The sequence below is a fragment of the Ambystoma mexicanum genome, chromosome 5q, assembly GCF_040938575.1.
Source record: "Ambystoma mexicanum isolate Mex_15411 chromosome 5q, UKY_AmexF1_1, whole genome shotgun sequence".
Classification (NCBI taxonomy): domain Eukaryota; kingdom Metazoa; phylum Chordata; class Amphibia; order Caudata; family Ambystomatidae; genus Ambystoma; species Ambystoma mexicanum.
In genome coordinates this window covers 317925887-317997975 of record NC_090933.1, presented here as the reverse complement: position 1 = coordinate 317997975, position 72089 = coordinate 317925887, and positions in this window count along the sequence as shown.

Genomic DNA, 72089 nt, shown 5'->3' with positions numbered 1-72089 from the left:
AAAACATTTTCCACCTCTTTTACAACACATCTTTTTAGCATTTTTCTTTTTTCCCTTTGGCAAATGCCCATCTGAGAAATTCACACATTGTTTTCAATTGCAATTTTTTCCACCTCTTAACGCCTGTTTCCACCAACACCTCTTTATACCACTTTTCTTTTTTCCTTTTGGAAAATGCCCATTTGAGAAATTCACACTTTTTTCCCATTTGTAATTTTTTCCACCTCTTTTCCACCTGTTTCCACCAACCCATCTTTTACATGCTCTTCGTACTGCTTACCCGTTTTGTACGTTAGGGCGTTCATGGTCAGCTTGTCGATGACCCTTTCTTTTCTCCGTTCTTCTCCAACTTCTTTTGAGTTGACCTTGTGGCCAACCGTGCTTTCCTTTCTAGTGCCTCAAACGGGACCCATGCCTTCCGCGGCATGGGCGTTCTTTCCTTGCCGGCGTCCGGTCCTAGTTCCCTGAATTTTTCCCACTGCAAGCGTGAGATTGCATCAGCCACCACATTTGCTTCCCCAGCGATATGCCTCGCCTTCATGCATCTATTCATTCTTATGCTTTCCAGCATGATTGCCCTCATTAATTCCAACTGTATTGTGCATGACGCACTTCCTTTATTTAACACGTGCAACATTGCATGTTATCTGACCATACTGCCAACTCCCTGTTCCGTAGCTCTTCCCCCCATGCGCATAACACGACCCATATTGGGAAGGGCTCCAGCAGCGTTATGTTTTTTGTCCATTTGTCCATTCCACCACCTGCCATGTTTTTTGGCCACTCGCCTGCACACCATTATTTCCCCAGTATTGCGCCAAACCCAAGGCCACCTGCTGCATCGGTGAACAATACCCTTTTAACTTCCTCGTTCACCGGTGATCGCCATATCACCGACCCATTGAAGTATTTCAGAAGTTCTGCCCATACTTCCAGATCTTTCATGATTCCTCCCCCTAACCTGACTCTGTGGTGCCCCCTTTTTAGCACCTCTCGTTTTCAGCTCAATCCTTCTCTGGAACACCCTCCCCTGTGGTATGACTCTTCCTGCGACGTTCCGCTTTCCTGCCAGCGCTTGCAATTCTCTCACTGTCGCTAGCCAATCCGTCATCTTGTCACCGGGATCCAACGCCTTCCTTTGTTTGAGTCAATTTCTCTTCCTAGGAATTGGATAATCTGCGTTGGGCCCACCGTTTTCTCCTCCACCAGAGGAAAACCCTACTAGTTTGTTATTTCCACGATAAAATAGGCACCTGAGATGGCGCACCCCACCGGGAGGCAGTTGTCTATGAAGTATTCCCCCTCCCCATGCCTACATAACTATCTTCGTGATCTGCTGTTGACTGGCAACAGGCGGAATGCCATCCATGCCCCTTTTCCCGCTTTCCTGACCAGTTCTACTGCCTCCTCGAAGTCTGAATATGATACTGTTGCATTGCTCTGGGCCGTTTCTTGGTCTGTGTATTTCTGGAGCCACCTTTCCATCTCTCGATATTTCCCGGCGTGACCCCCTTCCCACCCCAGTTCTTATTTCCGCGTCTCATCGCTTCTGCAGCTTGGAGCTGCGGCCCTTGTGCACTTGGAGCTGCTGTGGTCACCCTTACATCTCTGGCACTTGTGGCTGAACTTGCACTTCCATCCCCAGCTACATGGTACCCCCTTTTCAAAACTCCTACATTGTCCTGGTTCTGCTCGCGTTGTTCCTGTGCCCCCACTGCCCCCCTCTGTGTTGTCGGGGACGGGCTGCTCTGCCACCCTCTCTGTGACCCATAATTTCTGCTACGCAAACTCTGGTCTCTATTTCTGTCATAGCTGGATTCATACTTACTGCTATTGTATCTATAATCCACTTTGTAATCCTTCTGCCAATACTGCCTTCCCTGCTCCCCCCCTGTGCTCCGCTCCTTGGAATCCCATTTCTCCTTTAGCACATTAAATATGTAGAGATTAAAGTTTTCTTCATCCCAACCCATATCCGGAAAGCAGTCCAACTCCTTTCTGAACTTGTGATCGTACTCCAGCCATGCGTTACCGCCAAACGCTGCGTGTACCTTCAGCACCCTCTGTTGATACGCAACTAATGCTACCCCGTCTTCTGGGAATTTTTTAAATATAATTGTATACATTATGGTGAAGGCCGACATCCAGTTGTCAAAATTCCTTACTACTGGCCCCTTTTTAAGTAATTTTTTCTCGTCCTCCTTCATGTCCTCTAGGGCCACATTCATCCCCCTCTTTTGACAATCTAACAATGTAAAGATATCGATCAATTTCTTCCTCCATATTTTTTCCTTTACTTTGGCCCTCATTACGACCCTGGCGGAGAGGGGTTTACGCCAGCGTAATGCATGGCGTACCTCTCCGCCAGATTAGGACTTTCCGCAGCGCCATGGTGATTTTTACGCCCGGATTTTCCGGGCGGAAAAATCCATGGCGCTACGGGTCCCCTCGTTAATTACGCCACCGTATTCTACGGTGGCGTAATTAACGCCTTCCCCACTCCCATTATACCCTATGGGGCAAAAATGGGAATGGGGAAGGGTAAATGGGGATTGGGGACTTACCGCCCCGCCAAGGTCGGAATGGGGCGGTAAGTCCACCAACCCCCATGGCGGAGTTGGCAGCTCTGCGCCATGGTCCATGGTGCAAATTGCACCATGGAGCTCCGCCAGGGTCGTAATGAGGGCCTTTGTCATTTATGTACCAAGCCATCGCTTTCATTGACCTGCCCTCTGCATCTTTACCCATGGTTGGCCTGCCACATTTTGTCATGAGTGGCCCCCCATTTTCTGCACCTGCCACCGTCGGTGCAGCCCCCGGTGGTGTGTCCCCTGCCACTACGTTTGGCCCTGCCGGTGCACCTTGTGGTGCCGGGATAATTGGTGCCCCTTGCGGCACCGGGACTACTGGTGCCCCTTGTAGTGCCGGGACCGGGGTTTCCCTGGGTTCTACTGGTGCCCGTGGTGGTGCCGGGACCGGGGTTTCCCTGGGTTCTGCCCCTGCCCCCCCGCCCCTCTCTGTTTTTCCCTGCTCACCACTCCCCTCCATTTTACCCAAGCCCTTAGATGATCCCTTTCTTCGTCATCACTGCTTGCTTCAGTTGAGGAACTCCCCTGCTGCTCCTCCCTGGATTCCTTCCCCCATCTGCTGTTCTTGTCATTGGTTCTGGGCGACTTACCCGAAACCGTGACGCAATTTTTTAACATTTTTACGATTTTATTCCCCACATTATTATTCACAGTACCTTTCTTTTTATCTTTTTTCTTTTTCTTGGTCAGTGCCTCTGTCTGTTCCTCTGATCTCTTCGACTCCGCTCTTCCACTTTTCTGTCCTTGCGGTACCTCGTCTTCGCCTTCGCTTCTGCTCGGCTCTATGAACAGCAGAGGTGACGTTGTCTTCGCCCTTTCTTCTTTCTGCATTGTCTCCAGCACCCATTGTGCCCCGTATTCCTTCTCTGCCTTTCTCGCCCATGCTAGGAATTCTTGGGCCCTTTTTGCTCTACCTTCCGCCATCCTTCTCGTCTGAATTCTGTCAGCCACGCTTCCTGTTTGACCACGGCGATAGTCCTTTGTTTGTTCACAGCTGGTACTTCTGGGTTGCTCCTGCTCCGGCACCATTGGGCGACTCGTAGCCACTGCGTCTTGGATTAATTTGAAGAGGTAGGAAAATGCATGAGCCTGCAAGAGCAAACGTTTTTCCTTCCCCTTATCCAGGCACTAAGAGCCTACCCGAGAGAGGTGAGCTCTTACCTGGTTTGTGCCACCTCTCCTTTTCCAGGCTTACCTATACCACCCCGGCCTTTTGTTCCTTCTTGGGGGCGGCCGGGTTACCCCCTTGACCCCTTGCTGTTACATTTCACACCTTCCCAGGTGCTGTTTCCTGCCCTTCCTGGGCTTTTGTTTCTTGTGGCGCCGTTCGGACACCCCTCCCTACGCTTTCACGCCATTTTCCCCCACCCCACACCTAAACTCCCAGACCCTCTATCGTCCCACATTTCATGCGGCCCGGGGCCTGGGTCAATTGGCTGGAAAAGCCCGACCACGGTGACAAGGGCGGCGCAACTTGGCTGCCGTTTTTTACTGTTTAATGGTGAAGGCGGAGTCGGAGCTCACTTGGTGGCACTGTGAGGTGCGGAATACGGTGAGACTGTTGGCTATGAAACCTTGTCTGCGACTGTGTAGCCAGAGAGAATGATAAATTGTTCCTAGACATGGAGGCTGATTCAAATAACATTAGCCCTTGCCCCGTGTCCTGCCCTACCGCTGCACATGTTCAAGATCCTGGTAATGCTGTTTGGGTGCTGGTAGTGGGAAGGGCCCGCTGCATTTGTTGCTGAAGCTCGCTAGAAGGTGTGATTTGCTTGCCGACTTGCACATAAGTAATCAATGTTTATTTATTTATTTTTTTAATAAAAAAAACAGTATTAATCCTGTCGGTAGTGCATGTGAGGTGCCATTGTTCCCAGACAAGTGGATGTGTGGTGCTCGCAGGGAACTCTGGGTCAGTCACAGGGCAGAGTTTCCTACTGATTCAAACATTGTGACGATCTGTGCGAGGCCGGGAGACTGTGGGCAGTTTTGCTTTTCATCTTGGCCATCGCAGAAAACTCGTCAAGTCACTATATTTCTTAAATAACGCTATCGAACTACCTGTCAAATTAAGTTATTTACAGGTCTCTGGGCTGGGATACATTGTGTAACATCTAAGGACTGGTGCCTCTTGTTCCCAGAATGCCATCTGCCAAGAAGGGGTCTCACTCGAAGTATAATCTGATTAGGCAAAAGGGCCAACCCAAAACTCAGCAAGCTATTTGAGAGGAGAGTGTGGTTGCAAATTCGAAATTGAACAAAAAAAGCCACCACCATTGAATCAAGGAGTAATTACTGTTTTTTTTTTCTTCCAGTAAACCCTCAGCTGAAAACTAACTCCACTGCATTGGAGGAAGTTGTAGTGCCCGGAAAAAATGGTGCTAATTCCCAGGATTTAACCAACTTTGAGGCTATTTATAATAACACCTTGCTTAATATACAGAGGGGAATGACTCTGGCCTTATCTATACCACCTGGAAATAACGAGGATTGTAATACAGAGCCCCAGGTCAACGATCTCCCTAAACCGCCTTTCTTTGCACACTTCCAGACTATCTGCAATTCCTAACTTAGCCATTAATATGACAGAAAGCATACCTGAAAGTGAAGCTGAGGTTACAGTTGGTTTATCTCCAGGTTCATCTGATATGGCAGAGTTGCAGTCATCCATGGCGGCCCTGCAATTTGCCCTAAAATTCCTTCTTAAAATGTGTGGGTACATACTGACTTATACGAATATTATTGCCTCTGCTAATATTCCAAATGACAAGGTTAGAGATGAAACCGACTGTAACTGATCGGAAGCTATTCATATCGCGGAAGACCTAGGAGAAAATGTGGAGCTAGAGTCTGTTATCAACACAGTAGATAATGCAGACGCATTATATTCACGGAAGCAGTGCCGCATGGCTAGAAGGGCATCTATGAGTAAAAGGCCTTGGGCCTCATTACGACCCTGGCGGAGTGGGTTTACGCCAGCGTTATTCGCGGCGGACCCGTCCGCCCTACTACGAGTTCCCGTAACGCCATGGAACGTTTTCCGCCTGGTTTTTCCGGGCGGAGAAATCCATGGCGCTACGGGACCTTGATGTTAATTACGCCACCGTATTTTACGGTGGCGCAATTAACGCCTTCCCCACTCCCATTATACCCTATGGGGCAAAAATGGGAATGGGGAAGGGTAAAATGAGGAATGGGGATTTACCGCCCCGCCAAGGTCGGCATGGGGCGGAAAATCTGCCAACCCCCATGGCGCTATCGGCAGCTTTCCGCCGTGCTCCGTGGTGCATTTAGCACCGCGATTTCCGCCAGGGTCGTAATGAGGCCCCTTGTGTTGTTGCCTCCCCACTGGCTGAGACTGGCCTTCAAGGGAAATGCTCTAGGAAATCTAAGAAAATTGCTGCCAGGACCAGAAAATGAAATGCCAATGGAGAGTGATGCTTAACTAGCTGGCTCATATCTGAAAAAGGAAATGAGTCACATCTAGTGGAGACTCCTGAAACTCTGACAGCAGATCGCTAGAATAAGGAGGACAACAATTCATCTACCCCCAACTTGACGCATAGACCAGCACCAATTTTGAAAGAGCTAGCTGGCATACCTGCAATAGCTGGGGATAACATGGCTGAAACCTTTGGCAACCGTATCTGCCTAATAAAGAACTTGTATCAAGACAAAGACCTTAAGTGGCTGTCACGTTCATAATTTTTGGTCAGACTCAGTACCTCAACTGATACTTAAAATCGGACGAGTTCCAGTTTGCAGGGCCATTGAAGGGGCCAAATCCAAACGTTTCAGCCATATATTGTAAATTCTTAGCTACAGCCCAAATTCGTAGGTTTTATAAAGAGGACATAGAGGCAGTGGATGAGGAAATTGATGCAGATTTTAATGAAGAAGAACTAAACTGGCCTAGAACTGAGATAGATGCACCCTTGAAAGAGTATTTAGTGCCTATACTCCCGAAAGGCAAAAATGTAGAGATGGTTGACATTCAGAATGTTTTGAAATGGTTGGCAGACTCACTTCTTGAAGTCATGTTAAAGCAATGAGTGCTCACAATCTTTTCATGGAATTGCATTCTTCTCCCACCTATTATCTCCTACAGGCTCATCCCATTCATAAGCAAACACACGTGTATTTGCTTACAAGAAATCTGGTCGACTACACCTATGATGTTAGATGGTTATAAAATGTTTCAGTCATATGCTAAGAAGGGAGGGCGAGGGAGACCTTATGGTGGTCTGTGCAAAGGGGTGGTCCACACGGTACATTCCAGACATGTATCTACTAGTTATGACGATAATCTAATTACTGTGGAAGTGGAATACTACCCCAAGGGGAACCCCGAAAGATTCTTACTCGTTGTTAGGCAGAATTATATGCAGTACCCTTTGGGAACACCACACACAATTAAGACTACAAGTGACAGTACAAATTCACCTTTGGTACAAGCCTGTACTACACAGTAAAGTGGTAGCGATGGCTGAGCAGCCAGACTTATCTCAAGAGCAAGTGAGCAGTATCAGATAGTTACACAAAGGACAGCAATTAATATGATTCAAACAAACAAACACTGACTGAAGGTTTCTGAGTAAAAGAATATACATTTATTTACACATCAGTGGTAAAAAATATCACCAAAGTAAAGCAGTTCAAAAATCACACTCTTAATACACTACAGCACTCCCAATAGGTTCCAGTTAAGCTCACAAATGAAATGGGAGCAAAATGGCACTCCAGAAATTTAAAAGGGAGGGAAAGACAAAGTTAGGCAGAAATTGAACAGCACCAACAGGTAAGTAAGCAGGGAAATCTAGAAAGAGGAACTACACTGATGGAATGAAATCAAAAGGGTTTAGGGCCAAAGTCAATAGGACAAGAGTCTTTTGCTCAAGATCACATAGCTCAGGGTAGTTTGCGGTTAAGTCTTTGCCAAGAGTTCCAGATGAAGTTAGTCGGCAGAAAATTTAGTTTAAAGAGAAGAGAAGGACAAGCCCTTAGATTGGAGAAAGATTTCACACACTTTCACTGCAGCTGAACGAAATTAACAACCGGATTTGCACAGTACCTTTAAATAGAGAAGCTGTAGCTCAGGTGGATGTTCCTGGTAGTTCCTGCAAGCTCACCATTCCTGAAGCGACTGTCGGACTGACACGAAGTAGGAAGACTGGAGGGTCCTGCACTACCCAGGGAAGAAACCAGCAGCAGAGCAAAACAATGAATAAATTGTGTGCTCCTTAAACCCAAACAGGGTCCGACCTTTCTGGCTATCCGGCCCACTGTAGCACTGTAGAGCGAATTCGACTAGAGGAGGGTGTCCTGGCTTGCAGTTTGGGCAAACTGGTTGGTCCCACCAGCTCAGGGGAAGAAGATTCCTGGAGGATTTTCTGTGTCATTGGAGTTAGAAGATTCGGACCTGCAGCAGGCCTTCACAGGCGGTTCAGTCGTGGTAGGGGTCATCTTCTGTCAGCTCCTCTTCCGTCCTTTCGTTCCAGTGGCGACTCTGCCTTTCCAGCCCCAGAGACCTGCTTTTTATGCAGTTTCCCCCATTCACACAGACTGGCTGTCAATCACATAACAGTGTGGCTGTCCCACCAGGACAGTCACCTAGCCAATCAAACAGGAGTGCGACTTGGGTTACCAAGGGAACCCATGGCAGGGGTCCTCAAACCCCTCCCTCACATCCTGCGTACCCAGACTTTCAGCCGCCTAAGGAGTGCTTCTGTGCAGAATCCCCGTGAAGGACGATGAACAAAGGAATCAAAACCTGGTTTGGCGCACAGAGAAAACACGAGAAAGACATTTTCAAAAAGAAATGGTGAATAAACCCAGCCGGAAATAAATTAAAACAAATATGGCCCAGCGGATTTAAGTTTGAGGCTACCAAGATAGCCTGGAACAATACCAGGGTTATTTAAGATAACCACGGTAGAAAAAATAGGGTAGTTACAACCGCCACCAGCCAAGTCTTGATGAAAATGGAGCAAAACAATGCTCCAAGAAAAACAGACAAAAAGGGATAAGTATTAACCCTTTCCAGTATTCTATGTAAAATAGTTTGTACTGGTTCTGTGGTTTTAAAGCGACTATGAACGTTAATGGTAACTTTACATGTCCTGAGAGACAGTAGTCAGTCCCAGAAAATGGAGTCTGAGTTGGGAAGTCTAAAAGACAACCCTGTGTCACTGCACTGAGGGTGCTGTGTAACACACAGTAAAACGATGATGCCTGTGGAGTAGGTGAGGCTCCACAGTCCCTGAACATAAGAAAAAGTTAAACACACACAGCAAAACACTTGTAAGAGTGGGAAAAAAAGGCTCACAATCTTACCAGGTGAAAAAAAAAAATCCTAGAAATCCAGCGAAGCTGCTGAGGGACTAAGTAGGTAAGGGAAATTAGCCATTTTGGAGAATTCTCCCTAACACTCGTTAGCCTGTATAATCCTCCGAAGGTTGAATTGAGGGAACAAATTAAAGAAGCCTTACATGAACTCTTGCCATTTTTGTAATCAGTCCCTAATAATAGAGCTGTGATGGTAGTGGGAGATTTCAATTGTCAGATGATAGGTGTGGAGGGAAATCCATCAACCCCAAATTGAAAGCTAAATGTCATCTCTTTGACTAAACCTACACTCCTAGACTCATCTGACATTCAGTCCCCCTCACAGAACTGTCCTGTCTTTCTTCTTGTTTGTCTCTTGTGTCCTTGTATCTGCGCCCCGAGACTTGCGAGTTACCGGCGCAATAGAAATTCATAAATAAATAAATAAATGTAATATGCCCCACATGAAAAATTATAATGAGCAATTAGGTTGGTTACAGTTGTTTGATTATTGACAACTAGTAATGATTAATGGTAGAACTATAAATGACTGCCCAGGTGATTACAAATGGAAGAGTGGTATGCGGCACAGTACTTTGGACTATATATTTGTCAGTCCGAGAATGGCACTGCAGGTTAACGACATGAGAGTTATGGCCAATGTGTGGAGTGACCACAATGCTTTACTCTGTACTCTTAATGTTCCCAATTTTTTTTAATCTGTAATCCTATGGGGAATCTGCATGCTAACCAGGCTGCAACGAGAGTTTGTTGGTCAGATAGGAATATAAGACTAGTGGCTGGAGCACTATCAGAAGATAGATTTTCTAACGTTTTACGCTATGTCTGCAAATTCATTTGAGAATTGGATCTACTTATTCACTGGTCCACACGCAACTATTGTTGTGGGTAAGATGATCAGAGAAGCAAAGAAGAATCTGCCCTATATTCAACAAATCAGGGATGCCAAAAGAAAGCTAAGAGCAGAGCTCCGACTTGCTAACAAAACAAATGTATCTATGGAGTCTTATTATGCCAACGTGATGACTATTAAAAACAGATACAGAACAGCCATCAAATTTAGGAGAAGCTCTGAGAGAAACGTACACTGTCAAAAATTGGTTCAAACTATATGTTTGAAAAATGCTAGGAGAATATGGTCCCTTTTAGGCCAAGCCAGGGCCCCAGGGAATGGCCAATCGGCACTGTGGGGTGGGTGGACTTCCTTGAGAGTCATATGCATCTGGGAATGAGGAGTATCCATTCCCATTGAACATTGTTCCACCTTTACCTTCCATGGATGTGTCATATGAATCTGTGCTTGGAAAGATCAAGCAGCTAAACAGGGTAATTCATTGGATAAATGTGTGCCAGAAAGGGGAGCGCAAGCGTGAAATTTGCCGTGCACGCGTGCTAAAGCCACGCACGCAGCCGTTCGTTGATTCATGGAATGCACTGCGTGTGTAAACATTGGGATGTGCGCCAAATCCGTGGATGGCACACGCGGGCGCACACATCACTAAATGCCATGTGTGACGTGCACAGGGAAAGCGCACAACGTGAAGCGCACACACGGGGCGTAACATGCGGAATGGGGAGCAACGTGTGAAAATGTGGGTGCTACGGGGGAAGTACGGGAGGTAAATGCTTGCAACGCCCACACGTGCGCTAACATAACGTATTCATGGAATCGAACATGGGAAACCTGTGTGCTAAAAAAGACGTGCACAGGCCTAAACACGTCCGCCACACGAAAGCGGGCAGAAGCGTCCCTGCACATTACAAAAGTGTGCGCAAACAACAAACGCGTATATACAGCTAAGATGAATGTCCCATTCTGTGTCTCTCTAGGAGAAATGACGTGTCACGCAACACACAGGCATCCCATAAAAGCAAGAAAAAGAGATAAGCGACCCCTGTAGCCCACGTGCGTGTAAAAAAACACACGCAGTATGCTGTGGTAGCCAGGAACCAAAAAAATACGTACGTGATCAACACGCAGGCTAGTATGGGCGGAAAAAAAGGGGTACGCGAGAAACAGGGACACCCGCAGTAGGAAAAATAGCATGTGCGACTCACCGTCTGCCTTGCGTGTAGTAGAAGAATGCATACCCAACACCCACCCGCTGTGAAGTAAACGCATGTGAACCCCAACGCATGGAAAACACATTCACCGCTTTCCACGATGGAAACCCACATGGGACCTTCAACCCGTGCCAGGGGAACGTCTGCGCGTGTCACGTCTCAGACGCACTTACGCGCTAAGGGCCTTTCCTCGAATTACACACTGACGTGCATTTTCTTCACGTGCCAAATCACTCCGTATCAAGCTGGCTACGTGACAACACACGGAAGACCACGCTCCTGCCCAGAAAGCTGAATTACTACCCCCCAGAGCCCTGAGCAGCCTCCACGAGCCAACTACTGCTGCCTGCCTGCTGCCAGCATGCCCTGCCATTTGGTGCCTGCACATCTGCCATCTGCAGGGGTCCAGTTGCTGTGACCACCCCTGCTGGAACAGAGGACTCCCGACTGAAGTTCCATCGCTCCACAGCTGAGCCCCAGGACACAGTTGCCCATCCACACCTGCCCAGGGGGTCGCCATGTTGGGGCAAACACCATCAGAGACCACTGGCACCCCGCAACTTCAAACACGTCCGGAAGCGCTGGGAGGACTACAAATCCAGGACCCTCAAGAAGGCCTGGTGTCTGTTGGAGGCAGCGGATGCAGTGGGGCACCGGGCCCATCTTGCCACCCAGCAGATGAGGGTCTTGGAGCGCATTCGCCCAGTGCTTCACCACCAGATCCTCCGGATGCAGGCCCGTCTGGAGTCGAGCGGCAAGTGCCCATGCATTCACGTTTTAAACAGTGCATGTTGAAGCGTGGTGGTAGTTAGCTACTTGGCTGCATGTCTGACATGGGTCATGTATGGATGTGTGTGTGCAGGGAAATGATGATGCTGCATGTGAATCTAGTCAGGCGTGACCCACATGGATGGTGTATGTATTACAATGCATCATGCTGAGTAGCATGCGGAATGCACACATGTATGCATGTCTGTGCCTGTACTTTGACATGTTTGGGGTGTGAGAGATGTGTGCTGCTGTCGTGGACATGCATGATGTACATGTCCGTGTGTCAGAGTAGTGTGTGCACCATGGATGCATGACACATGTCTGTGACGATGTGTTGAATCACTGATACAGCCTACTCACCCTTGTATCCACTGTGTCTGTGGGCGTACAGGGCCAGATGCATGACACTCCGGTGATGCGTGTGCATGTGATCAGCATGTCCCATGATGTATGTGAGTTTGAGCCCATCACTGGATGTTTCTACGGTGCGGTGGATATGGATGAAAATGTTTGTTGCATGTGTCATGCCGGTTCCTGCATGTGTGTTGCCTGCACTGACCCATGTGTTGCAGGTAGACATGATGGAAGTGACGTTTGACAGTGCCACTCATGTGCTATTGCTTTCTGTCTAGGGGACTATTGTACAGTACCCTGATGCTTGTGTTCAATGTCTCCCTTTACACAGCGGTGAGTGAAGAAGAGGGTGGAGACGGCGCTGTGGAGGAAAGCGGCAAGGATGCCTCCACTGACCAGTGACGCAAGGCCCAGTCACCCTCTCAGGAAATTCCATCATCTGGGAGCGAGGAGACTGGTGCTGTGTCTGCCACTACGGCTGCAGCGGAAGGGACGGATGGGACCCCACAGGGGCTTGCAATGGCGGAAGACGGTGTGGAGCCAACCCGGTTGGTGGTGTGTATAGAGGAGGAGGAGGCCGCTACAGAGCCACAAAGGGGGCTTGGTGGGGGTGGTACCACTAGTGCAAGTGATGCAGTCCAGCGGCAGGGGCAGGAGGCAGCACAGGTCGCCATGGAGGTGCCTGTGCATGTCTCTGTCCCTGACACTGTGACTGCATCACCATGCACCAGCAGGGATGCCCCGTCCCAGTCCCGTCCGGAGGTAGGGGCGAGGTCCACATCATCTGGCACTCCTCTACCTGCGGACTAGGAGACCCGTTACCCGATGGAGTCCATCCTGATTGGATTCGCATTATGCACATGTGTCATTTGTGATGACGTGCGTGCTACCTGGGGGACCACGCACATCATCACGAAGAGCTGTGTGCCAACATGACCCAGTTGGGAGGGGCCATGGTCAGGGGTTTCCTCCATGTGTCAGACAGTCTTGGGGCCCTCTCCTCCTCTGTGCACATTATACGCCAGTCGTTCTCCCTGCCATCATCGGCCCAGATGCCACCAGGGCCCCCTGTGGATCTGCCCCAAACAACGCAGCCAGCCAGGTGGAGATCCCATCCCTGCCGCAGTCGGTAGTCGGAGGACCAGCAGGGGTGGCCACCCCACCAACTGGACACCAGCGGATGGAGGATGTGCCGGCATCATCGGGCAGGGCATGTGCACAATGGCACCGGGGGATTCCATCAGCCCGTATGCTGTCGTGGTGGCAGAGGCAGTTGCGTCGGTGGCAGCAGCAGGCTCAGTGTGGGAGGCATCATGGCTCGGGGCCATCAACACCCCAGGGGCAGGCATCGGCCAAGGGGCAGGAGGACCTCTGATTGAGAGTGTCTTCCATGTGGCAGCGGTTGGACCGGCAAATAGATGCGGAGAGGTGCGGGCGGAGAGGGCACGGCTCAGGATGGTCAGGGCGGAGAACTCTATGCACCGGGCTTTGAGGCGGGTGGAGGGCCTCGAGGAAACTCGCAGGGAGTTGAGGGATGGTTGGGTGGGGGACATGAGTCAGGGTCTGCTGGCAGGTGCCCGTCAATGGTGGGTGGGTGTCTGGGGGGGGGACATGAGTTTTGGCTTGCTGGCAGGCGCATGTCAGTGGTTGGTTTGTTGGACAAGTTGCTTGTATTGCAAGAAAGAATATGGAGCGACTTTCAAATTAATTATTATAATGTTGTATACATTATATTTTGATTTTATTTGTGTTCAGAAATAATCATTTGTATATATTGTGTTTTTGTTTTATGTTATAACTGAATTTTATGTACATATGTGTGAAGTTTATTGCTTAAACTAAATCACATTAACAGTAAATTTAATTAAACTAAAACTGTCTTTGTTTTGCCTGCCCCAGCTCAATTGCTTATTGTTAACATCTTTCCTGACTACAGATCCATTCATATTCTGCCCACCAACCCATCTGGCTTACTCCTTCTCTCATTAATCACCTGATTTCATTCTGGGATCTCTGCCTCTACTCAACCACTTTCTTCTGAATCCTCACTGGCAATCTTTCACTTGTGTGTCTTCCTTTTACTCTCCCACACCACTGAACTTCCTTCATCCAGCATCAATTCCATACCAATATATCCGGCTTTGTTAAACTGTATTCATATAATACCGCCTTCTTATGAATATTGGCCCAAGCCCATTTGCATTGCATGGAATACCGCATCTGAAATGTTTCGACTTTCGATCAACTTCACCGCCATTTTAAGAATCATCTGCCATTTTGATTTTAACTCCTGCTTTGTGTTCTAAATGGTGGACTGTGTTTTCAACTTGCAGCTGAGCCGAACAAACTTTGAGTTTTGTTAATGTTTAGGCTGACCGAGAGCAGACTATTTGTTCAATGCAAAGAAACCTTGTGACTCGAATGAACTGCAATCCAAGTGTTGTCTGCGTTCACAAGCCTCATATTCATATAAACAACAAGACAATGTCGAACAAACTCAGATTGTGTGCTTTTGCTGTACTGCATTGTAGCGATTCTTGAAACAAGGCTTACTATGGATCAGAGAACTGATGTCACCATTGTAACTTCATGGACATGCAAACTTGTTAAATCTGTTGTACAATATTGTAATGTTTGATATGTGAACTGGGCACAAACCCTAGAATGTAACTTACTAGTTAGGAGAGGGGCTGGACAATGTTTGTAAAACTGTATAAAAGTGTCTGTGTTAAGATGTTCAGCACTCTCACCCCTAACTGTGTCTGCTGGTACACACTGCAAGGTGTTGGGAGCCAGATAGCTATGTGTTTGTTTTGAATCTGTACAGAATAAACAAGACTTGTATCTTTTTGACCCGTGATTGGCGTATTTCATTTTGTGGTACTAAGCCTCAATATTTCTTTGGTCTTTCAGCTTCAACTTAACCATCCTTCCCTAACTCCTGCACATAAATGTGTATATTGTTTATACATTTCCTGTTATAATATTAAAATATTCCACACTGGTAGTACTGCTCTCTGTACACTTTAATCACATCTTTCCAGTGTTGTTCCCTCTTGATGTCCTAATACACCCTAACGTGCACTAATGTGAGTCACTTAATGATACAGGGGACAGTCCATATGTCCTCAACTACAGATGTGTTTTGGAAGCTTGCCATGCCAAACTAATAACTACAAAAATGAAAAATGTGTTAAATCTAAAAGGACCACTTCATAGTATATTCCAAATTGTAAAAGCATTTCCCAATGTCAGCACATGAATTGTGCAGTTCCTCACACTCCTGCTCCACCTCCCAAGGGGTTAGGTACAACCTATGTATATTCAGCTTTCATTGTGTGTGACCCTTTCTGGCTTCAATGTTCCCAAGAAGGCAGCGTTAATATTAATATTAGTACATATATCTTTTTGTTTCTCATGGGCAATACAACACTGCTTGCCAAGTGTCTATGCCAATAGGTCAGTAACTCAAAACAGTAGTTCAACTGCATAATAGTAGCCTCCAGGATCAAGTCTAAAATAGCAGAGTGCATGTTTAACCTTTATTTAGGTGGGCACAGAACATTCAGAAGATAACACCATTGAGGAGGGTCTAAGCTGCTCTCTCCCTCTAATGAAATTGAAATACACCAGCATCAGTACCTTGTCTATTGATCAGGATGCAGGGAACACAGATCGACTGGTTTGGCATGGGAGAGGTAGCTTTGGCTGGTCTGGTGGACAACATGATCCAGTTCAGGGTCTGCTGTTCTGGCAGATCTGTTGCAGATTGGTTGTTCCTGGTCCACAGCACGGGTCAGTCCAGATATTCCCATGGAGTGGTTAGGGGACAGATGGCTCATTCTTAACCGCCGGAGGAGAGCTTTGGACAGTGCAAATGTCCCAAAGGAAGTCCACATGAGAATATTCACAACATCTCTTCGGCCTTAAAGGATCCTTGAGGAACTGAGGGAATTCTGCTAAAGGTGTGTAAGACTCCTTCTTTTAAGGGCATGAGTCCTCAGTTGATTGGTCTAAAGTCAGCCTGATTTAGGGGACCAATCCCTGCTCCTAATTGGAGTAGACCTTGACCTGTTGATCTGGCAAACCAGAGTGTTTTGCTCCAGATGAAATGGAGGAGACAAGGAAAGGGAAAAAGAGACAGTGAGAAACTAGATGGTGGCAGGCATCTTCCTGTGTCCAGGGCACTCCTGCCTATCCTACCTCTGGCTCCTTCCCTCCTATTGAAAACAAAGATCTTTAGACATGCAGCCACCTGGTGTGAGCCTACTCCTCTGGAATGGGTGCTACCCCTTTGATACCTGGGCCCAGGATAGCTACCGGCCCTCTAAAAGGGAATCAAGGAAAGGCTGGGTACTCTGGGTTTCTGTCCTACCATGTGTCAGTATCGGCTAGTCAGACCCAAATACACATTCTCTTCCACAGCAGAGCTGAGTCCACATGTGAATATCAATTTAGATGTGGCGGCCATGAACATAAGTGTCACCATGCACTATGCCTAAACTGAGACATGGATTACTCTGCCACCACATGGGCCACTCATGATCATCACAGTTTGGGTTCGGAGGGCATATCTTAAATATTGCATTGTGCTGCAGTGAATATGCTGTCACTTAGGCAGTCGATTGGGCATCTTGTGACCTTCGAACTTGCTCTGCACCACAAGCAGAGCAGATACTGTGGATCAGGCTACTGATGCAGTAGGGCACAAGTGCATTATACCTTTGGCATAGAGGTGTGACAAATGAGGATCTGGTTAGCAGGTTATCCCTTAGTAGAGGGAATCACCCACATAAGTGTATGCACTAATACAAATAAAATGGATTTTCTCCCCTGCCAGATCACAATTCCTCAGAAGTATTGACATGTTTAGGCAGATAACTTTATAGCTAACATAGTTTCTCCACAGATCTCTCAAATATATTTTTGAAATGTTTTGGAAATGTATAATGCAAACACTGAAAAAGAACAATACCCTGAAGCACACATATTGGGCCTCATTACGACCCAGGCGGAAAGTTACCGCCTGGGTCGTACCTTTACCACCATGGCGTAAAGTATGTTTACGCCATGGTGGTTGGCAGACTTACCGCCCCATTCCGAGGTGAGTGGGGCGGTAAGTCCCCATTAACCCATTTACCCTTCCCCATTCCCATTTTTGCCCCATAGGGCATAATGGGAGTGGGGAAGGCGTTAATTACGCCACCGTAAATTACGGTGGCCTAATTAACAACAAGGTCCCTTAGCGCCAGGGATTTTAACACCTGCTAAAAGCAGGTGTTAAAACCTCCATGGCACTAAGGGACCTCGGAATCAGGTGGTAAGGGTCGGCGCTGTTTACGCCGCCGTAAACCCCTTACCGCCTGGGTCCTAATGAGGCCCATTGTTTTAAAAATGTATAAATAAGTAGATATAAAGTTAGGGAATAGTAATCAAATGCAGTAGTTTAAAACTGTGAATCAAGTAATGACCAGTATACACAATCATATATTTATCCTGAATCCAGCCGTCCAACAAAGACAGTGTATTTTTTAATCAGAGAGGAAGTAGAAGGGTGGACTAAACATATTGTGGTGTATTAGGAACAAAACCATCAACTCTGTCAACAGTAGCCACTCTTTGATTGATATCTAGACACTAACATCTTTCAAAAATAACATAAGCTTTCCGTCCTGCTCTGACATACTTAAAGAGATTTAATGGGGATTTCTTCAGAGCATTGAATGGAGTCAAAATTATGGTAAGTGGTAAACGCTAACTGATAATGTAATGTGTAAACATAACATTGCAAGATAGCTACTTTTCATTTCATGCATAAAAGATTCTCCTTCAACAGCCTGAAATACCTTCAATCAGAGAAAAAAAAAAAACATTGCAACAATAGGCATTCAGTTGTGAGCTGGGTTCTATGTCGTTTTCTTAACGAGGATCTCTGCCAAAGTATTTTACTTGCCAGAATTCTGCTGAAAAAACAAACCTGTTTTTGTTTTAATTTCAGGGGGTTCCCCTGAACCATCTTGTCCCTATACTAGTTCCTCTACCCCAAGCCCTTCCCCACTCTTTTGAACCCCTTACTCCACCCCCTGTATTTTTTGATGAGTTTTGTCAGTGGAATTCCAGAAAAGTAAAATACTTTGGCAGAATTCCTGTCAGAAAAACGACAGGATACCGTGAGCGGGTCACATGGCCGAGGGAACACACAATTAACATCAGAACAATATTTGAGGGTTTAATTAGCCAAAAGTAAAACATAAGATTTATGCAGGTAAACTTGCTCAGGATGGCTATAACATAAAGATTTGACGGCAAACATAAACCTTTCACTGAGGACTGTGCGCAGAGGACAGCAAACAAAAAGACATTCAAAACGTTCCAGACAGGAAGGTTGCCTGATTAATTTAATCTACCATTCATTCTCTATTCCTTCTGTTGGGGATCAGAAGGCTTCTTCACATCTCTCTGCATTTGGGGCTTCCTCCGTTTGTCAAGTGTCCAAAAAGTCCCCCCCATTCACTGGGGCTCTGCTTCACTCTGTCTTTTACTCAGGGATATATTGCCCTGCTCACTATTCCACACCTAGTGATAAAATACCTACTCACTTTCTAAGGAATATAGTGCTCTGCTCACTAATTCACATATTGGGATATACTGCCTGTTCATTAGTCTGCCCCTGGCCATATAGTGCCCTTCTCACTCTGCTAGGGATGTAGTGTGCTGCTCACTAATCCATGCTCAGGGATATAGTGCCCTGCTAACTCTCCCAGTTATAAAGATCCCTGTTCACTCTCTCTCTTTTCACTGTAGCACACCCATATCTGGGGTTCACAGGGCTCGCCCCTTCTGCTACACATCCCCTCTTCACAAGTCAAAGTCACTCTCTACTTCTCATCCCATCCTTCTCTTGGGTCCAGGGTCTTGTTCCTCTGTTCTCAAATGGTTTTCCTCTTTTCACTGGAGCCTACCCCTCTTTTGTGGGTCACAGGTGCTCAACACTTCCTCACAGGCGCATTTCCCTCTTATGAGATTAAGGTGGTTCTTCTTTGCCTCACTGGATCACACTTCACATCTAGGTATCAGGGAGCTTCTCGACCCCCTCACTGGAACAGACATCTCTTCACCCATTTCCAGAGGCAAACTTTTTAATTGATTGGATAAATACCTCCGATTCCAAGGAAGAAATTAAAAGGCTTTCGAGCATCTTGGATGTTTTTCAGTTGGCTTCCAATTCCCGGAGCTGTTGTCTATTAGCTGCACTGCCCCTGACCACCGCCCCCCCCCACCCTCAGGCTGTGCCCCTTCACAGAAGTTAATTTTATTAGTTCATGTAAACAGGACATCAAAATGGACATGGATATCTCTAGTAAGTTCACAGCTGTTCAAAAATCTTTTTCCTTTGGAGGGAGGGAAGTATTTTGTTCTTTAAATGCTGCAGCTGCAAGCCAGGGAGAAAACTGTTCTTTAAATGTGCTGCTGCCGGAGGAGTAAAATAAGTTAGGGTTTTCTCATTGGGCATCCACACCTGTTGACTATGGGATCTCTCTGAGTGTACTATTTCCTTTTCCAGCGTGTATCCCTACCTGAATCCCTGAAAGACATCCCAGAAATCCACTGTCAGTTTTGGATCTTCAAAACTGATGCATCTTGGGTGAAGTAGCCCTGAATACCAGATTTCTCTTGGACCTAGTAGTTTCTTATTATTTGTTGTCTCACGATGTTTGGGGATAAGCTATATATGGTCCTGTCAGTTCTACTCGCAGGGGTTTTGGGGACTGAATGCAATGTTTGTACTTTTCAAATGTTCACATTCATGTTAGAAAGAAAATGAAAAAAACATTTAGCATTGATAGTGAAAGAGATTCACTGTGATGTATTTCCCGCCGGGATTCTTGGGGTGAAGTGCAGGATAGCCATCAGCGCCATGGATTGCCACCCACTATTCAATGCTGAGCATGGGACATTGTGGGGAGGATCCTCAGGCTCACCCACCACTGCAAATTTGAATGACAGGGGCTTGTTAGAAGATGCATGGTCTTTTTTCATTCATGGGACACAATTGATATGGAGATATCTTTTAAATACACACCATCTTTGTGTCTCATGAGTTTAAATCATGCTTTGAACCGATGCTTTAATACCTCCACAAGAACATCCCAACTTATTGAGAATGCCTTGAATAGAAATGCTTTGAATGTAAGGAAGAATAAATGTACCCAGTCTGCTAATTTAAGGGATGTCGTTTGCGGCGCATGGGCCCTATTAAAGCCAAAATGTTGTAAAGGGAAAAGGCAACTTTTGAGCATGAGTCAATCCATTCAGAAATATTTCAAATGTCTTATTCCATACTGTGTATGAGGCAAGCTTCACTGTTCCCACTTTTCCCTGCACATGCGCAAACTGAAAATTCAATGACAGAGAGCAAATGTATAACAGATCATTCCACAGGCTTATGTAGTGAGAAGATGGGGCTCAGAGATCAGCAGGACCACCACAGAATGAAAACAATAACAATCCCAAATATGGAACATGTGATACCTGAGCATTGTAAAGTAACAGAATACCCCTTATGCAGATACAGGCACCTACTTAAGGATCATAGCGCTGTCAGAAGTGTATGAACATTCCAATACAATGAAGAGGTGGTGAAGGAGTGTGTTGGAGGAACATGAAGGAAGGAGTTGTAGAGGAGAGGTCAAGGGAAGAGAAGGGGACAAAATGGAGGAGGGGAAGCTAGCTGGAGAGGAGAGAAGGAGGACACAACAGGGTCATCAGAGAGGAGAGAGAGAAGGAGGTTGACAAGCAGATGACATAGATGTGCAGGGAGTGGAGGAGAGAGTAGAAGTCAAGTGGAGGAGAGAAATTATAACTAAGGAGGAGGTAGCTGGAAGGAAGGAAGTACTATCCTGATAAAGAAGGAGGTGGTGAAAAGCAAGAGCATACAACAACGAATGTGGTGGGTCTGGATGAGGAGGAGAAAAATCAGGAGGCAGAGGAGAACCTAATGTAGGAAAGGAGAAATAAAGAGTGGAGGTGGTAGGGAGAGACCTAAAAGAAGAAAGGTTTTGTAGACATCATCCTGGGGAGACTAGAAAAGACAGAAGGTAGAAGCAGGCATCCTACATGACTAAAAGAAGGGAAGTGAGGTGAGACGATGAACAAGCAAATGGCAGAGCATTAAGGACACATAAGAGCAAATATGGGGAGAATACAGGGTAGATCAGAAGAGAGGGGTGGAAGAGAAGACCATGTTAGGAATTAGATTGTCCTGGTTGATGAAGGAGGCAGAGGAAAGTGCATTATTCCTCAGACAGAGAGAAGAGGTACAATGTTGACCCCAGCGTAAAACAGCCTATGTTGCTTTGGCTGTTGTAGGAACTCTCAGACATGATACAGTGACACTCAGCCAGCCACACCCTCTTGCTGTGGTCTAGGCCTAAAATTCAAGCACATTCATGCACTGGCACCAAGGATGAAGGGCCTCCTGAAGACAAGAGAAGCCAAAGTAAAAAGACAAATATATAACTGTGGGGCCACTCAAAGTACCCAAATATAAGCATGTGAGAATTGACAAATCATTCTGGGAAGGAGTCAGAGATTGAGATTCCTTCTTTTGGAAAACCTGAAACATATGGTTTGGAGACTAGACACTCAAGTGGTAAACCAAAGGTCTCTAGGAATCAGTTCAGTAACTTTGAAAGGCTTTTTTGGATGGACCAAGCCGACACCTGGAACCTGTAAAAGGGTGCTGAAGTGAGGAAAAAAAAAAAAAACATCAGAGAATCTAAGAACTGAAACCACTCCTTGAAAATATCCTGAAGTGACAGATGTGAGACTTTGGCAGATGTCAGAAAGTACTGAATAACGTTTAAATATGAATGTTTAACCATGTATTTATTTATATTTGATTAATATAGCATCCAATGCAGTACAAATATTACTCTGCAGTTCTCCAAGAACGAGGAGGAGTGAAGATGAACAAGACATGGAGGGACACACAGCCTGATCTTTCACAGGTGTTAGTATATCCATAACAGAGTAAGAGTTACCGGGAGCAGAAGCAAGGGGAGACATGGGGATACATTCAATTAATCACAATAGATTGGGCAAGGGATGGAGGTCGCAAATGAAGTAAGAGACAGCAGACACCATGTGAGAGCGTTCAAAGCTAGTGCAAAATTAAAACACTGGAATAAAACCTTCCTCACTAAATACTTATTTAAGATACTCATTTGGTCTCTGTGTGACATTGATTCCACTTGTGACACCTCAATGCCTTCACTTTCTTGAAAGGCGTCAGAAGCCACTTCACTTTTTTCATTAAGTTAACCAGTTGATTGTATATTTTATGTGTTAAATGAGAACACTCAGGCTCATTTTATAGCCAGAAAAGTGAATCTGCCCTGGGCAAGGAAATGTTTCTTGCCTGGGATCAACCAAACAAGAAAAAGTAAGCTTTGACACTCCAAAGGCATGATAATCTTAGACTGTAATGCAGTCACTTATTGGTATAACTGAAACGTAGAGCAAATTCAAAACAAGAGGCTATTGAGACATATTTGCTCATGTACATTTATGAGATAAAACATATGTAAAAGGATGAAAATATATGTGCAATGTTGTGAGGAATTTCTATCTGAACAGCGTGTAGAAGATGTGGCTTTTTTCATTTGTGTTAAATATAAAATGATGTGGGGTATTCCATTCAGAAAGTGTAGTCTGCTAACCAGATTCTGCTTCCTTAAACTTAATTCCAAAAGCATAGTAACACATGTGGCCTGTTGTATGAGTCTCTTGTTCTGCAGCACCTGCTCTACAGCAGCAAAGAACATTTTCAAGGTCACATTTGCCATCTTGAAAGCTGCTGTGGCAGCCAAGTTACTGCACCACAGTGGTTGCATTTGAATCTGCACCTCTGTTACAAAAATACATAATTATGATGAATTATCCTCCTGGTGGTAGTTAAATCTTTAAACATAAGTCATGCTTCAGTTTGGGGTATGGTGACTGGTAATTCACATAATTATATGAAGCCATATCTGTTTTTAATCATACACATGTTAACACTACTAGCCCAAGTAAGCTGTGGAAGGGTTGTGTGTATTCTAGTCAGAGAGTTTGTCTCTACTCAGCTATCAGGGCAAGAGATTAAAAGATGGTGCCTTGATTGATCCTTTGTGAGGTTCAATACCACCTCTCTCTAGGAGTCTGGACCCTTAGCAGTCCTGGTAAAAAGGTAAAAAGGAATCAAGAGGCACACCCTAAACAAACTACCAGCCACACACAAGGGTGTTTCATACCAAAGGGCCTTTGACGCTATAGGTCTGAGATGGGGGTGGAGTTAGTGTAGTCACAGCACAGTTGCAGAAGGATTCCACCATCTATAGTTTTTTCTTTACTTCTCATTACTTCCTGCCTCCTCCACTTTTTTTAGCACAGAGTACTTTTGGTATGATGCAAGAAGGCAAAGACCACTTGTCACAAGAATAGGGATTGGACTGCACAAAGAATTAATTTGGACCACTTTAGGAAGAGTTGACTTGTCTAGAACATTTGACCAGTGAAGTGAAGATTGTGTGTTCCAAGGCAGAGGGAAGCGTTGCTCCCTAAACACTCTGATGGCACATTGGGGTGACCTGCTGCTAGAGAAAGGCCGGATTCTCTGCCAGCCACACCAGCACCCAGGTCTTCACTGAAGGGAAAGGACCCCTATAGGAGTTTTCCAGCCTCCCCAAGTTGGGAGAACTAGAGCAAGTATTCATATTGTACCTAACCCTTTGGATTGGGATGCACAACTGAAGATGCCAAGCATCCTGTTGCCTACATTTCTACCACTTCAAACCAAGTCAAACCATTGCTGATCATATTTAATGTATTCAGATCAACAAAACCTGTGGTATGCCTTTGGCACATCTTTAAGCTCTTTGAACTGCTATCACTATATCCTAAAACAAGTTTGCTACTGCACCACACCAGCAGAGCACCTTGTTGCCTGAGTTCTAACCAGATACCCACCCCCCACGAGCGGAAAGACTTCAAACCACTTCATCATGACCAAGTGCCTTGAGTCACCAGCTTCTTCTTTGACACATGATCGAACATCAAAATGACACTGGTGGCCCCATAGTCCCGCTTGAATAAAATGTTGCATCAAACTGCAATGAGGCTTACTATGAACCCAACTTGGCGCTTGCCCGCCTTCTGCATCACCCCGACTTGACGCATCTGAACCTGACTTGAATCACTTGAATGACGATAAGAAGCCTGGGACAACACTGTAGAACTACCAAAAACAGTTTACGGTACTCTTAAAAGGCACCAGTCCCACGGTCCAGTTACTGGGACCCTACAGACGGGTTAAGCCCACTTTGTACCCTTTTCACCAACACACATATCCTTTTTAAACATTGTGGTATTTAATTATCCTTTTCCTCCCTGGTGATAAGCAGTATATAAACCAAACTATATTGGTTTTATTTTATTTCCATGGCCTGTACACACCACCTTTGTATGATGCTTCAGAGCAAAGTATTGTAAGGAAAACATAAATATATTGCCCTGGTGACAAAGCAATGTTGGCAGTTGGTACTGACGTCTTTTGTGGCAGTACTTCTGAATGCAAAGGTTTTTTGTGGTAGTGGTGTGTAAAGGATGCACATTTAAAGGGTTTTCTTTAAATGTGATGGTGTCCTATGATGCCGGTGGCATCCCAGTCTGTCCATAGTGCAAGTTTGTAAAGTGCAAAGGGTTGGAGGCTCCATTCTCTCCTAAGATTCAGAGGCAAAGCTTCCTCATATAGTCATTAATGTGGGCAGATCATTTTTCAGCCACAACTGCACATCTCTTTTTCACCTGTAGGACAGCTATTTCTGTTAAGTTATTGCTGCTGAGGGTGCAGGAATGATTTTGTTCTCACACTTGAAAACATGTTGAAGCCCAGGGGTTTTTCTTCTGGCTTGGTAATCATGTGTACAGCAGAATTAAAAGACAAATAGCAATAAAGACAAGAAGTACACATCAAAATGCCTGTTTTATCCCCACCAGTTTACTATAAATGTCTGAGGGGGGGGTCTTAAATTCACCACATGTCACACCCGGCTACCCCGCACTAACAATCTGGCCTTCTGTAGACAGCTTATAATGTACATTCAGCCCTCTGGCAAAACTAGTTGTGCTTTACTATACACTGCACATTTTCCCATTTAAGTTGTTCATATGGACCTTTTCAAAGCATTTTTAACATTGAAAAGAAAAATGTGATTCCCAACATCATTTAAATGCACTTCATCACTCTGAAAACTATTTGCACCATCCAACATGATATTTTCATTCTCAGAAGATGCCATCCCTGAAGCATATAAAAAAGCACATGCACCTTTATTAGTAAGCTTCCAAGCTTTTTCCATAATGCACAATAATAATGTCTGGATGTTTAAAGTGAGCAATACTCTCATACAATTATAATAACGTTGCCCAGTTTACCCCACAAACTGCATGCCAGGAAAGCTCCACTTCTTGCAATCCAATACTACCAGAGATGCCACAACATTCCCTATACATCTCCAATGCTTGCATTAAAGAATCTCCCACCATCCACCCATTCTGCTTCTTAATAGAAATAGACACATTCATCTTCACTGAATGGAACAAACGAAACACCTGCTACCATGTCTTCCTATAAAGCAAAACCGCAAAATGTGATTGGCTATTCCTCACAGTCCCCTTTCCATGCCAGGCATCCTTAAAGAACCCGGATGGTAGGTCCAATGTTTGCTGACTACCGCAGTGTCCACGGACCCCGTAGCACTATGCAGCCTTACCACCCTTCATGTTTGTAACACTTCCTCATTCACTGCTTTCAACCAGTGACACATCCATCCACCAATCGCATTTCAAAACTCTACACCTAACCCTGTAATCTCAATTGAACACTTTCATATGCGCACTTGCACTCTGAGAGTACATATCTCCTTTAATCACAGCCACTTACATGAAAAACTACTGTGAAACATTCCAAGATTTCTACTTGCAGATTCAACATCTGCATCAAAGGAAACATAGTACAGGCATGATTATATTTTATGAAGTGTTGTCGTAACACATTTACCCTGTAATAATCTTCTCAATAAACATATTCTTTTTTGAACAACTCTATTGAATGTCATATATGACAGCACTCATCACCTGGTAACATCAAGAATCAGTCACTTACAATAACTGCCAACATATTAAAGTTCCACATACCAGGTGTCACTTAACAATGTTCTACAAATCTTTCACATCAGCTTTTCCTTTCTTTTACTAAATACTTAGACACCATGCTGCTGTAAATGCATATATGCATTTTTGAACTTTCAGAAAAATCCTCCAAAAAATAAACACTTTTAAATACACACCATTTTCCATTTCTTTTTCCATATAAACATCAACGTTTCCAACCTTTCTCATTATATCCCTTATAGTACCACCATTCTCCACTTGCTCTCACATAGAAGTATACTACCAAATGGCCCACTTCATCACATTTTTTGCACAGTGCAAACTGATTTTCCACTGCTAAAAAGTAACCTTGCGCTGCCAACACAAACCCATATTCATGGTACTGTGCAAAATGTAATGTTGTAGTACAAAGTCAATGCAAACTCACCTTATACTGCAAAAATGAATTTGCACTGACTTTCCAGTGAAAAATACACTTTGCGCAGTTCCATGAATCAGGGTTTCTATCGGCAGTGCAAACTCACTTTTCAGCAGTACAAAGTTACTTTGCACGGTGCAAAAAATTACATTAATAGGGCCCACGGACTTCTCTTTATATATAGGGCCTCATCACGAGTTGGGCGGTAACGCCAGCGCTAATAGCGCTGGCGCTATCTGCCCTACCACCAAACCCACCAGTGCTATTAGCGCTGGATCACGGGTTTGGCGGATTTGGTAATCCCCATTCCCCATTGAGCCGATTCAGGGATGCCCCATTCCCCATCAGGCTCAATGTGGAAATTTCGCGCTCATACCACCGGCGGATTTCCCGCCGATGGTATGAGCGCAAATTTCCGTTGGATTTCCTCCCAGCTCAGAGCTGGGGAGAAATCTGCCAAGGCCATGATTTGGCAGACTTTTAAATCCGGCGGTAACAGCGCTACCGCCAGATTTAAGGGTTACCTCCAAACTCGTGATGAGGCCCATAAACTATTTCTCTTTTCTAACCAGTACTATAACACACCAAACACTGCTCCAACTACAATCTGCCATTGCATTACCACTAGGCCACAGTTTCCCTATTCTTTACAAACACTGCCACACATTATAAATACATTGAGCTACAAACATATCCCTTCTCTTATTAAAATCACCAGCACAAACATAGCCTAGATATGCATCTTTTTGACACACCCATTTTTGCCCTACACCTTATAATGTCTTAAACAACACTACTCAAAGGGCCTCATTATGGAATTTCCGGTAAAACCCACTGGTAGCCAGCATTGAATGTATTACCATTGCCACCACCTAACATCCCGGTGCTACCAAAATATCACAATCAGTGTCTGTACACTAAGTTCCCATTCCGACACAGTCCTATCGGACTCCATGGGAATGGGAACCATGAAGCACCAGCACCATTAGCAACGATGCCGGTGCTTCAGTGTAAAGCCTGCCGCTAGCGTCCACAACTCCCATCAGGTAAGACCTGCCAGGAGTACAATGCCCCTACCACTAAACACACAGTGAGCTGGTCCAGAAAAGCTGCTGGTAACATTTTACGAGTACCTTTAATTACACCTTTAATTACAGACTAGCTCATTCATAATAAGAGCCATAGTCCAATTTTCTAACAACATACTTAACATACTTTACTACATCACTCATAACCCACTTTGATTAACTCTTTTTCCCAACAACTTCTACTACCATAATAAATAACAAACTCTTTTACTAAAAATACTTTGCCATTACCACATAAACCCATTAACTTTCTTTTACAATTACAGGAAAATTGAAGATTGAAGTAAACAGCTACCGAAGAAAGAACATTGTTCACGTTCCACAAAGTAAGTACGTGAGTATAGCATGTTCACTGCTCTAATTGTAACAATGTACTTTCACTATATATTAGCCTAGAATATTCTTTTTTACCCACCAACATTGTATTTCACTGTTACTCATTATATTGCAACATTCACAATCTTTCGATTTGCATCTAAATAGTGTTCTTTATTCAAAACACTGCCCATTCCTTACTGCCTAACAACACAGCCATCTCTTAACAACTTCCACACCACAATGTACTTCCTTAATATGCTATACCCCTATGCACACAGGTCCTAATTCCAACACAACAACTTTGATCACTGCATTCCAAATCACTAACACACATTAGCACACACAGACACACACCCATTTTCCATTACATCCACATTTGCAGTAAATCAAACCATTATAACAACTGTGTTCCTCAAGACATCATAATGTGCCTACTTATTGCATCACACCACCACTGTCTTTTTCACTTACCCAAGTCTATCACACCTGTAAAGCCTCTTACTCTTAAAACTTTCCCAACCATTATCCCAATCACACACACAAACTCATGAATAATGCATGCATAAACATTCCACAATGTTCAAACCCAAACTTTCTTTTTTTCCCAACAGGCAAAACACAATGCCTATAAAAAAGCAACTCTGTAGAAAACACACAAATAATAGAGCAGGTAAAAATGAAAACAAGACATATAGTCCTCCTCTAAAACACATTATAGAAAACATTAAAACAAAACAGCTAGTAACTTCACTCAACAAAAGTAAACCAGCCACCACTAAAACAACTAAGGCCCCTTTTGCAAAATGTAAAAGTAAAAAAAACATGTACAAAATACAAAAAAAACCAGACCACATAATGAACATAACAGTATATCTACCAATATAAGCGTAGCCACAGTAAAGAAATCCCCAAAATAAAATGTTAACAATCTTATAAAGACAGCTACCAAGTCACAATCTACCCTTAACAACTACAGCAGAAAATTAATCCTGGAAGCTATAATTGACAGCACATTTCTACTAAAGAGAATGTTTTTTTTTTAAATATTAATATTAAACAGAAGGAAACCACTAACTAAATCAATCAATACATTACAAAAAGTACTTCTATACATGCACAATCAAGATAGATACCTATTCAAATTTTTGTAAGGGTGAAATGGAGTCACATAAGCAGTACAGAACTATATTTCAATGAAGACACCTATAAACAAGAACAAAGAAACCCAATTGCCATAGACAATAGTGGCCAAGGCTATGAAATGGTAGGAGACACCATTATGACAAAAGAAACCTTTATTTCTTTTATTTTTTCTATTTGTGTCACTGCCAATACAACCTTTGCACATAAAACATTCAGCAAAACGAGACAAAAATTACATAAAATAACAATATGAAAATACAACAATTGGAATGAATGCCTCATTAATGCATGACAATCTATCAATAACAACCATTAAAAACCATTAAAAATAACACAGCTCTGGCAATTAATTTAAATAATATTGAGACCTTATACAGGAGAGGTAAAGTGCCCCCTTAATCAATTCATAAAATTAAAAGTTCATAGATCAACCACTGAGGTGAATTTGAAACACATTGGATAATCTGCCCCTGACCCAATTCCAAATATGGAATGCAGCTGATTTCACCACAAGCGAATCAGTGCCATACAGGGTACTCCAGAACTGGTCTGAGACATGATCTGAGAAAGGGGCATAGCCCTTTTTATAGAGCTCTACCAATGTGCCACAGTTGGTAAGCACATGTTTAGCCGCTTCCATCTCTTTACTTCAGATTCTACAGATGCACTCCTCTCTCAGTATACCTATCCATGCTCTTGTGTTGATAAATACAGGGAGAAGGTCAAAACAAACGTATACAATGAAGTGCATCAATAGAGATGAATGGGACTTGACCAGATACATTTGTGGACTATCATTAAAGTCATTCTGCTGCGTATAACTTTCATACGTGGCCTTAACCGCCAAATTGGTCAAAGAAATAATACAATCATAATCTACAGTTTTTTTTGTGAAGCCAGAGAGGTGGAACTCAATCAAGGTGGATGGTATACAAGTAACTCTGATTGCACGGAAATGGTGGACCACAGTGTGGACAAGTACAGAGACCCAAGAGCTGGGGGACCGCCTCTCCTGATGTTGCAGAGCAGCCCTCAGCCGCTGATTATCGGTTTCATCTGAACATTTGATGTTGGCCCACAATCTGCAAGCTGCCAATTTCCAGTGGGCCATTAGAGATGTTACACCAAGTTCTAATCTAATTGCTTCTACCAGCATGGCACAGGTACAAAAAGTAAAGATCATAATATTTTGCCCTCCAGGGGCTGGAGCCAGTTCACTGCATTTTCAAGGAAAGCCTCAAGGGAATATATTATTATTGATACCACTGCAATCTTGTAGGCTCGTACCATTGCCTCAATTGAGCCTGCACCAATCCTATTAATACCTTTTCTCAGAGCCAGCCATTTCTTACAAGCGTTTTATTTAATGCAGTCCAAGAGGGGCATAAAGGACCGATAGTTAGATAACAACATACCAAGGTACTTATATGAAGTCAACTACAGAGTCACCTACCCGCCAGGCAAAGCTTTTGTTCTTTCTTGCCTGCTTGCCAAAAATAAGAATCTTGGTTGTGGCTATGTGTCACGCTCACCTGATTCCCACGGAGGCGCAGGTCTGGCTTCGAGTGCTGATGCTTCTTCAATGGTGAAGCGCAGGACTCTGAAGATGGACAGGAAGGGCCCCTCTACTCTGGCTTCTCTGGCTAGCAGGAATAGTCCCCTGTGCGTGAAAAGGGAGTATTACCTACTGACGGAATAATGTTCAAGCCTCCACGATACCCTTCCACGATTCCCCATGAAGTCTCACCTTAGAGTCTGGAAGGATGAGTTCTCCATCCTGCTTCTGATGCAGGGGCGCGTTGAAACCCAGTTACTTCACTGGATTGAGGTTTGATGGGAGTTCAAATAAGCTTGACTATTCAGGTAAGGCGCTGTAAGAGTTCTGTTGCAAGTTCAAAAGTTCAAGCTTAATAATAAGGTTCATTGTCTTTTTGCAGCAAGCGCTAACGCTTATGTCTTTTTCCCCTTAGGGGCCGGGGTTCGGAATGCCGGAGATATGGCGCCGACCCGAAGTGAAACGTGCAGTTCCAGTAAATGACAGGTAAGTTCTGGATGAGCGTTCGGGTAATGTCTTTGCATTCGCTCATTCAATGTCTTTGTCTTTTTTCCCCATAGGGGCCGGGGTCCGGAATGCCAGGAAGCGGCAGGACCCGAAATGAAATGGGAATGACCCAACAGGTAGAAGGAAACTGAGCTTTTCCTATTCCCTTCCTTCTCTCACCTTGTGCTCTTGTCTTTTTCTCTCTAGGCTCTGGGAAGTGGCTGCGGATCCGGATGATCGCTGCTGAAGATGGAGGTGCCCAGGAAAGGTGAGTGAAATGCAGCGCTGCAGCGATCGAAGCGAAATGCTTTTAAAAAATGATGTCTTCTCTTTCAGGATCGTCGGTGTGATGTCTCCGTGATGCAGCTTTAGCAGGTAAGGTCTTCTTTCTCTCCAATTCTCTCTTATCTCCCTTTGCAGGTGACCCAGGATGCTGACAGGCGTGGCTGAAGTCTGGATGCAGGAGCTGACACGGTGAGCGTCCAGCTGCGAGGAGCAGAACAACGCGAAGCGTGAGTTGCTGATCGGGCGTGGTTTAAATAGCTTTGGAAGAAGTTCCAGGTATGTATCCTTCCACCGATCAGGTATGTATCCTTCCCCGACCACACCCAGGTGGAAAGTAGTCCCACAGGTAAAGTAGTTCCATTCAGGCCTCAAGAGGGCCTGGATGTAGCAGCATGGTCTGCATCAGGTAAGTGCACATTAAAACACTTGAACACATGTCTAGCTTTATGAGCCTGGCGCCTAAGGCGCCAGGACTGTGTCCAAAGGGCCCCAGCTTGGGCCCGCTGGCACTTCCCTGGGGGGAATGATGCCTGCCTCTGGGGTTGCTGGGTCAGACCTGGCTCCTTGGAGGTAGGCATCATGACACTATGTTGATATTCAAACCATTATCTGACGCATATTGGTAAAGCCTATTAATGGTACACTGGAGCCTGATTGGGGTTCTAGCGATGAATACTGTATTGTCTGCATATCTAAGACAGTGCTGTGGCTTGGGACCATATGATGGTGGATGACAATTCAATTCCTTTTCCAAAACACTGGGAAAAACTGAAACATACAGGTTGTAAAGCAGGGAAGCAAGAGGGCAACCCTGTTTCATCCCCTTGTTGGTGGGGAGAGATTCTGATACATCACCCCATTGGGAAAGGTGGATTCTTATCAAAGTTTCGGATTACAGCTTCTTAAGGAAGTACAATCGTGACGGGTCAATACCCCAGTCACTGAACTTCCTCCAGAGTCTGCTGTGACTAACTGAATCAAAAGAACCGTTATAGTTGACAAAACACACCTATAAACAGGACTCCTTGTGCTGCCAAACAACAGAAACTAAGGTCTGCAAGGCCCAGATAGGATTTAAAGTGCTGTACCTCTTCTTAAACTCCATTCGGGAATAATGGAGCAGTCCCCTCCCTGTATCCCAACTAGTGAGCATCCCCGAAAGAATGCTGGAGAACATTTTAGAGGAGCTGTCCAACATTGTCAGCAATCAAACATTAGATGGAACATCCCGAGGGCCTGACTTGTGAACCGGCACCAGGACTGATTGCCTCCATGAGCCCAGAATAATACCAGTTTCACCAATGTGAAAAAAGAGCAGAGTCATAACCTCTGCCCACAATGTAAAGTCCTCTTTATATACCACATTGCTCAACCCATCAGGTCCTGTGGCCGTGGAAGATTTCAGAGATGTATTTGTTGCCAAAAGGTCAGTATCTTTAAGGCATTGCCATACCCATGTGACTTTCATTGGTAGTGTTTCAGTTGACCCACCATCTCCCCATCTTCCTAATAAATACTCTTTATGTGGGACGCCCAAGATTCCTCCGAGGCAGCAATGACCTCATCTGCAACAGAACTGGCCACAGCGGTACGTATAATGTGCCAGAATGTCTTGGCATCATTGGTGAAAATGAGTCTGTTAATGTAATGCCAACTAGTACTGGCTGTACTCCATTGATGGATGGCCAACCAAGATTTGTTTTGTTTTAGAATGAGTTGGTATTCCAATTTCCTTCCACCCCAGTCCAATCCAACTTGTTTGTGGAGCAAACAAAACTCCTTGTTTTGCTCCCTTTACTTGTTTGCAAATTGCAATGTCAAATGGTCTCAAATGAACATGGCTAGGTTTAAAATTTAGGAGGTGTCTAGGAGTGGAAGGACCCAATCATTTAATTAGGCCTGATAACTGGCAATCATTAGAAGCCAACATCTGAGCTCGCGATTCATAATACGAGGCCATTAAATTATTGAATTTCTTAATCTTCGTGGAAGACCAACAAAGGTGGTTGCCATGCATATTTATTTCTGGGTTATTCTTGAGTATGACCTCTCTATTCGAACCCCCTGAGAGTGACATAGTAACAATAGCGTGATTGCTCAGGTGAATAGGCAGTATTTCGCCCACTGGATTTTGCTCTAGAATGGTAATTGTTTATGAAGATAAAATCAATTTGGATCGAATGAGTGCCATTTGACCACATTGGTATAAAATCCCCGCCAAGCGGTATGAGAGGATTGACATCAAATTCCGAAAGTAAACCAAACCAGTCATCCCCCAACTCAAGAGGAATAAGGCCAGTCCCCTCTCCCGTGGCAGCCAGACAGTCAACATTAAAATCACCAGCCATGATTATTTTGCTCTTAGGAAATCGGGCTAGCCATTATCTTAGGCAGTCCTTGACCACCCTCATTAATTTTGCTGTGCAGCTGCCATCGGGAGGATCATAAATAGTAATTAAAAGCGAGGGAGGAGCATCAATGGGGGATGAAGACAAAGACACATAAAGAAGATTTAGGTGAGACAAAATACCCAAAAATGTATTTGTATTTAAGCTAAAAGCAGTCTTGGCCCCCATACAAAGACCACCCTTAGGGCGACCATCAAAGGAGTCTTAGAAAGACTAAATAACAGGGTATACCCATCCAAGTAACAGCTTCACATTAACCATGTCTCCTGTAAGAGGAAAATGCTACACTTTCTTGATATAGCAGTCCCCTCCAGATTAACCATAAAGGAGCTGTAGCCTCGGGTATTCCAGGAGATAAACTTGAAAGTGTCATACCGTATAGACTTAAGATAATGCTTTGTCAAGGGGATTCTCTGCCAAATTCCCAGCATATGCCCTTCTTGCTTAAGCACCTTTTTAGATGGAAAACACTGGTAATCACTCTGTTAACTCTTTGATCTCATATCGCAGACCTCTAACAGGGCGTTAAATGATTGAAAAGTCGCCACTTCAAAGCCCAGCCCAACCAGCTCATCAGCATGACTGCAGATCAATTCAGCAGTCTCAGAAGTAGCCATCATTGCTAAGACCCAATTGGTAGTGCTTCCAGCCCGTGGACGCTCCAAAGAAGCTATATCGCAAAATGTCAGTTTTGCTAATTCCAGAACAAGGCCAAATAGCTGGAGGAGCCAGGTGTGATTAAGAAAGGGGCTCGAGTCAGTAGGTTGTTTCTCCACTATTTTCACAAACCTCCAGCCAGACACAGGAGTATCAGGACCATTGGCTTTCCCAGCAGCCTCCTTGCGCTGTTGGCTGAATTTTCTGGTCTGTGCTCCTCACCCTCTTGTTTTCTTGCATCCAGCCAGACTCAAAAGAGATTGTTTGTTTAACCTGACTAGCCAAAACTTGGCTGGGCTCTTTAGGTGGGGCCGATGCTGTCCCGTCATTATTGCGTTTATTTGAGGTTATCAGGCAGTTAGCGGGGGTCTCTGTATATGTGTTTGTGCCACAATTGTCACTTTTTGCTTTATTATAAAATACATTCTCAATCAACAGTTTGCATCAAATTTCCCTTCTCCTCATCCCCTTTTGTTGCCGTGGTCCATTTATAAAGGGGGACATGTAACTGAACCTACCTTGGTAGACCCTCTCCTGTGTCCCTTATGATGGTATAAATGCCTGTAACTGATGGTTGGAAGGTTGGAGGATTTGGCCTATTAATATGGGCTGGAACTTGTGAGCTAGGCAACGGACATCCCGCGCATGTGCAGGAGGTGGGGGAATAGCTATTGTGAAAATTAATGAGGATCAGGTCTGGTGGACTATCTAGCATGGACGTTTCTGTGCATAGTGATTCAAGAGTGGGGTCCTCAGATCGCACCACGATGTTCACAGTGTTCATGCCATGATTTGCCATTGCCAGAGGATGATGTGGTTAAAGCACCCTAGGTTTCAACACCTGACACTGGCTTTGGAAGGTGGTTTACGAAGGGTTTAGGTCTAGCAGGGGCTGGACTGCCCATTTTAGTAGAAGCTTGGCTCTGCTTCTGTAATGATTGTTCACCGGCAATAATCCACTGCATAAGTATTTCAAGCAGCAAAGTAGTATTTGATTGGTTATCGGCCAACTTATTGACTTCTAACAATAAATATCCCAATTTAGCTTCCATAGACTGCATGGTCAGATGGACATCATCCTCAACTTTGCCAAAGTCCCCTACCCCTCACTGAATGATATATATGAATAAAATGTTCTGACTTCATTTACACTACTGAGAGTAGTTCCAAATGTGTCCAGGTCTGGTGTTACAGTCAGGTTAGTAGTTTGTGTGAGTACTTATGATGGGGCTTCCAAGCCCAATGATTTCCTTTGCGTGTTTTCGCAGAGGTTTCAAAGAGAACCATTATTGTCATTTGTAAAGGAAGTAACCATAGATGACTGCTGGGTCAGCACATCAATAGGACCTCTTTGTGGGCCGATAGTTGGTGACAGGACAGTAAACATGTCTTTAGACACTGCAGAAGTAGCCTGTGCTCTTGAAAAGTAGCTTTTAATTTTTGGTTGTTTTCCTGTCCCCATTATGTCCTTTTTTCCATTTTTTCCACAAAGGGGGTCCATGTTTTCCCCGTGCCTGTGCAGATGTACTTTGTCCCCTCTTCTGTCTAAGGGCCAGCGTACTTCTGAAACAATATCTAGTTTTCCTTGGAGCCATCTAAGTTGACAAGGGAGGCAGGGGGGACACCACAAAAGGAAGTAGAGGGCATTGAGTAGTAGGCCATCAGTGCAGAAAAGAGAAATATAAAGCCCCGGAGGAGCTCCCGTATTTAAGTAGATGATGCTGTAACTTGAGTAGTCAAAATGGCTACGTGTACACCCTCTTTTAAGAGAGTAAGCCACGATCCGCACGCCAACCACACAATTGAATACAAAGCAGGAAGAGGGAGGGGTGGGAGGTAATCACCGCACAAATGCTTAGCACTCCTATCCCTTGAGGCGATTCCACTGCTCACCTGCACACTGGGCTTCAGCAAGATCTCTGGTGATGAGAATGTATTGGGGCGCTCCTCTCTGCCTCTAACTGCTCATACTGCAGTGACTCTGCAAACTCCACTGCACTCCACGCAGGGTCAGAGCTTTTATCTGCTCCTCCTCTTTCTTGCAACAGCAGCAAGAAAAGACTGCTCGACATTCCACAAAATGAACTGCTGCTCCAACTGCAGTGACTCTGCAGACTCCGCTGCGCTCCATGCAGGGTCGGAGCTTTTATCTGCTCCTCCTCTTTCTTGCCACATGCAGCAAGAAAAGACTACTTGACATGCCACAAAATGAGCCGCTGCTCCAACTGCAGTGACTCTGCAGACTCTGCTGCGCTCTGTGCAGGGTCAGAGCGTGTGTCAGCTTCTCCTCTTTCTTGCCACAGGCAGCAAGAAAAGAGTGCTCGACACGCCACAAAACAAATCGCTGCTCCAACTGCAGTGACTCTGCTGCGCTCAAGCAGGGTCAGAGCTTTTGTCTGCTCTTCCTCTTTCTTGCCACAGACAGCAAGAAAAGACTGCTCGACACACCACAAAATGAACCACTGCTCCAAGTGCAGTGACTATGCAGAATCCTTTATAGAGAAAACATCCCAAACAAACTTTCAGCCCAATATTCCTTTTGCCCAAACAAACCATCCAGTATACACATGGTTGTGAAACTCAACATGTAATGCATGACAAGAATCCTTCAAATCTATGCAATTTTAAATCAAACTAAAATGAAAAAGTAGAATAAAAACTTTGCAAACCATAGAATCTTGCCCAGTGAGAATACACACATGACTGCAACGTTTATGCCCGCATTTCAGGAACTGCTTGCAAAAACATGTTCCATCACATCAAAATGTTAGCACACCATTCCACTATACACAATCTTCTGCATAGACTATACTAGGCAAAAAGGTCCTTCTCTAGAACTGCAAAATTTAAATAACATTCTACATGGCACTGCCAAAGAACTCCTTCAAGAAATAGAACAGATCCAAAGTAAATATTTTGGAACTGAAATTGATTTACAACATTCAGTATCTTTTTAAAACATTAGCGAAAACCTCACAAACAGCACCCACCTTACAAACACATACAAACATGAAATTGGCAAGTTTCACAACCTGCTGAAATACCATACAAATTATGTGCCTGTTGTCGCACAACTTTTTTAAAAAAAGAGCACCAACATAGTAGATATGGCCTACACAATAGAGGACAATGAGGAACCCCAATGGTTCCAATAAGCTTTATATCTGACAGCAGAAAATAAATGCAAAATAACTGACACATCAATAGTTTGCACATACTGCAATACAAAGCTGGACAATAACCAAATGCCATCATGTGCTATTACTAATAACTTAGAAATCTTCGAACTTCCAAAAGCTCTCCAACAACATAACTTGTATGAGAGCATTTGTGATGCTGGAAATGCACTGGAGGATAAGGCCTCGATGACCTTATCCTCTACTCCCTTATCAACATTGTTCTGTGTTCTGTCCAATTGGGACCTCTGGCACTGCAGCTCTTCCTATTCTTCGTTTGTGGTGAACAGAGACCCTTGGAATACCTGTATGGCACCCATTGCAGGGGGTACAGCCCTGTACCCCTAGTGTATGTTTCTCGGCACCTGTCTGTTGCCCACAGAACAGGGTATGAGCTGGTGCTGATTGACAGGAGCTCTCAGTATCCTCCATTTTGGGATATCCAAGCCCTGCCATAATAATCAGTGGATTCCTGATAGTAGATAATAAGGCCCCTGGGGCCTCTTGGTTTCTATTGCCTGTTACCTTGTTTACCCAAAGTCCTGTGATGCCCTGACTCTGACTCTTCCCCTGATTGGCAGTTGGGTGGGAGAACCATAAATGGTATTGTGGGGCAGTCCAGGCCAGACTGGCTGGAGCCTTGCAAGTGACTGCATTTGTGTGGGTTATACCATTGGGATGGTAACCATGTGAATAGAGTGTGTGACCGATATGCATTCTATGTTATGGGTGTCTAGTTTTTGTGTTAATGTTAAAGGTATTTATATAGCGCACAGTCACCAACGTTGTGCGTGTGACACAATGAATGAGACAGTCATGCCTGAAACTGACATGAATGCAGTGTAGTGTGCTGAAAGGCTGGGTGCTTTCCCAAAATCACATTCCTTGATATGGGTGCCTGGGTGAATGTAAATGACCTGAATGCCTCTGAGCATGATTGGCGGCCTGCCTGCATGAATGTCCTTCTCTGTGATTGGCTGACTGAGCCTGGCTCAGCCAGAGTGGATGAGGTACAGATGTATATATCTGAAGGCCTCACACTTACCAATTTGTTCAGAAGCTGAAGTCGAAACTTGAAGCTGATCCTTGAAGCCCAGCTGGAGGAAAAGATTGCTACTGCATTTCCTTTGATGTAATCAAGAGCTGTCGAGCCTGTCGAGGACTGATCCAAGAGAGCACCTGGCAAGGAGACCTCTATCCGAGCTACGAGGGACCATTGTGCAAAAACTGCTGTTCTTGCACAATGGAACCTGGAACCTGGAAGCAACCTGGAAGCCAGTTCTGTGAGTCTGACATCCGGAGAAGGGGTCTGCCGAGAATCCTGAAGAGAGCACCTGGACATTGAGGGTTGTCAAAGTCCATTGGCGTCGACCGGTGTAAGAAGATTTACATGATCGCTGGAAGTCAAGTCGAATCGTGTTGCCCAGAAGTGGGGACACCTTGACGCTCTGCTGTTTGACACTTGGAGCTGAGAAAACTCCACCTTGCCTAAGAACGTTTGGCAGAGGGATAGCTTGCCATCACTGCCAACCACTTTATCTCACCGGAGAAAGCGAAGGCCATCGTCTGCTGATGAAAGTACACCGGTGGGTATCCCGACACCAGAAACTGACAAAGATGTCTTGAGGACACTGCTGGAGTGAAGATCCAAGGTCCAGCCATGGTCGAATCCCGATCACCGAAGCTTTACCAAGGTACATGCTGCTTCTGCAGCACCAACAGGCCAAAGGACTACTGATCGTGACATCTGATGCGAGGTCTGCATCCGACTGCCGGACCTACATCCGTCACCAGCGAAGGTCTTTCAAGTACACCCAGTCTTATTTGCGGCACTGAACATTTTGCACCAAGGCCTACCGCATGCCTCACTATCCCAGGACTTCTGCCATTGAGGAAACGATTGATCGTCGAAGAGCACCATGAAGGTCAAAGCTGCTGTATATCTGCAAGTGTTCCACTTTCTTTGAGGATTTCGATGATCAGTGGGTCTTTTATCAAAGGTGTTCCATCCTGAAAGGATACCATTGAATAGCCGTCAATGAAACTCTTCCACTTCAGGTACATTGGGGTGGTTGAACTTTTTAGCATTTATGGACTAGGCTTGTTAATTGTATTATTACAGGTTTCCCAGTTGGGGGATATTCATTCAGAATTGTGCATCTGTATTCAAAGAAAGCATTCTGTCATTATTTAGCCTTAACCTGCCTTTCCTCCTTATTGTCTATGCTGATACACCTTAGTGAATGATTTGTATGTTCTATTATGACTGCCAGCAGTTGATGCATTTTAAAGGAGTACCACATAGAATTGTATAGATTTGTCTTTATATTATTAGGATGTGAAATTAACTATCATACTCGGCCTGGTGACATTTCAGATAGTGCAAGATCTAAGACATAGATTAGGAAAGGAGCGGGAGAGTGGGAAGGAAATATAAACAGACAGGTGACTACCGTAATAGCCTGATGACATTTCTGGTAGAGCTGGAGAAAAACAAAAGGTGAGGGAGTGGGTTGGAGAAAGTGAGGGGAGGAACAAAACAAGTGACTATCGTACTAGGCCGAACAACATTTCAGATAGGGCTGGGGGGCAGTAATGGGAGGTGTGAGGATACGGTCGTTATCATACTAGATCCAGTGACAATTCTGATAGAGTAAGTGCATAGAAGAAAGTAAGGGGAGGAGATAGGAAAAGGGAGAAAGGATAGGAGGAGAGAACAGAGAGTAAGCAGTCAAAAAGAGTGGAGAAGCAAGAGAGGAGAGCGAATACAATTGCAGAAGTCAGTAGTAACACATAATGTTGCAAGCCAGGATACAAGATGAAGATAGGAACAGCATGATTCAGGGCCACCATGAGTACAAGATGCAAAGGAAGTCCAGCATGAGAGTTGAGAAAGGATGGCACACAGTGAATCAATGAAGTCCATAAAAGTCCAATCCAGCATTGGCCACAAGACGGTGATGGTGAAATCAGAATGTATCAGGACAGACTCCTACAGAAGTAGGCTGGAGGGGGGTAGGGGAAGAAGGGTAGAAGAATCAAGCAAAACAGGCAACACCTGTGTGCGAGAAGGGGTGCACAAGGGAACAACACAGGGGGACCGTACACGAGCAAACTAGTACAATCATTGATTGTACTAGTTAATGGTGTAGCAACAAAAGAAGTAAATATTTGCAACAGCTAGCTGACTTAAACAAAGTTAGACAAGCCCTATAGTACCTTGGTGAAAACAATGAATACTACAAAGATATAAAAATAGAGGAAAACTTTATAAGAAAGAAATCCAAATAATTCAAGATTCACCACAAACTGGCCAATTTGAACATTTAGATCCTGTTACTGCAGCCAACATTTTAGACCAGTATACTATCTACCCACTACACTCCAAAGACACCATAGAAGATGCATTAAAAACATATCAAATGCATCAAGCCAAAAGCTCCCCAATGAGCATATGGGAGAAAAGTGTAGAACCACATTCTTTTCCTCTATTCTTTTCTACAGGATAAGGAGGAAGATATGATGAAAGATCCACACAAATTAGCGCATCATAATATCGCTCTTTACGAATGTATTCTGAAGACCCCAGATTTAGACAAAATGTAGAATATAATTTCCACCTGCTATTTGAAAGTGAACTAGCAACTCTATGTTATGGAGTTACATACACATTAAAAACAGGCTCTAATTTTTCAAACATATCTGCTACCCAATTGCTTCAAAAGATATAAGGCAGAGATACAGTTTTGCAGTTCAGTATCACAAATTTCTTGGCAAACATGCGTTGTACAAAAAATTACTGGTTGCGACATCATGCTGAAGTGTGTTGTATGCTAAAGAACATAGGCCCAGCCATATCATGTATTACTTTATATTGTGCAGAATATGCATGGGAAGACTAGAGCGACTTCATATGCACTGCATACCAAAATAAAGAGGGAATATATATAAAAACACCAGTTTGACCCTGTTAATGTATCAAGGTACTTTCACCCACCATCATTTCATTGTCATGCTGCACTTAATCTGCAATAAAACAACCTCTCGACTCGGAGAAGTGAAACATTTCTTTCGGAGAAAAGAATTCCAATCCAGAGGAGCACCACACATCCACATGCTTTTATGGATAAAAGATGCTCCCAAATTTGCCCATGACAGTGATGCCACTATTTTACTATGTATTCAAAAATACATTACATGTGACATCCCTTCAAAAAACACAGTGACCTACATACACAAATGTTATTCTTCCAAAAACATAAGTGTGGCAAATACTGCTAGCATCAATATAAAAACGAAGGTAAATACTATACCAAATGCTGCTTGGCTTTCCCTAAACCAGTTTGCACAACAGGGCAAGTACATATCTTAATGTCTTCTGTTAGACACAGTGTAAAATGGCAATCCCCTACAAAAACACACAGCATTAAAAGGGACGAAGCATCCAAGTACATCAAAGATTACAATGCAATAATTGCCCTATTGGGGAATGCAAATATAGACATCCAATACATTGCAGACAATTCCACTGCAAATGCAAGATATGCCACAGCCTATCTCACCAAAGCTGAGAAAACAGAGCTAAAAGACCTCTGCAATGACATATCATCTGACAAAACACTGTCACAAAAATTTTACAGATTTGTTATACAAATGATCTCCCATAGAGAATGCAGTTGCAAATAAACTTTAGACGGTTTGACAGGTACAGCCTTCTATGGAAAATCTGAAAACATTGTCTGGCTAAACCTTGGTCCAGCTTCATCCCGAAAAAGAGTACTAAAATCCTACCAAGATAGAAACAATAGCCACAAATGATCCCAACAGCCAGGACATTTAAAAAAAATGTAATCGACAAATACTACCCAAACAGAAGTACTAGTTTGGAAAACATGTGTATATATGACATAGCCCAAAACTACTCCTACAAAAGCAATGTCACACCAGATGAGATTAATGGCAAATATTCAGTCTCAACATGTGACGGAAGCCTAGTAAAACATATGAAACCCAGCCTAATTAATCATATAAAGTTATCATTTAAATCTCCACAACATAGACAACTTTATTACATGGCCCTACTACACATGTTTAAACCTTGCAGAAAACAAGAATTATTAAATGACCATGACTCATTTGAAGCTGCATTCAAAGCAAATGAAATCAGTATAACAAATGTCAATTTCAAACAATACAAACAAATGTTTGATGATGAACGCCAACAAGAGGAATACATTGACGCTCTAATAGATACAGACACTCTTGGGGGCAGTCAACTTTCCCTTACAGGAAGCCAAGAACCACTTGGAGTACCACTCATTCTAAATGAAAATACCATGTATGAATCTAAAAAATATGTCAGTGAAGGTTGCAGTGTCCACTGCCAAGGTTAGTGTGGAGTCAGCCGTAACATCAGCATGCAGAGTGCACACATTGTTTCACTGAAATATTTTATTTAGCAGGAATCAGTATCTTCTCCTTCTCTCATCTCTGACTATCTGTCCGCTATCCAGGAGTGGTGTGCCGCCACAATCGTTTACAATCGAAAAATACTTGTCATTGCTCAAATCAAAGCTAAATTATGAACAACTCACCATTTATCTAGATGTCACTGAAGAAATTGAACATGGTCTTAAACATGAAACTGAAACTTGCAGGTGTAAACATTATAAACCTCTGCTTTCTATGTAAGTGGCAAAACTGGTTCTGCTAAAGCTTTCTTAATTAAAATAATCAGGAAATGTCTTAACAAACAGCAACCGTAGCTGTTGAAACAGTCCCCACAGGTTTAGCTGCCTGTAACATAGGAGGTGTAACTTGACACAGAATACTGCTTCTCCCAGTAGAAGACCAAAATAAATTAGAGTACTACAAATAATAAGCATAATCTGCTAGTGAACTGCAAAGAATTCTGAAACAAATGAAACTGTTCTTGATAGATAAAGTATGTATGGTTTCCAACCTCATGTTGGCTTTAATTCATCTCAGAATCTAAGAGGTCCTACACATCAACTATGAAGAACTGTTTGGAGGAAAACATGTCATTATTTTCTGAGACCTCCTAAAGTTACCACCAGTAAAAGGTGCACCTATGTTTTAAACATTAGGACACAAACAATGACGTAACACACTTGGCAGCATTGGAAATATACATCTGTGACATCATTTTCACTACAAATGCAAGATACATCTTAAAAACGTCACTAATCCATGAACTATATGGGCAAAACACATCTGCCCCTGATGTCATGGGACAATTAACTCAACAAAATAAAAATTACATGTGCTGAAAAAAGAAATGCAACCGATAGTGCATATCAGCTCCACAGACAAACTTGAAGTGCATGGCATGACACCCCCTATGTGTCAACAAGCAGCATCACAATTTAATAGCTTAGAACACATCTGGATTAGAAAAATATTTTACTCTGTGTCTAATCTGCAAAGTAATCCTAAAACATAACCTTGACAAACAAGGTTTAGTCAATGGAACAATTGGTACAGTTGTTGGCTTCCAAACATATCCACATGAGAACAGCATTCAGTTTGTCAACATCCACTTTCAAATATATGTAAGTACGCAGAGAACAATTCTCTCTAGCCCTTGCATATTGTGTCACTATTCACAAATTGCAAGGTCTAACCCTAGATCACACATTGATTGACATTGGCAGCAATGTCTTCAAAGAAGGTATGAGTTACGTAGCACTTTCGTTTCTCTATACACTCAATGGTCTATTCCTATTTAACTTTGATGTAAACAAAGTCAACTCTGACATTCCATGCATCCTAGAATGCAACAGGCTATGTGCACTGTACACCCCCACCTAGCTATGTAACCTATACCTGAAAAAGTAAACTTTTTAAAAGAAAATGAAAACAAACCCAACCTATACAAGACCTGCCAGCAATACTGCTTAACAACAAAAAACTGCTGCTCCATCAAATAATACAACCACAAAACTCTCTAGTCCAAAAACAACTGTACATCCATCATAAGACAAAGAGACACATGTCTCTTCTTAACAACGAACTGTAAGCCCATCAAAAGATACAAAAGCAAAACTTTCTGGTCCATTTTAATTCAGAAACACAAGTGGAGTAACTTGCTATGCTAATGTCACAATCAATCTTATATAATAATTCACCACCATTTGTACACAACATTTACTTAAACGGCTCTGACCAGTTGTGTTTGCAAATGCTCCTCATTCATGGAAGTGCCACAAATAATCCTGACAACACTTACAGTGTCTTAGGTATAAGGCAGGAATTTCACTACTGTGCAGGAATGGTAAAATTCAACTTAAACACACAGGAAGATCCACAATAATTCCTATTACTATACTATAGTACTAGAAACCAAAAATGTCCCTATTAATAAAATCTTCTAGATTTCATGCAAATGGAAACCTGCATGCACTCTATGCAACTATGTTTCACAAAAACACATTCCTAATGAACGATTTGTGTATGTATCCATACTAAATTGTGAATCCATTGCATTTCTGCAGCTTCTCGAGAATGCAAATCGTGGCATATTATGCCCCTTTTGTAATTTGGACAATCATTCCAGCATACAAATAAACTCACACGGGCAATATGCCATACTAATGCTTCTGAAAATGGTACCAAAAACAACTCTAAGCTCACTAGCTTCACACACAGCCATGTATCTCTTGGCAATACAACATTCACAGCAATAGGCATAATCTACCACACTGGTGGCACAACCACTTCAGACCACTATACTGCATATGTTAAAAAACTGGTGGTTGGTTTGACTGTAACAACACACTCATTACGCACCACTTTTTCCACCTATAAAAACACCTCCCTATCAACTTTTTTCCACTCCCCCACCATTTACAGGACCTCTTTCGACCACAAAATAGCCCAAATGCAATTTCCCTACTCTTTCCTCACCATGCTGTCTGCGGACAAACCACCCACTGATTGGCCCAGAGCTGTCTGTGGACTCTGAATCAGGGAATGAGTCCACAGACCGGACCCATATGTCAATAATTTCTTTTGACCTACATTTTGGCCATTTTTAAAAAAAAACTATTGGACACATTTACAACAAATTTACAGAAGCATGCTACCGGGACCAAGCTGCTGCTCCTGGCACAAATCTGGTGAAAATCCATCCAGCGGTTTGGGCTGTATGCTCACACAAAAAAAAATGTCCATTGTGTCTATGAGAATTTCAAATTTTTTGGGACCCCCCTATAACTTTGCCCCCCTGAATGAAACCAGACCAAACTTTGCAAAATCATTCTGACATGGCCATTTACTTTCATTACAAAGTTTGGTGAGGATTCATCAACCGGCGCTAAAGTTACAAGACGCCCAAAAAGTGCTCTTTCTATGAGGTGAGCAACTTAACAATAACTACACGGCCGCTACCACAGGCTGTGTAACATATGTAGTATTTCTATACATTTATAGAACCCTGTTTGGACATTCCTTTATTTTGGACTGCTGTACTATTGCTGTTTGGGTGGCTACTGTTTCACAATCAGACTCCACTTACAAGTAACATTTCCCCTCAGCCCACAATACCTCAATAGGTGAAGGGGGTATAGCTTCTATCTTTGCTTGTTTCACCTTTATTATTCGATCACTCATGAATTATAGAAGTGTGAGGGTTGAGTAGAGTGTTTAGCAACTATTCATCCTTTTACTTCTGCCGGGCAGACGACATTTCGCCATGCATACACAAATCTTAGAAAAACACCATGTCACAGTCTTAGAAGGTTAGATATATGAATACACTAAACAGGTTAAAGTTGTTTGTACTTTCGCCTTCATCATCTGCAGGCTGCTTCACTCCACCATCATCAGCTGTACAGTGAAATCTACATAATATGATAAGGCATTTATAACGTGCCTACACACAAGAGTTTCAAAGCGCAACGAGGCAAGGGAGGGGAAACAGATGGAAGACAGAGACAATGATCTTACAAGGCCAGGTGACATTGAGATCACACAGTGCAGGGGGGGGGGTAGAGGGAAAGCGCTGGGGGAATAATTAATAGAATAAATAAAGCAATAGGTAAAAAGGGTGGCCAGCTTGTGGCAAGTGTAGAAATCAAGTATCAAGAGCTGGTTGGGACTGTAGGGATACAGACACAGCCCCCAAGTGCAGGGATTGCCTGGGAGGCAGTGCAGGTGTGCAGCTGGCAGGGGAGGGGACCCGGGCCCGAGATCATAGGGTAGTCAGGTGACCAGCGCAATTTCAGTCAGCAGTTCAGCATGGGAGAGGAGGAGAGAAAGCCGAAGCAAAGAGGAAGGTCTTGGGGTGATTTCAGAACCAGAGATAGTTCTACTGGATAGCGGACAGTCAGAGATGAGAGAAGGAGAAGACACTGATTCCTGCTAAATAAAATATTTCAATGCAAAAATGTGTGCACTGTGCACGCAGATGTTAAGGCTGACTCCACACTTTTCTTGGCAGTGGACACTGCAACCCTCACAATAATTCCAGATCTTGCACCGCTTTAGCTATGCTTGTCACTATCCTCTTCGGCCCCTTGTTCATGGCCGTTTTCCAATGGCATGTAGAATTTCTGATCATGTTTGAGATGCCTTCTCTACCCCTCATATTACCTATTAAAATTGTTTTCTTTAAGTCGTCTTATGCTTTTGGTCAGTGTTCCTGGTCAAAGTGGATTAAAATGCACAATTTGTCACACCGAATCAGTATACCACCTCAGGTTCATTAGTCTCTTTGTCATTTAACAATGTCAAGTGCAAATCGTTTTCTGAAAAATAATATTCGGAGTGGGGGACTCTCAAGTCCCTCTGGGAAATTCTTTTTAAATCCTTTGTTGTTTTTACCGATGTTACTTGGCCTGTGCACCTTCATAAATCTTGCTTCTACCTCCACCAGAAGCTTTTAGGAATAACAAAATATCTGTTTGGAACCCCACTGTAGTGTCTCGGCTGGGAGGGGTTGGGGACAATGGGCAGCAGTCAATTTGGCTGCCTATATAAACGTTTGAGTAACTATGCTTTAGAGGAGAAACAGCTTATGGCTCATATGGCACTGAAGTGACTAAACAGAATATCCTCCCATTATAGAAATCCACAATGAATTCCAAAATGTCTGTGCATTTCAAACATGTGTTTATAATATCAACTTTATGCATACGCACTTCAAGCCAAATGCATTCTTCTACCTTTTAAGGGAAGTAATAATATAGTGAATCAGACATTTTTAGAATTCGAAGCGAAGAATACTTTATACCTCAAAATATGTATTGACTGCGTGGAGCCTACCTGAGTGTCACCTCTGCTGTAGCAGATGACTCACAGACCAGTAAAGTTGAGGGTTAACTAGTGGAACTTTCTTACAGCCAGTCATAGCTTGGAGACACATTTTCAGCAATGCATTCTTGAACTATATGGAACATTTCTTTTAATAAGGTAGTGATGGAGGTAGAATACAGAAGTGGAATTTCTGAGATCAAGTTATAGTTCCATATATATATATATATCTATCTATATATATAACTATATTACATGGCCACGGTAGTGGCCATGTCGTTATGGTTAAATAGGTGTTTCCGTAGGAAGAGCACTTTTTGGGCGGCCCATAACTTCGCTCTCCCTGGACGAATCCTCACAAAACTTTGCAAAAAAAGTATTTGGGTCACTCTGAAATTATTTGCAAAGTTTGGTGAGGACTCGTCCAGGGGGGGGCAAAGTTATAGACTGAATGGGAATTTTTTTTTGTTCACATCTACAGCCCAAACCGCTGGACGTATTTTCACCAAATTTGGACCAGGAGCAGCGGCTTGGTCCCAAAAGCGTGCTTTGGCAATTTTGGTGAAAATCCGTCCAGTAGTTTTTTTTTAAATGACCAAAAAGTAGGTAAAATAAAATTAGTGATATCTGTGTCCGCTTTGCGGACACACTTCCATGTTTGGTCCGTGGACAGGACGGTGATTGGGCAAGCAGCTTGCGTGATGTCCGCGGACATCTGACGTGCTCTCTCATTCGATGCGGTGAAAGCGTGCAGTGCGTCGTGGCTTCAGAGACGCCCGCCATCTTTGTTCCTCCCATGAGAGGCTTTGTCAGGTCAGCAGGAGCAGGATATCCCACCTGCACAGTAAGTCCCCCACCCCCGCTCATGCCCGTGTCTGTCTCCTGTTGCTCCCACCCCCCACTAATTCCCTGTGTGTCCTTCTTGTCCCCACCACCCCCACTCATGCTCCGTGTCTCACCTGTTCCTCCAGCCCCCCACTCATGCCATCGGCACACGGTGTCCAGTGGAGGGCTGAGGAGCGGGATCTGCTGCCTGCACACAAACTCATGTCCGCTCATGCCCCGTGTGTCTCTCTCCCTCCCCCCCACCCCGTGCTCATGCCCCGTGTGTCTCTCCCGTCCCCCCCAACCCCGCTCATGCCCCGTGTGTCTCTCCCCTCCCCACCACCCCCGCTCATGCCCCGTGTGTCTCGCCCCTCCCGCCCACCCCCTGCTCATGCCCCGTGTGTCTCACCCCTCCTGCCCATCCCCCGCTCATGCCCCGTGTGTCTCTCCCCTCCCACCCACCCCCGCTCATGCCCCGTGTGTCTCTCCCCTCCCGTCCACCCCCCGCTCATGCCCCGTGTGTCTCTCCCCTCCCGCCCAGCCCCCGCTCATGCCTCCTGTGTCTCTCCCCTCCCGCCCACACCCCGCTCATGCCCCGTGTGTCTCTCCCCTCCTGCCCACCCCCCGCTCATGCCCCGTGTGTCTCTCCCCTCCCGCCCACCCCCCGCTCATGCCCCGTTTGTCTTTCCCCTCCCGCCCACCCCCCGCTCATGCCCCGTGTGTCTCTCCCTCTCACCCACCCCCCGCTCATGCCCCGTGTCTGCTCTGTTGGAACAGGGCAGACACGGGGCATGAGCAGGGGTGGGGGCCCCACCTTGCCCTACCCCCGCTCATGCCCCGTGTCTCCCCTGTTCACCCCCACCCCCCGCTCATGCCCTGTGTCTGCTCTGTTGGAACAGGGCAGACACGGGGCATGAGCGGGGGTGGGGGCCCCACCTTGCCTACCTCCGCTCATGCCCCGTGTCTCTCCTGTTCACCCCCACCCCCGCTCATGCTCCATGTCTGTCTCCCTCCTTTTCCCCCGCTCATGGCTCGTGTCTCCCCTGTTCACCTGTTCAACAAAGTTTTTTCACTGAATTTCATAGGTTTTTAGTAGCGCAACTTAACCATAACGTCCCTTTAACAAAGTTTTTTTTTACTGATATATATATATATATATATATATATATATATATATATATATATATATATATATATATATAAAGGATATATATATATATATATATATATATATATATATATATATATATATATATATATATATCAGTAAAAAAACGTTGTTAAAGGGACGTTATGGTTCCAAGTAAAACCGAAAAACCCCTCACATTCGCTAGTTATGGTAAGCTAAGCACCCATAACTCGCGCCACCACCATGCACTGCTAAGACTAACACCCAGGACAAAAAAGATTACATCACAAATGTCATTGATGACATCACTGATGACATCACAGTCTGGCTCCCCCTTTTTTCATTTAGTGACATATATAGGCCACATGTTTTTCTTCAGTAACAGTCAGGAACTAAAAATTGCAAAAAAGGTCCTATATTTGTAGACTTATCCTTCAAGTATGTTCTTACAGTAATTCCCTTAGGGTCCAGTCACATCATATGAAACATATACATAGGGGAAGACACAAGTTTGAAAGACAGCAATGCTTTCTGTGCATGAAGATAAGCAGTAGGGTTATCAGCACTTTCTGATAGTTCTGTTGTTTTTTTATTACTGTACTTTCCCTGTATATGCTCATATTTGTATACATTGTACTCACACTACTTTTCTTGGGGTCGTATCACATCATGTGATACATATACATAGAGGAAGTAGCAGCTTTGAAACAGAGCAATCATTTCTCTGCATTAAGATAATCAGTTAGGTTATGAGCACCTTCTGCTACTACTGCTGTTTTTTTGCTTACTTCCCTTTCTCTGAATATACTTATAGTTGTATGTGTTGTTTTCTCTTTGTGTTTTGTCTGTAATAATGCAATGTTTCATTAGATACTTATTACATGTTTCACAGTACGCAAAACTCTAATAAGAAAGCAGTTATCGTTTCACTGTTCAACATGGCAAGATTATGAATATTGCACCTCCATCATGTATGCTGCACACAATGCCTATGTTTCTACATGAGTAGCTTAATATACTGGATAGAACTTCATAATAGAATGCTATTTATATCAATGCATTGCTTAATGCACTAAGTAGCTCATGATATTTATTCCAATGACCCTTGACACTTTTTTGTCAACATTATAATAACAATCCCGTGTACACACTTTTCATGAAAAGTACATGGCCATGTGATGTCATTAGTGATGTCATCAATGACAGTTGTGATGTCATCTTTGATGTCCTGGGTGTTAGTCTTAGCAGTGCACGGTGGTGGCGCAAGTTATGGTTGCTTAGCTTACCATATCTGTCGAATTTCAGGGGTTTTTCGGTTTTACTTGGAACCATAATATCCCTTTAGCAATGTTTTTTTTTACTGAATTTCATAGGTTTTTAGTAGCACAACTTAACCATAACATGCCTTTAACAAAGTTTTTTTACTAAATTTCACAGGTTTTTAGTAGCGCAACTTAACCATAATGTCCCTGACTTTATATACATGCAACATAGAACATACTGAACCCCAGCTAGAGATTTTGATGTCCGCGGACTGTGCGTATGTCCGTGGATGGACACGGACAACAGCAACACTACCCAAAAACTCAGGGGGTATCTTAAATTGTTATATCATGCCATATGAACACTGCAAAAGTTCAAAAACCAGCACACAAACACATTATATGTAGTAATAAATAAGAAGTGGAACCTATATATCTAACACATCAAACATCCATTTAAATACCATATATACTAAAATGGAATATACCAAAACAACAAAGATATGCTCCCAAATAATTACCTCACAGAACCTGCACAACTAGGAGCAACAGCAGATCTACAGACCAGTAAGAACACAATTTATAAGAAGCTAGTAAGTAAACTTCATTTTTCTTATATATTTCTAACATGTCTGTACTAGATACAATAAAAGTGATATATTTTTTTTTTCCACAGAAATGTCCAGTACTTTAGAATGGCTTGAGGAGAATTTCCCACGTGAGGAAATGTCTGAAGATAGTGATACTAATGGTAGACACTTCTCTATATAACCACATTAATAAGCATTATTTTATGTACACTGAACATATATATATATATATATTTAACAGACCATACAAACATTGAAAATAGTACACCAAAAGATACATTGGAAAAGACTCTCCAGCGCATGGAAGAAATAATGGACATGCTCATGGCAAATTTCAACCATTTGAAACATTTTGTGGAGGACCACATAAAAGAAAAAATTAAATACCATTGTCCCACATGTACCTGTCCCCCATCTCCATATCCCAGTCAATTATCCCCAAACCCTCTCCATGAAGAAAAATGTTTTGATGACACTTCCATCCCTTCATCTCCTCCTATCCATCCTCTTGAAATCCCCAATACCCCTGCGTTTGTGTCAGTTTCTGCTTCCCCTTCTCTTTCATAAATTGTACATCTATATATACTTTTTTTAAAAATGATGTGTGTTAGAATTCAGTCCTTTAAGTTGGGGTGTCCGCGGACAGCGCAGGTGTCCGGGATGTCCGTAAAAAAACTAAATGGGGGTGTCCTAAGGACACTATGCCTGTCCGTAATGTCCGCTGTCAAGTTGAAACTGTTCTAAGAACACCCTCGGTGTCCGGGATGTCCGTAAATAAACAAAATGGGGTGTCCTAAGGACACTATACCTGTTGGCAATGTCCGCAGTCAAGTTGAAACTGTTCTAAGAACACACGCGGTGTCCGGGATGTCCGTTAAATAAACAAAACGGGGGTGTCCTAAGGACACTATACCCGTCCGTAATGTCCACAGTCAAGTTGAAACTGTTCAAAGAACACATGCAGTGTGCGGGATGTCCGTAAATAAACACAATGGGGTTGTCCTAAGGACACTATGCCTGTCTGTAATGTCGGCAGTCAAGTTGAAACTGTTCTAAAAACACACTCAGGGTCCGGGATGTCTGGAAATAAACAAAATGGAGGTGTCCTAAGGACACTATGCCTGTCTGTAATGTCCGCAGTCAAGTTGAAACTGTTCTAAGAACACATGCAGTGTCTGGGATGTCCGTAAATATACAAAATGGGGGTGTCCTGAGGACACTATGCCTGTCCGTAATGTCCGCAGTCAAGTTGAAACTGTTCTAAGAACACACTCGGTGTCTGGGATGTCCGTAAATAAACATAATGGGGGTATCCTGAGGACACTATACCTGTCCGTGTTGTCCGCAGGCAAGTTGGAACTGTTCTAAGAAGACACGCGGTGTCTGGGGATGTCCGTAATTAAAGAAAATGGGGGTGTCCTGAGGACACTATACCTGTCCGTGTTGTCCACAGTCAAGTTGAAACTGTTCTAAGAACAAACGCAATGTCCGGGATGTCCGTAAAAAACTAAATGGGGGTGTCCTAAGGACACTATGCCTGTCCGTAATGTCCGCTGTCAAGTTGAAACTGTTCTAAGAACACCCTCGGTGTCCGGGATGTCCGTAAATAAACAAAATGGGGTGTCCTAAGGACACTATACCTGTCGGCAATGTCCGCAGTCAAGTTGAAACTGTTCTAAGAACACACGCGGTGTCCGGGATGTCCGTTAAATAAACAAAACGGGGGTGTCCTAAGGACACTATACCCGTCCGTAATGTCCACAGTCAAGTTGAAACTGTTCTAAGAACACATGCAGTGTGCGGGATGTCCGTAAATAAACACAATGGGGTTGTCCTAAGGACACTATGCCTGTCTGTAATGTCGGCAGTCAAGTTGAAACTGTTCTAAAAACACACTCAGGGTCCGGGATGTCTGGAAATAAACAAAATGGAGGTGTCCTAAGGACACTATGCCTGTCTGTTATGTCTGCAGTCAAGTTGAAACTGTTCTAAGAACACATGCGGAGTCCGGGATGTCCGTAAATATACAAAATGGGGGTGTCCTGAGGACACTATGCCTGTCCGTAATGTCCGCAGTCAAGTTGAAACTGTTCTAAGAACACACTCGGTGTCCGGGATGTCCGTAAATAAACATAATGGGGGTATCCTGAGGACACTATACCTGTCCGTGTTGTCCGCAGGCAAGTTGGAACTGTTCTAAGAAGACACGCGGTGTCTGGGGATGTCCGTAATTAAAGAAAATGGGGGTGTCCTGAGGACACTATACCTGTCCGTGTTGTCCGCAGTCAAGTTGAAACTGTTCTAAGAACAAACGCAATGTCTGGGGATGTCCGTAATTAAAGAAAATGGGGGTGTCCTGAGGACACTATACCTGTCCATACTGCCTGAGGAATGTCTACGCACATGCACACTACACCCATAAATTCTACGAACATTGCGCATGTCCGTAACTGTTCGAATCACTCATGTCGCACTTTTAATTAGTTTCAGGACCCGAACACTGTCCATAGAACACCTGCGCGCATGCGCACGACTGTTCTCGTGCATTTGGTGTATTGTGGACACCCGTTCTCTTCGCGGACATGTTCGCGATGCCATCATGTGACCGCTGAGCATGTGTCCTGAATTGCGGACAGTGTCCGGGTCCCCGAACATTTTAAGAGTACCTTTTCAGGCAATCCACAGTATTTTACAGTAAGAATTCACCATAGCTCATGTCCCAGACAATGACCCTGGGCCTCATTACATGGATGGCGCTAAGGGATTACCGGCACCGGTAAGGGCACCGGTGCCGGTAATCCCTTAGCGCCATACTATGAGGTCCCTCAGCGGGTCCCGTCCTTAATGCGTGGCCAGACCACACGTTAAGGAAGGTACCCGCTGAGGGACTTTAGGGCACCTGTTCCTCCAGCCCCCCACTCACGGCATCAGCACACAGTGTCCAGCGGAGGGCCGAGGAGAGGGATCTGCCGCCTGCACACAAACTCATGTCCGCTCATGCCCCGTGTGTCTCTCTCCCTCCCCCCACCCCCCGCTCATGCCCCGTGTGTCTCTACCCTCCCCCCATCCCCGCTCATGCCCCTTGTGTCTCTCCCCTCCCCACCACCCCCGCTCATGCCCCGTGTGTCTCTCCCCTCCCGCCCACCCCCCGCTCATGCCCCGTGTGTCTCACCCCTCCCGCCCATCCCCCGCTCATGCCCCGTGTGTCTCTCCCCTCCCACCCACCCCCGCTCATGCCTCGTGTGTCTCTCCCCTCCCGCCCACCCCCCGCTCATGCCCCGTGTGTCTCTCCCCTCCCGCCCAGCCCCCGCTCATGCCTCGTGTGTCTCTCCCCTCCCGCCCACACCCCGCTCATGCCCCATGTGTCTCTCCCCTCCTGCCCACCTCCCGCTCATGCCCTGTGTGTCTCTCCCCTCCCGCCCAACCCCCGCTCATGCCCCGTGTGTCTCTCCCCTTCCGCCCACCCCCCGCTCATGCCCCGTGTGTCTCTCCCTCCCGCCCACCCCCGCTCATGCCCCATCTGTCTCTCCCTTCCGCCCACCCCCCGCTCATGCCCCGTGTGTCTCTCCCTCCCGCCCACCCCCCGCTCATGCCCCGTGTGTCTCTCCCTCCCGCCCACCCCCCGCTCATGCCCCGTGTGTCTCTCCCCTCCCTCCCACCCCCCACTCATGCCCCATGTGTCACTCTCCCCTCCCGCCCAGCCCCCGCTCATGCCCCGTGTGTCTCTCCCCTCCCACCCACCCCCCGCTCATGCCCCGTGTGTCTCTCGCCTCCCACCCACCCCCTGCGCATGCCCATGTGTCTCTCCCCTCCCGCCCACCCCCTGCTCATGCCCCGTGAGTCTCTCAACTCCCGCCCACCCCCGCTCATGCCCCGTGTGTCTCTCCCCTCCGCCCACCTCCCGCTCATGCCCCGTGTGTCTATACCTCCCGCCCACCCCCAGCTCATGCCCCGTGTCTGTCTCCCTCCTTTTCCCCCCGCTCATGCCCCGTGTGTCTCTCCCCTCCGCCCACCTCCCGCTCATGCCCCATGTGTCTATAACTCCCGCCCACCCCCCGCTCATGCCCCGTGTCTGTCTCCCTCCTTTTCCCCCCGCTCATGGCTCGTGTCTCCCCTGTTCACCCCCACCCCCCGCTCATGCCCCGTGTCTGCTCTGTTGGAACAGGGCAGACACGGGGCTTGAGCGGGGGCCCCACCTTGCCCTACCCCCGCTCATGCCCCGTGTCTCCCCTGTTCACCCCCACCCCCCGCTCATGCCCCGTGTCTGCTCTGTTGGAACAGGGCAGACACAGGGCATGAGCAGGGGTGGGGGCCCCACCTTGCCCTACCCCCGCTCATGCACCGTGTCTCTCCTGTTCACCCCCACCCCCGCTCATGCTCCATGTCTGTCTCCCTCCTTTTCCCCCCGCTCATGGCTCGTGTCTCCCCTGTTCACCTGTTCAACAAAGTTTTTTCACTAGATTTTTAGTAGCGCAACTTAACCATAACGTCCCTTTAACAAAGTTTTTTTACTGATATATATATATATATATATAAAGGATATATATATATATATATATATATATATATATATATATATATATATATATATATATATATCAGTAAAAAAACTTTGTTAAAGGGACGTTATGGTTCCAAGTAAAACTGAAAAACCCCTCACATTCGCTAGTTATGGTAAGCTAAGCACCCATAACTCGCGCCACCACCGTGCACTGCTAAGACTAACACCCAGGACAAAAAAGATTACATCACAAATGTCATTGATGACATCACTGATGACATCACAGTCTGGCTCCCCCTTTTTTCATTTAGTGACATATATAGGCCACATGTTTTTCTACAGTAACAGTCAGGAACTAAAAATTGCAAAAAAGGTACTATATTTGTAGACTTATCCTTCAAGTATGTTCTTACAGTAATTCCCTTAGGGTCCAGTCACATCATATGAAACATATACATAGGGGAAGACACAAGTTTGAAAGACAGCAATGCTTTCTGTGCATGAAGATAAGCAGTAGGGTTATCAGCACTTTCTGATAGTTCTGTTGTTTTTTTATTACTGTACTTTCCCTGTATATGCTCATATTTGTATACATTGTACTCACACTACTTTTCTTGGGGTCGTATCACATCATGTGATACATATACATAGAGGAAGTAGCAGCTTTGAAACAGAGCAATCATTTCTCTGCATTAAGATAATCAGTTAGGTTATGAACACCTTCTGCTACTACTGCTGTTTTTTTGCTTACTTCCCTTTCTCTGAATATACTTATAGTTGTATGTGTTGTTGTCTCTTTGTGTTTTGTCTGTAATAATGCAATGTTTCATTAGATACTTATTACATGTTTCACAGTACGCAAAACACTAATAAGAAAGCAGTTATCGTTTCACTGTTCAACATGGCAAGATTATGAATATTGCACCTCCATCATGTATGCTGCACACAATGCCTATGTTTCTACATGAGTAGCTTAGTATACTGGATAGAACTTCATAATAGAATGCTATTTATATCAATGCATTGCTTAATGCACTAAGTAGCTCATGATATTTATTCCAATGACCCTTGACACTTTTTTGTCAACATTATAATAACAATCCCGTGTACACACTTTTCATGAAAAGTAAATGGCCATGTGATGTCATTAGTGATGTCATCAATGACATTTGTGATGTCATCTTTGATGTCCTGGGTGTTAGTGTTAGCAGTGCACGGTGGTGGCGCGAGTTATGGTTGCTTAGCTTATCATATCTGTCGAATTTCAGGGGTTTTTCGGTTTTACTTGGAACCATAATATCCCTTTAGCAATGTTTTTTTTTACTGAATTTCATAGGTTTTTAGTAGCAAAACTTAACCATAACATGCCTTTAACAAGGTTTTTTTTACTGAATTTCATAGGTTTTTAGTAGCGCAACTTAACCATAATGTCCCTGACTTTATATACATGCAACATAGAACATACTGAACCCCAGCTAGTGATTTTGATGTCCGCGGACTGTGCGTATGTCCGTGGATGGACACGGACAACAGCAACACTAACCAAAAACTCAGGGGGTATCTTAAATTGCTATATCATGCCATATGAACACTGCAAAAGTTCAAAAACCAGCACACAAACACATTATATGTAGTAATAAATAAGAAGTGGAACCTATATATCTAACACATCAACCATCCATTTAAATACCATATATAGTAAAATGGAATATACCAAAACAACAAAGATATGCTCCCAAATAATTACCTCACAGAACCTGCACAACTAGGAGCAACAGCAGATCTACAGACCAGTAAGAACACAATTTATAAGAAGCTAGTAAGTAAACTTCATTTTTCTTATATATTTCTAAAATGTCTGTACTAGATACAATAAAAGTGATATATATTTTTTTTTTCCACAGAAATGTCCAGTACTTTAGAATGGCTTGAGGAGAATTTCCCACGTGAGGAAATGTCTGAAGATAGTGATACTAATGGTAGACACTTCTCTATATAACCACATTAATAAGCATTATTTTATGTACACTGAACATATATATATATATATATATATATATATATATATATATATATATATATATATATATATATATATATATTTAACAGACCATACAAACATTGAAAATAGCACACCAAAAGATACATTGGAAAAGACTCTCCAGCGCATGGAAGAAAAAATGGACATGCTCATGGCAAATTTCAACCATTTGAAACATTTTGTGGAGGACCACATAAAAGAAAAAATTAAATACCATTGTCCCACATGTACCTGTCCCCCCTCTCCATATCCCAGTCAATTATCCCCAAACCCTCTCCATGAAGAAAAATGTTTTGATGAGACTTGCATCCCTTCATCTCTTCCTATCCATCCTCTTGAAACCCCCAATATCCCTGTGTTTGTGTCTATTTCTGCTTCCCCTTCTCTTTCATAAATTTTACAGCTATATATAATTTTTTTAAAAATGATGTGTGTTTGAATTCAGTCCTTTTAAAAAAAAAAGGCAGTTGGGGTGTCCGCGGACAGCGCAGGTGTCCGGGATGTCCGTAAAAAAACTAAATGGGGGTGTCCTAAGGACACTATGCCTGTCCGTAATGTCCGCTGTCAAGTTGAAGCTGTTCTAAGAACACCCTCGGTGTCCGGGATGTCCGTAAATAAACAAAATGGGGTGTCCTAAGGACACTATACCTGTCGGCAATGTCCGCAGTCAAGTTGAAACTGTTCGAAGAACACACGCGGTGTCCAGGATGTCCGTTAAATAAACAACATGGGGGTGTCCTAAGGACACTATACCCATCCGTAATGTCCACAGTCAAGTTGAAACTGTTCTAAGAACACATGCAATGTGCGGGATGTCCGTAAATAAACACAATGGGGTTGTCCTAAGGACACTATGCCTGTCTTTAATGTCGGCAGTCAAGTTGAAACTGTTCTAAAAACACACTCAGGGTCCGGGATGTCTGGAAATAAACAAAATGGAGGTGTCCTAAGGACACTATGCCTGTCTGTAATGTCCGCAGTCAAGTTGAAACTGTTCTAAGAACACATGCAGTGTCCGGGATGTCCGTTAATATACAAAATGGGGGTATCCTGAGGACACTATGCCTGTCCGTAATGTCCGCAGTCAAGTTGAAACTGTTCTAAGAAGACACGCAGTGTCTGGGGATGTCCATAATTAAAGAAAATGGGGGTGTCCTGAGGGCACTATACCTGTCCGTGTTGTCCGCAGTCAAGTTGAAACTGTTCTAAGAACAAACGCGGTGTCTGGGGATGTCCGTAATTAAAGAAAATGGAGGTGTCCTAAGGACACTATGCCTGTCTGTAATGTCCGCAGTAAAGTTGAAACTGTTCTAAGAACACACTCGGTGTCCGGGATGTCCGTAAATAAACATAATGGGGGTATCCTGAGGACACTATACCTGTCCGCGTTGTCCGCAGGCAAGTTGGAATTGTTCTAAGAAGACATGCAGTGTCTGGGGATGTCCGTAATTAAAGAAAATGGGGGTGTCCTGAGGGCACTATACCTGTCCGTGTTGTCCTCAGTCAAGTTGAAACTGTTCTAAGAACAAACACGGTGTCTGGGGATGTCCGTAATTAAAGAAAATGGGGGTGTCCTGAGGACACTATACCTGTCCATACTGCCTGAAGAATGTCTATGCACATGCACACTACACCCATAAATTCTACGAACATTGCGCATGTCCGTAACTGTTCGTCTCACTCATGTCGCACTTTTAATTAGTTTCAGGACCCGAACACTGCCCATAGAACACCTGCGCGCATGCGCACAACTGTTCTCGTGCATTTGGTGTCCTGTGGACACCCGTTCCCTTCGCGGACATGTTCGCGATGCCATCATGTGACCGCTGAGCATGTGTCCTGAATTGCGGACAGTGTCCGAGTCCCCGAACGTTTTAAGAGTACCTTTTCAGGCAATCCACAGTATTTTACAGTAAAAATTCACCATAGCACATGTCCCAGACAATGACCCTGGGCCTCATTACACGGATGGTGCTAAGGGATTACCGGCACCGGTAAGGGCACCGGTGCCGGTAATCCCTTAGCGCCATACTATGAGGTCCCTCAGCGGGTCCCGTCCTTAAAGCGTGGCCAGACCACACGTTAAGGAAGAGACCCGCTGAGGGACTTTAGAGCAAATAACGGTACCGCTAATAGTGGTACCATTATTTGCTCCTTCCCCATTCCCATTGAGCACTATGGGGGCTCAAATGGGAATGGGGAAGGGCCTTGGTGAATGGGAAATTACCGCCCCGCCAACCTTGGAATGGGGCGGTAATTCCCCCATTCACCAAGGCGGAATCAGTAAAATACCAGCGACAACCATGGCGCTAATAGCGCCATGGTTACCGCCGTCTGTGTAATGAGGCCCCCAGACTTTCTACATACTTTTTTGAACTTTTTGAGACTTTTTTGGGTGTTCGATCTGTCTGCGGACAGCGCGGGTTTTGGCGAAGCGCGCACACGCACCCCTATAAAAGGCCACACCCCAGAGCTCATCCTCATTGTGCTTTTGGCTATTTGAAAAAAGCATTGTCTAATTTGGCTGGTATTTTGCTGCTCTTGCTGCTGCTTTCCATCAGACCTGATAGCATCAATGCTTGCTGCTCCAGCTGGTGCTACATCTGTCTCAGCACCACCCCACCCCCTCCACCACCACCACCTCCCGAAGGGCCTGAAGAGCAGAACAGGCATGGGGATGTAGAGGAGGAGGATGAATAGGATGACGAGGATGAGGTAGTGGAAGTCCCTACTACCAGCACTCGCTGTGAATCTTGGGTGTGGCGGTTATTTGCCATTCATGGTAACGTACTCAAGGCGCGTGCGAACAAGGTCACCTGCAACCAGTGCAATATGCTGCTGAGTCGCAGGAGGCCTGGTTCGTACAGCTTTGGTATGACAACTATGAAGCGACACCTAAGGTCGTTCCACGGTGGGGCCGTTCGCAGGGTTGTAACTTGTGAGGAAGGTAGTAGGTTGAGTTCCTCTACTACATCCTCCGTTTCTGCTCCTCTCACCACAAGAGACACTCCTGTGGTCGAGCGCATCCCTCCAGCTGCCTCACAGGCCATTCACAATGCTGATGACCCTTACCTTTCGAGGGTCACAGTTTTGTGTATGTACTGCGATGCAGTAATCTGCAGGGGGGAGAGATTGCAAAGTGCTTTTCAGACTACGGTCTTGGAGCATGAGAAGACCTGCCACTACCTAAATAAGGCCCACCGTACATCTTCCTCTCTCCACCTGCCCTTTCTTATCCCCATGGTTGGTGTCCCCCCTTACCCTCCTTTCCCCTCTTCTCCTAGTGTGTCCTGTGTAAAAAACAAAAAAAATACTAAACTACAAAAATCCACCAAAAAAAAAAGCTCTTTTCAGAGCCACCTTTCACAGTCTAAAAATAGAAGTGGTAAATAAATGTAGCAGGGCCCTGTGCATTTTGTAGAAATCCGCAGACAGTCCACAGACATCTGAAATTTTGGGGTGCTGCCCTATCAAAACCTTTGCACTTTTCTCTGGGAGGAAGTGTTGGCTCTGAAAAGAGCCTTTTGGTGGTGTTTTTTGTGTTTCAAAAACTTGAAATAGTCAACACTTACTGCAAAATGGATGGCTGTAATTCCACAAAAGGTTGCAATGCATTTTGTACATTTCTCAGAAAAATCTGATTACCAGCATAAGTAAGATGAACTCCATCTCTGCGAAAAATATCTGTGCTACAAAACATAATATTTTCATTGTGGAAAGATGACATGCCAACATCTCTTAGAAAGGCACAAACAGCTTTATTAACATTCTGCCTTGCTTTCTCCATTTGTGGACCAAATGAAGAAGAACGCAGCCACATTTGCCTCTGTGCAATACGAGAAAATATTACTTAGGAATTTGGAAACATGTCCATGACTTTCCCAAGTCCTTCTTTCATCGCAAATTGCAAAGAAATTCCCGACACATGTCCTAAACTGTTCCCTCCACAATGAATTATAATTATGTCTGGATGAAGCTCTCTCTCCAAACTAGCACAGTGAGGTACCAAGTCCAGCCACTTCATTCCACGCACTCCACGCCCATGCACTTCCACATGAGGGAATCCAAGATCTGCAGCTACTCCACAGCATCCTGCATGCACCTCTAACCAATGTATCCACGAGTCTCCAAAATCCAGACAATCTGTTTTCTGAAACACACAGCCATAGCTAACTGTTCTTCTCTCAGGAAAAATACTTTCTGACAAACTCTCTCCTTACACAACACACCCACTAAACTTTACTGACCAATGAGTTGCTCTGCTCATTCTCATTTGCATGCCTCTCCACCCCAAAATCCCTGTATGTAATACGCGATGTCTGTGGACTACCGCCATGTCCGAGGACATATAAAAAATCTGAGCATGCTGAATGTAAATTTAAATAGTGTGCCCTATTTCCCCTTTGAGGTTGGCTCTGAAAAGAGCATTTTTTGGGGGTTTTTTTGCATATGCTTGACAAACACCTGTTATTTTGTATGTTTTTTTCTCCTTATTTTACTCCTAAAATATTCACATAACCTTCTCCAAAGCAACCCTTACATTCCAAAAGAGAATTGCATTTCCCAAAAAAGATAATGAAATACCATCTTCTTCAAAATTAACAGCATTACTGGACTCAATGCTCTCATTATTACAGAAGAACATACCAGCTCTAAGCATGAAAGCACACATGCCATGGTTGACTGCACACCTAGCAATGTTCTGCTGAGGACAAAAAACAGATCGATTGTCCTATATTGCCCTAGGTGCTAATCCAGAAAAAATGACTTTGCAATTTGGAAGGATGTTCATTACTGCTTCAACCAAGTGTTCCAAATCTTCCAACAAAGTAGGGGCACTGACATAGCCCAAATGGAAAACTCCATAATGCAAAACTACCACATGGGGACTGTTCATCCTGCTCATATCTTTACAAACGTGTACAACTCCCTGTACATTGTAATCATGCACAGTGCTCCACACCACCTCCACTCCTTTAACATCATAATTATTTGCCACATGCTTGCATTGAGCATACTGCTGTAAACCATGCACAAACATATCTCCAAGCACCAACACCCTGACTTTCTCCACCTCTAACATCTTCACTACACTCAGTCTCTTTCAACACAAATCCACAACCTCACCATCTGATTAGCTTATCCCTACAGTCCCCTCTCCATGCTGCATTTGCTGGAAAACCCCGGATGTGGCATGCCCTGTCCACCGACAGCCACAGTGTCCATGGACCGCGTAACTCTTAGGCAGCCCTTCGACCATGTCCACTTCACTTTCTGTGGCATTCCCTCATTGGATACAACTAAGCAGTCACACAACCGTCCACCAATCACATCCAAGACCTATACATCTAACCCCATCATCAGAGTTCAGCACTTGTACTGTTGATCACTCTGAGTACAAGTCTCATATCATTGGAAAGCACCGAATACAAAAACTACTCTCCAAGTCTCCACGATTTCTACTTGCAGCTGCATGCATATCCACATGCATGAATACAAACTACATTACATGTACAACTCTTATAAATGCATATAAACAGAGTAACTGCCACTTAACATGTATAGCCTATAAAATGAACCTATTGTCATTTTTTCCATCTGCTATAATCAACTGTCACTTCAAAACCTGTCTGCTATCTAATTCTTTTTTTTTTACACACACACCTATCTAAACTATTATAATATTAGAAGATGGAAGAAATAACAATTTAATTGTGGAAAAACACTTAGTAGTGTATCATAAAATTACACAGAGCCAACAAAATGTCATGCATCTTCATACACTCAAACACAGAGAAACTTTCATTGAAATGCTCCCAGCTGCAATAACACCACTACCTGTAAATTACATCCTTCTACTTTATTACCCACAGCTTCACAAATACATATATTCCATGCTTATCTATACAGTTTCTGCCATTTGCCTAATAACAATTGCAAAATAAATATTACATTATTTCTTCTTTCTCCTAACATTCTATAACACAGCTTTAACAACCAAGTGAATTTCATACGCTTAATATTCTACTCATTTACAAAGCATGTTGAACTAACATAATATAAATAAAATATAAAGGCTGCACATAGTCAAATGAAACTGCATGCAAACACTATGTTCAGAAATCAAACAAGATTACTACTACAAAGACATAAAAATGAATCCCTCAATTAACATCACTGCTATAAATTAAATTACTAACTTATTTCTTTACAATTGCAATGAAGACAACTCTCCTGGAAAACAGCAACATCTGAACTACAAACACCAACTACAAAGAAACCTGCTCATTCCAAATACAAAGAGTAAGTACAATACTACCTTAGTTTCTCTGCCTATTTTTTAAATCTCTCCACAATCTTGCTCCCCCTTATCTCTCCTCTCTCCTCTCTCCTCTCTTTCTACACTCCCTTCACTCTGCTTACCACTTTCTTCTCACTGTTCCTCCTTCCCCTTGTGCCACATCCCGTTTCTGCTCCTTCCATCTCCTAGCACTCCTGCACTGGAACTCCTTACCTCTCTCACTCTCCTCTATTTCTCCCTTTTCCTCATTCTGCACTTACCTCAAATCTCTCCTTCTCCATTCCCCACCATGAACCCCCTTCCACCTTCTTACCCCCTACCCGTTGCCTTATCTTCTTAATCATCTCCCTCCCCATCTCCCTCCCCCATTCTCACCCTTAATCCCATCTGTTTCCCTCCTCCTCTTCTTCCCAACCCCTCCCTCTTTCTCACTTCTACTGCACTAATCTCCTTCTCCCCTTCATTTTAATTGCTCTAATTACTGTTTTCTTGGTCTGATTCTCAATTTTAAATTGCTTCCACTGTTACTGTTAAAATGTTAATTGTTATTTGTATCCTCTTGTTATTAAAATGTGTTACTCAAACACACTGTGCGGGTGATTCATGTAATTTGTGCACCAAAAAAAATGAAGATTTGTGCACCATTCTGCCCACAAATCACCATTTATTAAACAGGGATTAGCACGCAGATTTGCACAGAAACCCCTGTTTTTCAGAGCACAAATAACAAAAATCAGCCCCTAGAATATTAGTATTACAAAACAAAGAATTGTTTAATTTTATACCATTTGATTTACTATTAGTGTTATCCTCACAACTAGCTCACTTTTTACTGTCATCTGAACCGCAGTATAGTAACACACAAATAGAAGAATAGCCTTCCCAACTAATTGTAGCTGCCCAATGCACAATCACACACTACCAGATACTTCTTTACCACCATACTCAGACACTCATGCATACAGCACACATACACTGCACAAGAGCCCAACCCATACCTTCTATTTTTTTGTTCCAACAGACCCCACAGAATGCCTACCAGAAAGCAAGTCTGTAGAAAGCAACGCAGAAATAGAGCAAATGAAAATAAACATTTCCAAAATAAGCATCCATCTCTAGCAGAGTTTGTACAAAAAGTTCAAACTAAACAGCTATTACAGTCATTTAGCAAAACAAAACAATCTTCCAGTACATACACTTTGACTCCTCTATCAAAATGTAAAAGAAAACAGAAAATGATTAACAGAAATGCTGCTACCACTACCTCTAAAACTGATCATATAAATCTTGATATAGTAGGAAGTAACCATACCAAAAAAAAGTATATTAGCAAAAATGTTCCGCCACAGAGTCCTTCAGAATCTTCTAAAAACAGGAGACAAATCATGCTCAACCATTAAAAACAACCGTAGAAAATTAATCTTAGAAGCTTTGATAGGCAGTGCAATCCTTCTCAAAAGAAAGTTATTTATTTTAGTGTTAAACAGAATGAAACCACTAACAAAACTAAGTACGAAATTACAAAAAAGGCTTCTCAATAAACGGAATGTCAACAAAAATAATTTCTTAAATATCTGTGGAGGTGAATGGAGTCACACCTCAAGCACAGAACCATATTCAATGAAGAAGCATACAAACAAATTCAAACAAACACAATTGCCATCCATAGCAGTGGACAAGGTTATGAAAAACTTAATAATACCATAATGGAACAAGAAATACTGCTTACAAAAACATCCCCAGAAAACTCAGTATCAATTCTCCATTCGACTGAACCAGAACGTCCAGTATACAAATGGCCATGCACGTCAATGTGTAACATTGCCAAAAAATCATTTAAATCTTTACGCCAGTTCCTCAATCAATATGTGTAAGGCAAAGACAAAATCTAAATAAAACTGCTGCAAAATATGTCCAGTGCGCAAATACAAAGGACTGCAAGGACGTTCATTGGCCTGAATTTCAGTACCTATTTGTAAAAGCAGCTTCCATCATATCAAAATGATATCAACACATCATTCAACTATAAGAAATCTAGTCTATAAACTGTACTATGCTAAAAGTCCTGCTTTAGCACTAGCCAATTTAAATAACAATCTTCTACAATGTACAGCCAAAGACCTACTCGAAGAAATCAACCATATCCAGAGGAAATATTTTGGAAGTGAAAATCACTTACAAAATGCAATAGCCTTACAACAGACTAGCAACAATTCTGCACATGGCAACCTTCTACTACACACACACAAAAAAAAAATACTAAAATTCAAAAGTACATCCGCTGAAGTACCAAACCATGTGTGTGTGTGTTGCCGCAGAACGTTTTATAAAAGTAACACAAAAACTATAGACATAACATACAAAATAGAAGACAATGAAGATTCCGAATGGTTTCAATTAGCTCTCTACCTTATAGCAGAAAAACAAATACGAAATAACTGACCCCTTAACACTTTGCAGTTACTGCACTTCAAAACTTGACAACAATCAAACTCCTTCATGTGCTATCACAAATAATTTGGATTTATTCCCACTACCAACACCCATGCAACAACTCAATTTATATGAGAGCATCATAATTCAAACAGTACACCCATTTCAAACAATAATACGCCTTCAACCAAAAACAGCAAAATTACCTTCCTCTGAATTGGTGAAAGGCATTCGTGCCAAAGTAGTATATTTACCATTAGATCTAAAAGAAAATGTGCACACTCTAGGAGTGAAACGTCCAATAGTGCAATCTTTAATTGTCTTAGTAAATGGTGTACCTACAAAAGACAAAAATATTTGGCAACAACGGGTAGACTTACATAAAGTAAGACAAGCCTTGCAATATCTAAAAGACAATAATGAATACTACAAAGAAATAAACATTGAAGAAAACTTAAGGGAAACAACTGAAATAATTCAAGAGTCACCAGAAACTGGTGAATTTGAACTTCTAGATCCTGCTACAGTATCCAATATTTTAGACCATTATGCAATTCATCCAGTACACTCTAATGACACTATAGAAGATGCATTAGAAACGTACTAGAAACGTACCAAATGCGACAAACAAAAGGATCACCAATCAGCATATGGGAAAAAAGTACAGAAGCACATGCTTTTCCTCTACTCTTTCCTACTGGCAAAGGAGGAAGGTACGATAATAGACCTATTCAAATAACAGCATCAGAATAAAACTCGTTACAGATGTATTCTGAAGACACCAGATTTAGACAAAATATGGAATACATATTCTACCTACTCTTTGAAAGTGAACTTGTAACTCTATGTTACAGAGTTGCATACACATTAAAATCAGGAACCCACTTTCACTATGCTATTACTACAAAAAGTGCAAGAAAAAGATGAGGCTTTACAATGAAACATTACAAATCTGCTAGCAAACATGCGTGGTACGAAAGAGTACTGGTTCCGACGTCACGGAGATGTACGTTGTATGTACGTTGTATGATAAGAAACCTTGGCCAAACCACTTGGTTTGTTAAGTTGTGCAGAATATACATGGGAAGATCTACATGATTTCCTACACATATCAAACAAAAACAAAACAAACTTAGATATACTAACACCTGGAAAACTTTGCTCTCTGGATCCTGTTAATGTTTCAAGATATTTCCATCATCGCTTCATTGCTATGCTACACTTCATTTGTAATAAAACTGTTCCTCCCCTCGGAGAAGTGCAACACTTTTTGGAGGAAATAATACCAAGCCAGAGGAGCACCACATATCCACATGCTTTTATGGATTAAAGATGCTCCTAAATTCAATGAAGACAGTGATGCCACTGTGAGTTTATCAAAAAATATGTCACTTGTGAAATTCCATCAGAAGCAACAAATAGTGATCTTCATGCACAAATTCTACTATTTCAAAGACACAAATGTGGCAAAAATTGTCATCGCAAATACAAAAACCAAGGCAAATACTACACCAAATGCTGCTTTGGTTTCCCTAGACCAGTTACAGAAACAGGTGAAGTGAACAACTTCATGTCTTCAGTCAGACATAGTGTTAAAGGTAAATTACCTACAAATACATATTACATAAAAAGAACAGAAGAAGCAAAATTCAATGCAATAATTGCCCTATTATGGAATGCAAACATAGATGTGCAGTACATTGCAGACAATTCCACTGCAGTTGCACGATATGTTACAGTCTACTTAACCAAAGCAGAAAAAAACAGAGCTTCAAGACCTCTGGAATGACCTGTCATCAGACAAAACACTGTCTCAGAAATTGTACAGCTTGGGCATACAAATACAAATGCTCTCCCATAGAGAATGTGGCTGCTATGAAGCTGCAGATCATTTAACCGGTACACTTTGTATGGAAAATCTGAAAATATAGTATGGCTAAGTCTTGGTCCTGCTAAATCTAGATAACGAGTTCTTAAATCAAACAATGACCTAGCAACAATAGCCAAAAATGATCCCAACAGCCAAGACATTTTGAAAAACAATTTACTAGACACATACTACCCAAACAGAAGTACCGCTTTGGAAACCATATGTCTATACCACATAGCCCAAAACCTCCCATACAAAAATAATATAAAACCCAATGAAAAAAAGGTAGATACAGAGTTACAAATTGTGAAGGCAGCTTAGTAAAACTTAGCAAACCAAGTTTAATTAATCATATCAAATTGTCATTAAAAACTCCTCAACATAAAGAAGTATATTACATGTCCCTGCTACAACTCTTTAAACCATGGAGAAAAGAAGAAGACATACTAGATAACTATGACTCCTATGAAGACGCTTTCAAAGCAAATGAAAGCACTATCACCAATGTAAACTTTACACAGTATAAAACAATGTTGCATAATGAACAGCAACACCAAGAAGAACTCCAGGCCCAACTAGATAAGGACACTCCTGACAGTAGTCAACCTTCTGTAACAGGAAGCCATGAACCACTGGGACAGCCACTAATAGCAATTGAGGCAGAATTAGCTATGACAGAAGTAGAAAACACCATGGGGGTAATTCATAGAATTTAGCGCACAAGTGGCGCACGCGGCTGGCGCACAGTGTGCGCGTGCGAATCCCTGCGCCAGCCGCGTGCGCTAAAATCCATTTCCGCGCACAGCATATTCATGGATTCCAGCTACCAAAACCAGCCGTGGCGCACTGTGGCGCAGCGACCCTGCAGCAGCGCCAGTTACGCCCCCAAGAACACCTCTCGTGCAGGGAAAAGCCATCAAAATCCCCATTCCAGCGCAAAGGGCTGCGCTAACCCTGTACCAGCACGGCAAGCGGGCTACGTGTATCACTGGGGTGCGCGGGAAGTACCTCACGTCATTTCAGCTGGGTACGTGTATTTCAGGGGTGCGCTGGAAGTTCCACACGCGATTCCATCAGGGTACGTGTACATCAGGGGTGCGCGGGAAGTTTCACACGTGAATTCAGCAGGGTACGTGTATATCAGGGGTGCGCAGGAAGTTCCACACGCGAATGTCCTGGCTACATGTATTACGGGGTGCGCGGGAAGTTTCACACGCGATATCAGCAGGGTACGTGTATTCCAGGGGTTTGCTGGAAGTTCCACACGCGAATGTCCTGGCTACGTGTATCTTGGGGTGCGCGGGAAGTTTCACACGTGATATCAGCAGGGTACGTGTATATCAGGGGTGCGTGGGAAGTTCCACATGCGAATGTCCTGGCTACGTGTATTTCAGGGTGCGCGGGAAGTTTCACACGCAATATCAGCAGGGTACGTGTATTCCAGGGGTGCACTGGAAGTTCCACACGCGAATGTCCCGGCTGCGTGTATCTTGGGGTACGCGGGAAGTTTCACACGCGATATCAGCAGGGTACGTGTATATCAGGGGTGCGCGGGAAGTTCCACATGCGAATGTCCTAGCTACGTGTATTTCGGAGTGCGCGGGAAGTTTCACACGCGATATCAGCAGGGTACGTGTATTCCAGGGGTGCGCTGGAAGTTCCACACGCGAATGTCCCGGCTGCGTGTATCTTGGGGTGCACGGGAAGTTTCACACGCAATATCAGCAGGGTACATGTATATCAGGGGTGCGCGGGAAGTTCCACACGCGAATGTCCTGGCTACGTGTATTTCGGGGTGCGCGGGAAGTTTCACAAGCGATATCAGCAGGGTACGTGTATTCCAGGGGTGCGCTGGAGGTTCCACATGCGAATGTCCCGGCTGCGTGTATCTTGGGGTACGCGGGAAGTTTCACACGCGATATCAGCAGGGTACGTGTATATCAGGGGTGCGCGGGAAGTTCCACACGCGAATGTCCTGGCTACGTGTATTTCGGGGTGCGCGGGAAGTTTCAGACGCAAATGTCCCGGCTGCGTGTATCTTGGGGTACGCGGGAAGTTTCACACACAATATCAGCAGGGTACGTGTATTCCAGGGGTGCGCTGGAAGTTCCACACGCGAATGTCCTGGCTACGTGTATTTCGGGGTGCGTGGGAAGTTTCACATGCAAAATCAGCAGGGTACGTGTATTTCAGGGGTGCGCGGAAAGTATCACACGCGATTCCATCAGGGTACGTGTATTACAGGGGTGCGCGGGAAGTATCACATGCAAAATCAGCAGGGTACGTGTATTTCAGGGGTGCGCGGAGTGTATCACACGCGATTCCATCAGGGTACATGTATTCCAGGGGTGCGCTGGAAGTTCCACAGGCGAATGTCCTGGCTACGTGTATTTCGGGGTGCGCGGGAAGTTTCACACGCGAAATCAGCTGGGTACGTGTATTTCAGGGGTGCGCGGAAAGTATCACACGTGATTCCATCAGGGTACGTGTATTACAGGGGTGCGCGGGAAGTATCACACGCAAAATCAGCAGGGTACGTGTATTTCAGGGGTGCGCGGAAAGTATCACACGCGATTCCATCAGGGTACGTGTATTACAGGGGTGCGCTGGAAGTATCACACGCAAAATCAGCAGGGTACGTGTATTTCAGGGGTGCGCGGAAAGTATCACACGCGATTCCATCAGGGTACATGTATTACAGGGGTGCGCGGGGAGCACCACACGTGAATTGAACGTGTGGGTCCTCCCAGGTGTTCCCTCTACACCCTCCACGGCCCCTGCAGGTGGCCCACACCACAGGGGCCTACCCTGCACATGTCCTGCAGGCACCCCATCCAACATGGCCATGCCCCCCAGCCAACCCACATGTCACCTTGCACTACTGCCCACCTACGCATGTCCCCCTGCACCCCCAGCCACCAGAGGCAGCCTCCACCAGGCCCCCACCCATGTCTCCCACCACCCCCACCCCCCAGCCACCAGGGGCACCCTCCAG